The sequence below is a fragment of the Zingiber officinale genome, chromosome 2B (assembly GCF_018446385.1).
Source record: "Zingiber officinale cultivar Zhangliang chromosome 2B, Zo_v1.1, whole genome shotgun sequence".
Taxonomy (NCBI): domain Eukaryota; kingdom Viridiplantae; phylum Streptophyta; class Magnoliopsida; order Zingiberales; family Zingiberaceae; genus Zingiber; species Zingiber officinale.
In genome coordinates, this window is record NC_055989.1 from 51234595 (window position 1) to 51306683 (window position 72089).

At 39.5% G+C, this 72089-nt stretch overlaps 1 protein-coding gene across 1 annotated transcript; it reads left to right on the top strand.

Moving 5' to 3' along the window:
- The first annotated feature begins 27633 nt into the window (after positions 1 to 27633).
- Positions 27634 to 49086, top strand: LOC122048278 (polyamine oxidase 3-like). Its single transcript, XM_042609869.1, has 6 exons — positions 27634 to 27828; positions 28466 to 28581; positions 28715 to 28803; positions 28907 to 29020; positions 29276 to 29289; positions 48938 to 49086. Exons 1-6 carry the CDS (start codon positions 27747 to 27749, stop codon positions 49084 to 49086), a joined length of 564 nt encoding a protein of 187 aa, XP_042465803.1. The 5' UTR covers positions 27634 to 27746.
- Positions 49087 to 72089: the final 23003 nt, after the last annotated feature.

A 72089-nucleotide genomic window follows, 5' to 3' on the forward strand; every position in this document is an offset into this window, starting at 1 on the left:
TGTGTCTACAAGAATGTTGTAGGGGATATAGTTGTCTTCCTCATATTGTATGTGGATGACATACTACTCATTGGGAAGGACATCCCTATGCTTCAGTCTGTCAAAACCTGGCTAGGGAGTTGCTTCTCAATGAAGGACTTAGGTGAGGCATCCCGCATTCTAGGGATATAGATCTATAGAGATAGATCTAAGAGATTGCTTGGCCTAAGTCAGAGTACATATATTGACAAGGTACTCCTTCGGTTTACCTTGCAGAACTCCAAGAAGGGATTTCTGCCGATGTCACATGGCGTGAGTCTTTCAAAGACTCAGGGCCCCTCTTCTAGAGAGGAGAGAGACCACATGGATCAGATCTCTTATGATTCAGCCATAGGATTTATCATGTACGCCATGCTATGTACTCGACCTGATGTCTCGTATGCTTTGAGCATAACGAGCAGATACCAGTCAGATCCAGGTGAAAGTCACTAGATAGCGGTCAAGAATATTCTTAACTACTTAAGAAGGACTAAAGAATATTTCTTGGTATATGGAGATGATGATGAGCTAGCTGTAAAGGGTTACAGTGATGCTAGCTTCCAGACCGACCAGGATGATTATCAATCGCAGTCAGGGTTCGTATTTTGCATAAATGGTGGTGCTGTGAGCTGGAAGAGTTCGAAGCAGGACACAATAGCTGATTCTACGACAGAGGCCGAGTATATTGCTGCATCAGAGGCAGCAAAGGAGGCAGTTTGGATTCGCAAGTTCGTCACTGAAGTTGGGGTGGTTCCTAGTATTGCTGACCCTATTGAGCTCTATTGTGACAACAATCGAGCCATAGCACAGGCGAAGGAACCTCGCTCACACCAGCGGACCAAACACATACTACGTCGCTTCCATCTCATTCGAGAGATTATCGAGAGAAGAGATGTGAAGATTTACAGAGTACCCACAGAGGCTAACATCGCAGATCCCTTGACCAAGGCTTTGGCAAAGAGGAAGCATAATGGTCACACTAGGTCATTGGGGCTTAGAGCCTACACTGATTGGCACTAGTGCTAGTGGGAGATTGTTAGCTAGAGCCCTAGAGCTAATCATTTGATGATTGTATTTTGGACTTGTTGTATCATATTCTATATAAATAAAGGTATTTGGTTTTTGGTTATTATACTTACTTGTATTGGTGCCAAATAAACTAAGTATAATAACGTCCTTGAGTAAAAGGTTCTTACCTATATCAATTGATTGGTTGAATCGATAGTGAGATGATATAGGAAACACTACTCTTAATCATTCCTAGTCGAGTATTAACATTCAGGGACAATGTTAATGCAATAAGACTAGCATGTAGGTCAACTCGATGACTTGATCTCACAAGTCATGGATATAGAGATATCAAGTTGACACATGGGTATGCATTAGAGAATGTATACTGAATAACCCGCCATGAGAAAGTATCTTTGATCGTTATATGAGTGTCATATACTTTCTCATGTGGCTATTAGTATGACTACTAGTCCTTAGACCTGAAGTCACCATGGTTCCCTACATAAGGAGTTATGTACTTTAGTTTCGTCAAACGTCACCCGTAACTGGGTGGACTATAAAGGCGATTTCTGGGTATGTAACAAATTATGCGGAGGGATGTGAGTGATGTAGATGGGATCTATCCCTCCTATATGACGGGAGAGACAACGGTATTCTTGATAGAGTGAGACCACGAAGTGCATGGCCATGCCCAAATGAGTCAATATGAGATATTGAGCTCATTTGATTTATTGAGTCTACTTGGAGTTCAAGATTTAGATTGATCAGAGGATGACACGGTCTATGCCTCACATTGATCAATCTAGATGTCTAGGATAGAAGGACATTTGTCATATTTTGAGAGGAGTCACAATTAGTAGTCACAAGGTGATGTTGGATCTCAACATTCTTGTAACTTGGGTAGTAATGATGTGTTGCTAGATACCGCTCATTACTTATGCTCCTAAATGGGTTTAGGGACATTGCCAACGTTACAAGAACCTATAGGGTCACACACTAAGGACAATTAGATGGAGATTAGGTTCATGTGATGAACCAAGAGGATTAGATTCATTTGATGAATCAAATTGAATTAAGAGTAATCCTAATTGGGCTAATTGAGTTGGACTCAAGTTGATTCATGTGTTCAATGAGTCTAATTTAGATTATGACTCATTGAATCAATTTAATTAAATGAATTAGATTCATTATATTAAATTGGCTTGAATCAAATGGTTGGATTAGATCAACCATGGGAGAGATGTGGTCAAGTTTGACTTGACTTGAGAGGAAGATGGAGAGTTAAGTTTGACTTGACTATTTGCCACATCACAAGTGAGTTGGCAAAATGTGGACCAATGATGATTCTCCACATCATCATGGTTGCCACCTCATGGAAGTTACTAGTGAGTGCCACCTCATAGAGGTTACATTCCTCTCTTTAATGTGGCCGGCCACATTAAATGTGAGGAGTTACACAAAGTGGTCGGCCACACTAATGTGATGTAGGTTTTCATTTTGTGTTTTGACTCTCATTCACTTCATCTCCTTCCTCTAGCCATTGTTGCTCTCCCTCTCCTTTCCTTGGCCGAATCCCATAAGGTGCTAGCACACCTTGTTTTGGTCATCTCCACCTAGTGTATTCGTGTGGATACGTATAGAGAAGTATCTATTTTGATACTTTCGAGATCCGACGAATCTTGGACGAGCGGGATACGAAAAAGGGCACGCATCGAAGGTATAGATCTCTTCCATGTAGATCTAGGAGTAGATCTAAGTTTTAGTAAACTCGTACTCGTATTTAAATTTTTCTTCGCACGGATCCGTTGGCTAGGGAGTTTCGGGGTTTTCACGACGCGAAAAGTGGTTTTCGCGGCCCGAAAAATCCAACAAATGTATCAAGACACTACGGTCTAATCATGGTGGCGAGTACCTCTTAGGAGAGTTTAGGAGTTACTTATCAGAGGTCGGGATTCAATCTCAACTGTCTGCACCTGGTACACCCCAATATAATGGTGTGGCGGAATGAAGGAATAGGACTCTTATGCAAATGGTTAGATCAATGATGAGCTATTAAGAATTACCAAATTCGTTTTGGGGATATGCTTTGGAAACGGTAGCGTACATTCTGAACTTGGTACCTTCTAAGTTAGTACCCTCTACACCCACAGAATTATGGAATGGACATAAGCCTAGTTTGAAACACATTCGGATTTGGGGTAGTCCAGCATATGTGCTAAAGGGAGATGTTGATAAGTTGGAATCACGTAAAAAAGTTCGTTTGTTTGTGGGTTATCCTAAAGGAACGAAAAGTGATTTATTTTATAGTCCTAAAGATCATAAGGTCATTGTTAGCACCAATGCTCGATTTTTATAAGAGGACTATGTGATGAACCACAAGCCCATGAGTAAAATTATTCTTGAGAAAATAAGAGAAGACACATCTACTTTAGTACCAACGGTACAAGATGAGATACCACAAGAAACTGCAACGCATGTCACAAATGATGCACAATTACAGGTAGTGTCTCGTCATAGTGGAAGGGTTGTTCGGCAACCAGATATATTCATGTTTTTGGGAGAGTCTTCGGACTTGATCCATGGTGAACATGAACTTGATCCCTGGACATATGATGAAGCACTACAAGATAAAGATGCAGCATCTTGGCAAAATGCAATGAACTCCGAAATAGAATCTATGTATTCCAATCAGGTCTGAGAGCTTGTAGAACCACCAAATGGTGTAAAAGCCATTGGATATAAATGAGTCTACAAAAGAAAAAGAGGGATAAACGGGAAGGTGAAAACCTTCAAAGCAAGGCTTGTTGCAAAAGGGTATACTCAAAAAGAGGGAATCGATTATGAGGAAACCTTTTCATCGGTGGTCATGCTCAAGTCTATCCGGATTCTTTTATCTATTGCTGCTCATATTGATTATGAGGTTTGGCAAATAGATGTCAAGACAACTTTCCTTAATGGAAGTCTTGAAGAAAACATCTATATGAAGCAACCAGAGGCATTCATTGTGAAAGGCAAAGAGCATCTTGTATGTAAGCTCAATCGGTCCATTTATGGACTGAAGCAAGCTTCGAGATAGAGAGATTCATTGCGAAAGGCAAAGAGCATCTTGTATGCAAGATCAATTGGTCCATTTATAAACTGAAGCAAGCTTCAAGATCTTAGAACATCTGATTTGATGAAGTGATCCAGTCTTATGGATTCATTCAGTGTCCGGATGAGTCTTGTGTATACAAAGAAACGTGATGGAAATGTGGTGGTATTTCTTGTACTATACATAGATGACATTTTGCTCATTGGCAATAATGTCAAAGTGTTATAAGATGTAAGGGTATGGTTATCCAAGTAATTCGATAAGAAACTTAGGAGAATGTGGACATATTCTTGGGATCAAAGTAATAAGGGATCGCAGGAAAAGAATGTTGTGTTTATCCCAAGCTTCATACATCGATACTATCCTAGCTCGTTTTAGTATGCAAAACTCCAAGAAAGGTTTTCTACCTTTTCAGCATGGAGTAATTTTATCTAAAGAGATGTGTCCTAAAACTTCAAAGGAGATAGAGGAGATGAAGGCGGTTCCTTATGCTTCGGCTGTAGGAAGCCTAATGTATACAATGCTATGTACGAGACTAGATATCTATTTTATCATGGGCATGGTTAGCAGATATCAAAATAATCAAGGACAGGGGCATTGGACTATTGTAAAACATATATTAAAGTACCTGAGAAGGACTAGAGATTATATGCTGGTTTACCAGGCAGATGATTTGCTCCCTATAGGTTACACGGATTCGGATTTCCAATCAGATAAGGACAGTAGTAAGTCAACCTCAGGGTATGTGTTTACTTTGAGAGGTGGAGCCATAACATGGAGGAGTGTTAAGCATAAATGTGTTTGCCTCTCAGGCAGCAAAAGAAGCAGTATAGCTCAGAAACTTCTTGATGGACTTGGATGTAATTCCTGGTTTTCCCAAAATTATCACAATTTATTGTGATAATAGTGGTGCAGTAGCAAACTCGAAGGAACCACGAGCCCATAACGCAAGTAAACACATTGAGCGTAAGTACCACATAATATGAGACATCGTATAACGAGGAGAAGTTATTGTTGCTAAGATTGCATCAGGAGATAACCAGGATCCTTTCACTAAGGCTCTTCTGGCGAGAGCTTTTGATAGACATGTTGAGGGGATGAGAATAAGATGTATGGCAGCATATATGGCAGCATAGTCTTTTAGTATAAGTCGGAGATTATTAGGGATGTATACTAAAAGCCTAGCTTTTTGTATGAACATTTATTTAGAAATGAGAATCACATTGGTCAAATATCTGTATTTAGTTAAATGTAGTTGTCCATTTAATTTATATTGTAGATAACATGGTGTGTGGTGTCACACAAAAGACAATGTTATCAGTTCCTTATAAATTATAAATAGTAGCTCACAACTAAGATGGATTGGGACAAACCATTGGAACGATTGTTGTGTAATTTGGTATTAGTTTTTCTTGACTATAAAATTACACTAGTACACTATGTGTGTATTGAGTAGGACCATTTGAGGTTATTTTTTTTATACTGACTGCATAAAAGAACAAAACCTCTGTTATTATGGATGTGCGTACTCTTAATCTCGATATAATAACAAACACATATACTTAGTATTTATTTCTTTAATTTATCAAAGGGTGAGATTTATTCAGTTAAATCAATAGGCCCGATAAGTTGGGAAATAATATTATTTATATGGTGTGTTGTTGATTATAAAAGGAAACCGTGTCCTAGTAATCTAGGTTGATGATGCCTGATGTCTCCTTGCGGAGCTCATAAGGATTATCATGTAAACCCTACAGATGGACTTAGTCCAACATGATAATAAGGTTGAGTGGTACTACTCTTGGAGCTAGATGTTAATTAAGTGAGTTGTCAGTAACTCATTTAATTAACGGGCATACGATATCTTAAACACAGGGAGACTAACGTACTGATGATAAAAAGGAACCCATATTGTAATATGAGATTGGTGCGGTAGTTCAATAATAACTCTTTAGTGGTATGAGTTATTATTGATGAACTTGAGATGGGTGTTTAGGTCGAACACAGGAAGCTCAAGTCCATCAGAAGGTCAAAATCAATTCCTCCTTTCAGTCCCTATTGTAGCCTCTATAAAACCTCGCATTCACCCGTTTTGGTTTTGCTTCCTACCCAAGAAAGGGGCCGGCCACATCCTTGCTTGGTGCCCAAGCAAGGGGTCGGCCAAGCCTTACTTCCTACCCAAGAAAGGGGTCAGCCAAGCCTTGCTTGGTGCCCAAGCAAGAGGCCAGCCAAACCAAAAGGAAAAGAAAAAGAAAAAAAAGGATATTTTTTCTCAACAAAATTAGAAATTTTTCTAAAAAGAATTACGTTGATTATTTCTTAGAAATTTTCTAAACATAATTATATTATTTCTTTATTAAGAAATTTTTCTAAAAAGAATTATATTAATTCTTTCCTAGAGATTTTTTCTAAAAAGAATTATGTTGATTCTTTCTTAGAAATTTTCTAAACAAATTATACAAATTCTTTCTTAAGAAATTTTTCTAAAAAGAATTATGTCCTAGAGATTTTTTCTAAACAAAAATTGATTACTTTTTCTCCAATTTTATCTGGGGTAAAGGGTTATAAAAGAAGAGGAGGTTGTGCCACAAAAAATAACAGTTCAATTAAGAATTGATAAGTTGTTCTCCACAACTAAAAATCCTCTCCTTTCCCTTAAGGCCGGCGCCCCATCCTTTTCTTCTTCCTTTTCTTTCCTCTAGGGTCGGCGCCCCACTTCTTTTTTTCTTCCCTTTTCTTCCGTCAAGGGCTGGCACCCCATCTTCTCTTGGTGGCCGGAGTTTGGATGAAAAGAAAACGAAGAGACGAAGCACCTTGGTGGCCGGCGGTTTGGAGGAGAAGAAGAAGGAGGAGGCGTTCTTTTCTTTGCGTCTTTTGGTGGTAGGCGGCTTAGAAACAAAAAGGGTTCGGGTGTTTTTTTTGTCTTGGTAGATTGTCGCCCACACAACGTCCAAGAAGAGGAGAGGAATACAGCAGAAGATGAAGAGGTCTTTGTGTACAAAGAAAGGTACAACTAGTTATTTATTCTGTAGCACAACTTGTTTTGTTTTCCTTGTATAGATCCTGAAATACCAATACAAGAGGCTAGCAATTTCGTGTTTTCATTTTTGTGCTTCGATTTGTGTTTCGATCTTGTGCTTTGATTGAGGTCTCTATAGTTAGACCTAAGGTTACTATGAGAAGTTTAAATATTCAATTTCTTTGAAAGGCTTTGTCTAGGAAGTGGTGGATGATCTCATAACCAAAAAGGCCTAGTGCCTCGCCTAGGACCTGTAAGTCGATCCTTGAAATAAATATTTAATCAACTTATGTAATATGGTTTAACTTCAGAAGAACACAAGGGTTGAACTTGGAGTAAAAATGTTAAGTTTCGTTTCCAATCCAGGTTTAACTTTGAAGAACGAACTTAGAGTAAAAATGTTAAGTTTTATTTCCAATCCAAGTTTAACTTCTGAAGAGCACATGGGTTGCTAGGAAAAATTCTGTGCTTGTACAAATTTTTTTTGTACTGGGGAAACAGAACGGTATTCCAAGTAGCACCCAACATGATCAAGAGGCGTACATGGTAAGAAAAATGAGAAAAGTATTTAAGAATTTTTCAACTAACAAATCTCATGCTAGGAAGAGTTCAAGAGGAAAGAGTAGGACAAGAAGAGTCATTTGCTATAATTGCCAAGGAGAAGGACGCATGAGGGATGAATGTCCTCTTTTGAAGAAAAAGGAAGAAAAGAATAAGGAAGAGAAGAAGAAGTCAAAAGAAAAAGGGAAGAATGTCAAAAACCTAAAAGCAACATGGGATGATCCATCGTCATCAGAGGAAGAAGAATACCATGTGTCTCATTTTGCTATAATGAGAATTGATGATGTAGCCTCCACCTCATCCGATAATGAAGAGGGAAAGAGCTCAAGTGAAGATGAAGAAGGGAACTCAATTGAAGGGGGAGGTCAAACATCAGATTCGGACATCTCAGTGAGGTATACAATCTTCCTCCTCATGTTTCAATTAAAATTATTAAAAGTACAAATAATGATTTATTCAAGGAAAAAAGGAAAATTAAGTCCTTGAAGAATGATATTATTTTCCTTAAAGAAAAATTATAATCCATGTGTTCTAAGGATAATGATATGCATGCTTCTTCTACTAATTCAAATGATTCATGTCTAGAAGTGGAAAATAGGAAATTAAGGGAAAAAGTAGAATACCTTAACAAAGTCCTTAGAAAATTTGAAATTAGCTCAAATACCCTAAGCATGATTATTGGGAGCCAAAGGGCAAGATTTAACAAAAAGGAGCTAAAATATAATGAACCCAAAAATGAGAAAGCCTACCATTGTTTACTTGCTAGGGGGCAATCCAAGACAAAGACCATAGATAGGAAATGGATCCCTAAGGAGTACTTGGTCAACCCAATTAGAAAGAACTTCTATTGGTTGCCAAACTCAATCCTCAAGGGTTAGAGGATTTGGGGTCAAGTCAGCCATGATAGCCATAATTCATTTTTTTTTTAAAAAATAGTTGACCTAAGACATAAAGGGGGAACACTTAGCCTTGATAGAAATTCATGATAAAGTGGGCTAAGTAGAGGTTACCTTCATTACATCTCACAATGAATTGCATTCTATTTCTAAACATAAATATGAGATAATAGGATGATACTAATAATTCGCTTATGATTATGACATTTTGATGAGTTATGAAATGTATCAATGTTTAGTGATCATAGGCCAACTATGGGGAAAGCAAATGTTTAATAATGGACATCTTGCCCATACATCATAGTTGGACATTTCAAGTCCCCTCGGGATGATCTAGTGACTAGCGCATGAGGTGTTGCCACCATGAGGTCTGAGATTCGAATCTCGACAAAGTCGAGGTAAATACCTCTCTTATGTGCTAGTCATTATTCCAAAAGTAGTTGCCCATGATTTACCTCCTTTGTGTTGGCCCTGGGATGGGTTGGCGGGGGCGTTGGGGATGAGCGTATTCACCTTTTGCCACCATAGTTGGGCATTTCAAATGTTTTGAAAATATTTCTATGTCTTATTTATTGTGGTATAACTATTTTGAAACATAAGAATTCAAAACAAGGTTTCAAAGTGATACAAATTTGAGTTATTTTTTAAGTTTTTGAGTTCTTATCAAAATGTTAAAAAATATAATGAATTTTCATGAATACATATTTTTTCTAGTTAAATGACATTATAAGTAATAAGTGTTCAAAATTTCATGATTTTTCAAATTTTCTGGGATTTTTTTATGTATTTCTGAAGTTGGCTTCAGAAGGCTAAAATTCGGATTGGCTTTGTGTCAGTCAACTGCAATAGTTATCAGTTGACTGGTAGCTATTTTCTAGCACTTTCAGAAGTTGGTTTTGAGTATTTTTAAGTCAACATTGATACCATAGTGTACTTGGAAGATAAGTACAATCTTTTTGATGGTGTTAAAGGGGGAGAAATGGGAAGGTTTAAGTTAGAAACTTTTATTTCTATATCTTGTGCAAAACTTGAAAATTGAGTGATAGAGCATATATTAAGGAGAAGCTTGGGTTTTATACTTCATGTTTATACTATGCTTGTAATTTTCAAGTTATTATTATTTGTGCCTAACTTAAACATATTATCACATATTAAAAAGGGGGAGATTGTTGGTGCAATCAACCTAAGTTTGATCGGTATGATCATGGTTTTGATGTGTGTGTCAAAGAGTTTAAGTTATGCTTTCATATTGGTTTGATATGTGTGTTTGAATCATATAGGACTTGGTGAAACACACATGGGGAGCTTGGTGTGGCCAAGTTTGGGAAGCTCATCCAAAGGCTCAGATCCTTGAGTCGGTGAAGGATGGTGTGGAAGACATCCGAGGGACCACCGGACGAGGAGCAATGGAGTGAAGTCGAAGGAAGCGGACTTCAAGGCAATGTGAAGGATGGCACAGAGAGGAGTCGCGGGCTCAGGTGCATCTGAGGGATGAAGGCCGAGGAAGAGGGCTTTAAGGGTGACTCTGGAAAGGATGATATGTGTGTGTGTAACCGGGACCAGTCGACTAATGGAAGTTGCAGTTGACTGGGAGCGAACAGAAGCATTCTATTCTCTCAGCTAGCAGTAACTAGTCGATTGGTACTTTCACCAGTCGATTGGTAAGTGATTGTTGGCGACCATTGGCAGAAACCCTGATTCTGCCAAGTAGCCATTAGTTGTGTCCAATAGTTGCACTAGTCGACTGATGGAAGTGTCAGTCGATTGGTGTATAGGAAATGAGTTGTCTTGTGATCAACTCTCTCCTCTCTATATATATTGGAAGCTTAGGGCATTGAAGGAGTTTACTGATCTTGTTGATATACTCCTAATCTTAGCCTTCAAGCTTCCAAAGCCGAACACTCTTCTTCCAATTCCTATTCTCAATCTTATAAAGAAGAAGAGTGCCTTGTGAGAGGTTGTGCTCCACCAAGAAGGAGTAAGCTTTAGTCAAAGATTATTGGGGACTAACCTACCAAAGGATTAAGGGTTCGCCCATCTCAATGTAGAAGAAGCCCAAGTGGCTCGGCGAAAAGCAGACAAGGCACTTGCTCCTGCCAACAAATTAGAGAAAAGGCTGCCTCAACTTCCAGCTCGACCCTTTTCTCGTTCCAAGGATGCCCGACCAGGATTTTCGCCCGGTCCAAATTCCAGGATGGCACAACGGGTAGAAGCTATCCAAGCTCCTAGACCCGGTCAGTGGGGGCCCCGTTATTGCACCTACCATAGGTCTCACACCCATTCCACTGAAGATTGCATCTAGTTCGCCCTAGATTCTCGCAGGGCAGCTGAACTAGGATTTCCTCCGCCTAAGATCGTGCTCACACTTCAGAAGTTGTTAGCCAACTCGCCTGCTACCGCAGGGCAATCAGGTAAACCCCTGCCTGAAAATGCAGGTCAGGAAACCCAGCAGTCAGGTCGAGGGAAGGAGCCAATGGAATCCCTTGAGGAGGAGAACAGGGGAAATGTTGTCATCCAGGATATCAGTGTTAGTTAGAGCCCTAGAGTCAATTATTTGATGATTGTATTATGGACTTGTTGTATCATATTCTTATATAAATAAAGGCATTAGTTTTTGGTTATTATACTTACTTGTATTTGTGCCAAATAAACTAAGTATAATAGTGTCCTTGAGTAGAAGGTTCTCACCTATATCAATCGGTTAGTTGAACCGATAGTGAGATGATATAGGGAACACTACTCTTAATCATTCCTAGTCGAGCATTGACATTCAGGGACAATGTTAATGCAATAAGACTAGCATGTAGGTCAACTTGATGACTTGATCTCACAAGTTATGGATATAGAGATATCAAGTTGACACATGGGTATGCATTGGAGAATGTATACTGAATGACTCGCCATGAGAAAGTATCATGGATCATTATATGAGTGTCATATACTTTCTCATGTGACTATTAGTATGACTACTAGTCCATAGACATGAAGTGTAACGACCCGACCCTCTTGGCCCATTTGGCGGCTCATTTGGCGACCTCTCATGTCGTCGACCGTCGGCCCTAATGTCGTCGGCCCATTTGGCGACCTCTAATGTCATCGACCGACGACCCTTGGCCGTGCCGTTACTCACTAGGACTTTCCACCCTTGGTCAGTGGATTTTTGCCTCCCCTAGGATTCGAACTCTAAACCTCCAGGCTTAAGTATAAGAGTTTATGAATCCTGATAACCAAGTTAGATCACTGTAACACCCACGAAATGCTAAGCTATGTCTAGGAGTATTTTCTTTAAATTAAAAATAATAAAAGAGAAGGAAAATAGAAACCAAAATAGAATAAGAAGAGGTGAGGTCAAGGATTGAACCTTGAACCTCCCACAAGTAATAGAGTTAAATTAGTGGATGGAACCACTAGAGTAATGAATGATAAGTGAATAAAAGAGAATGGAAATGGTAGTTAAAGGAGAGAAGATGGTTAAGTAAAAGAGCAAGAGAAAACCAAGTTGCTTACCTTCTCTTCCTCTTGGTTAAGAGAAGAAGCAAGCAAAAGATAAATTGCCTACTTCCCTCCCTCTCTCTCTATTTTCGTGGGATTAAAGGAATGAGGGAAAAGAGAAGTAGAGGGAATGAATGAAGACATGCTTCATTTACATAGGAATAAATAAGATTGGGAGAAGAAAAGCAAGGGATTAAATTCTTCTTCTTCTTCCTCCTTCCTTCTCCTTCTTCATTCTCCACCGAAACCAAGAGCTCTCCCTCTCCTCATTCCGAAAGCTAAGCTAAGGTTCCTCTCCAATAAAACTAATTTACACGAAGAAGCCTTCAAGATCAACCCCTTCCAAGCAAGAGAAACAAAAAGGAAGTGCAAGAAGAAGAAGCTCTCTCTCCTTCCTTTGCACCTAGGGTACTTTTTTCCTTAAGAAAAACCACAAGCGAAAGGAGGTAAGTTTCCCCTCACCTGTGGTACAATAGCTTGTGTAATTTCTATGAGATTTGGTTGCCTAAAAACCTAGGATACCTTCATGGAATTTTCGGCCAAGACAAGAAGGACCTAGGAAATGTAAAGACCCAAATTTGACATGCTCAATATGTTTCTTGTAACATGTATCTTATGGTAGAGGATTTATCTAATGTTTGTATGCTAGAATGTTTGGTTAGAACTTAGAGTCATGTCCCTAGACTCTCGGCGAAGCATGAATAAAGGAAATAGGTAAGTTAAGACTCAAACCAAGCATGCCATGATCTTTCTTAAGATAAGATATGAAGTTGATATGATATGCTCATGTTTATATGTTGGGTTGAACTTCATTCCATGCTCATAAGCATTCGGCCATGATGGGATTAGGGGCCTAGGAAATTGTTAAACCAAATCCAAGCATGCCATGATTTTTACCTAAGATAAGATAAGGAGTTAACATGATATGCTCATGCTTGTATGTTGATTTGAACTTTATTTCATGCTCATGAACATTCGGCCATGGTAGGTTTTAGGACCTAGAAGAACTTTAAACCTAAACTAAGCATGCCATGATGTTCCTTAAGACAAGATATGTAGTTAACATGATATGCTCATGCTTGTATGTTGATTAGAATTTTATTCCATGCTCATGAACATTCGGCCATGGTAGGTTTTAGGGCCTAGGAGAACTTTAAACCTAAACTAAGCATGCCATGATGTTCCTTCAGACAAAATATGAAGTTAGCATGACATGCTCATGCTTGTAGGGTTGATTGGAACTTTTCATGCTTTATGAACAATCGGCCACAACTAGTTTAAAGGCCTAGGAAACTAAAAACCCAACCTAACTATGCTTATGATGTTCCTTGTAATAAATGCTATGAAATTGGTTTAGGGTTTTTCATGCTTTTATGCCACATGAAACCTAGTTCCATGATTAATAAGCTTCGGCCATGGTAGGTTTATAAGCTTAGGAAACCTAGAACCTAAACTAAACATGCTTATGATGTTCCTTGTAATAAATGCTATGAAATTAGTTTAGGGTTTTTCATGCTTTTATGCCACATGAAACCTAGTTCCATGATTAACAAGCTTCGGCCATGGTAGGTTTATAAGCTTAGGAAACCTAGAACCTAAACTAAACATGCTTATGTTGTTTATTATGATATATGATATGATATTGGGTTAGGATTCATATGCTTGTATGTTGATTTTTAACCAAATGTGATGCTTGATGGTATTCGGCCATGACAAGTTTACAAGCTTAGGAAACCTAGAACCTAAACTAAACATGTTTATGATGTTCCTCATGATATATAATATGATATTGGTTTAGGGTTCACATGCTTGTATGTTGCTTTTAACCCAATGTAATGCTTGATAAGATTCGGCCATGACAAGATTTCTAAGCTTAGGAAACCTAGAACCTAAACTAAACATGCCCATGATGTCCCTTGTGATACATGATATGATATTGGTTTAGGGTTCACATTCTTGTATGTTGGTTTTTAATCTAAGTCGCAACCATATGTTTCGGCCACTTTATGATATTAGGGTTAGAGACCTAAATATGATTCCCATGTGTCTCACATGCAATGTTTCATGATATGATAAGAATTTGCTATGCTTCTATGATTAATTATGTATGCTTATGATCTATGCATGTTGATAACCCTTATGATGTGCTGTGTGCCCAAATTATGCATACTATTTATGATGAGCTATGTGCCCAAACTATGCATGTATTATTGATGTGTTGTGTGCCCAAATTATGCATGCTATTTATGATGAGCTGTGTGCCCAAACTATACATGTATTTATGATGTGCTTTGTGCCCAAATTATGCATGCTATTATGATGAGTTGTGTGCCCAAATTTTGTATGATATGATACGTTAAGAAATATGATATGCATGAAATAATAAGAACCATGATATGTATGACATGCTACTTCACTTTTTATGGCTTGTACCAAGGGTGGGCTCCATAAGCGCCCCGGGGTCGATGGACTAATAAACGGGTCTCGTTAGGGATGGGCTCCTAAGTGCCCCTTGGTCGATGGACTAAGAAACGGGCTTAGTATGTATGCCTTGTAGGGTTCAAGACTTGCTACCTTGGACCTACATAGGACGCGCGCATTTATGTATGTGGTACAAGCCGGGGCCCTAATTATGTTGAGATTATGTTTAAGTATATATGTAATAAGCTTTCAAAAGACATGTTGCATATAATTTTCATGATACATGTTTTTGAAAGTCATCTCGCATGATACTTATGACTATGTTATGAAATGCCAGGATGCACCTTATGAATATGCCATGATATGCCATGATATTTATGATATGTTATGTTATGCTAGGATGCATTTTATGATTATGCCATGATATGCCATGATATTTATGATATGTTATGTTATGCTAGGATGCACTTTATGATTATGCCATGATATTCCATGATATTTATGATTATGTTATGTTATGCTAGGATGCACTTTATGATTTTATCATGATATGCCATGATACCTTACGATTATGTTATGATATGATGTTTCTATACATGATATGATGAGTTGTCTTTATGCTTTATGCCTTATGAATATGCTATGCTTTACGGTTTTAGTGAGTAGGAAGGATCTTACTGAGCCTTGTGTGCTCATAGCTTACTTTCCTTGTACCACAGATAAAGGCAAGGAATGGATGTACTAAGGGAGCAGCAGGAGGGGCAAGAAGGATGTGTGTAGTAGTGGCTCGGCTAAAAGAGAAAGACCTGCTTTTATTTAATACAAATTATGCTTATGTCGTTATTTCATGACTCCATGACATTTCATCATGCTTATTAGTATTATGGCTTAAATTCATGTTAAGCATGCTATGTGACTTGATATGATAGGTAGTTAGTGATGATGATTTGAAATGTAAAAGAAAAGTTTTAAAATGAAAGAAATTATACTATAAACAAGACTTCCACTGTTTTAAGTAGAAAAGATTATTAACAAGCAAGTAAGTAAGATAAGATAAGAAGAAAATGATAAGTAACCCCCGTCAGCTTGAGCAGGAAGGGGTGGGGCGTTACAGTTTGGTATCAGAGCCAAGTTTAGCCTTTTCACTACACACATGTCAAGCCTCCATCCTGCTGCTCCAAGTAAGAATCTATATGCTTAATTTAATTCTTTTATGTTGCTTTAATATTATGCATGTTTACTTATTCTTTTGATGATGATAAGTCACAGTTCTAGTTTAGGTATGCATGATGGTAGGACAAGAATGATAATGACCTTATGTTAGCCTGCATAGAAATAACGATAATTTATTGTCATTTAATGAAGATAAGCATGACTAGGAGACGTACTACCCGAGCAGACGAGACAACGACTCCACCAGATCTGACCCAGGTAGTTACCGACCTCCAGCGTTAGATCACGGAGCAACAACAGCTGATCATGACTTTGATGGGTCAGCAAGAAAATCCTGCCACCCCGCCAGTGAATCAGAATGCAGTGCCCGTCATCCCAGTAGTTGCACCAGTACCACCGATAGCCCCTGTTCCAGTGGTCCGACAGGAGACCTACTTGATACAGTGGCTAAGGTTGAAGCCGGAGAACTTCTCAGGTACTTGCGAGCCATGGGACGCCCAGGCCTGGTTCAAGATAGTGGAAAGCATAGTGGAATTACTGGACTGGCCCGTATCGGAAAAGATCAAATGCGTATCATTCTGCTTTTCCGGAGACGTAAGAATGTGGTGGGAAAGAGTGAAGGCAAAGAGACAGATTAATCTGATGAACTGGACGGACTTCGAGACAGAGTTCTTCCATATGCAAGTGACGAACCGGTATTACGACGAGTTTATCGAGTTTCAGCAAGGTGACCTATCAGTGAACGAAGCGAAAGCGCTCAACCGTTCGACACGCCTATGTCCGAGTTGGTTCGCACGGAAAGAGAAAGGGTCGACCGATGTCAAGATGCTTCGACCGAGATAGCACCGAACGTGGCCAGCGGAATTAATAGACCGCATACTACAGAGGAATTGGTCAGCAGTGCCCTAATTACGGAACATTATCAGAATGTAATGAACGGAAATAAGAATCAGGTACCAAAACAAGCTGGAAAGGGACCCCTACAGGAAAAAGGAAACAATGGGACAATGCAAAAGGTGGCCCAGTGAATAAGCAACCGAAATACCCTCAGTGCACTATTTGTGGGAAACTGCATTCCGGAGTATGCCACAAGGGTACAAGGAAGTGCTATAATTGCGGAGGGGAAGGACATCTGGCCAGAGACTGCACTAACCGGTTTCAGGCACCACCCCAGCAGAATAACCAGAACAAGAGTGCCCCCTCACAACTACATCAGATGCAAGCTGCTATTGAAGGAACACCGATTAGCCAAGGGAGATTGGAAATCCCCGCCAACTACAACGAACGCCAGGGTTTTCTCGCTATTTTCAGTCAGTATGCTATAGTATTATTTGATACTGGGGCGACACACTCGTTCATCTCAGCACCATTTATGAAGAAATTAGACATGCCACCCCAAACACTAAATGACACGTTCTTAACAACCCTACCATCCGGGGAAGTTATGCCATCAGATCATATGCTGCGAGCCGTACCTATCCGAATCACAGACAGGGAACTCTACTGCAATCTGATAGTACTCGACATGCGGGATTATGACATTATACTGGGCATGGATTTCCTGAGCAAGTACGGTGCTTCAATCGAGTGCCGTAAGAGAAAAGTAGTCTTCCGACCTGAAGCTGAACCGATGTTTGAATTCATTGGGGAATCTGGGAAAGAAACTGAAAGATTCTTATTAGCTATAAAGGTACAGAGGATGTTAGACAAGGGATGTACTGGATTTCTAGCGCACGTGGTTGATACAAGTCAAACCGGGGGCCTGAAGCTAGAAGAGGTCAGGGTGGTATACAACTATCCAGAAGTATTTCCCGATGAACTACCGGGATTAGCCCCTGATAGGGAAATAGAATTTACAATCGAATTAGTTCCTGGTACTAAACCGATCTCTAAAGTACCTTATCGGATGGCGCCGACTGAGTTGAATGAACTTCAAGAATAGCTACAGGAGTTACTCGACAAGGGACTTATTCGCCCTAGTCACTCTCCATGGGGAGCTCCAGTACTGTTTGTGAAAAAGAAGGATGGGTCTATGCGAATGTGTATAGACTATCGAGCGTTGAACAACGCGACAATCAAGAACAGATACCCCCTTCCACGGATCGACGACCTGTTCGACCAATTAAATGGAGCAACCGTCTTCTCTAAGATTGACCTAAGGTCCGACTATCATCAAGTGAAAGTGAAACAAGATGATATACCCAAGACAGCCTTTCGAACAAGATACGGACACTATGAGTTCGTAGTTATGCCCTTCAGAGTGACAAATGCCCCTATTGTGTTCATGGATTTGATGAATCGGGTATTTGCGGCATATCTCGATAAATTTGTGATCGTCTTCATTGACGATATTCTCATCTATTCAAGAACCCAGGAATAACATGTCGAACATTTGAATATTGTACTGCAGATCCTCCGAGAAAAATAACTATATGCAAAGTTCTCCAAATGCGAGTTCTGGCTAGACCGAGTAACATTCTTGGGTCATGTTATCTCCAAGGATAGAGTCATGGTAGATCCAAGCAAGATTGAAGCTGTAAGTAACTGGAACAGGCCAAAGAGTGCTAGTGAAATCAGAAGTTTTCTCGGACTAGCGGTCTACTACAGGAAGTTCATAGAGGATTTCTCCAAAATTGTAGCCCCTATGACGGTTCTCACCAAGAAAAATAAAAAGTATGAATGGACGGACGACTGTGAGAAGAGTTTTACGGAACTGAAATGGAGACTGACCAGTGCTCCAATCCTTACTCTTCCGGAAAGTAACAAAGGCTTTGATATGTATAGCGATGCTTCCTTACTAGGACTTGGAGCTGTACTCATGCAAGACGGCAAAGTCATCGCCTATGCCTCTAGACAACTCAAAAAGCATGAAAGGAATTACCCCATTCATGATTTAGAACTAGCAGCTGTGGTCTTCGCACTAAAAACATGGAGGCATTACTTATATGGAGCCCAGTGCAGGATTTATACAGACCACCAGAGTCTGAAATATTTCTTCACGCAAAAAGACCTAAATATGAGACAATGCAGATGGCTCAAGCTAGTCAAGGATTACGATTGCGAAATCTTTTATCATCCAGGAAAGGCGAACAAAGTGGCCGATGCACTCAGCAGAAAGTCCAGTGCGACCTGATGTATGGGGTATTGTAACACCCACGAAATGCTAAGCTATGTCTAGGAGTATTTTCTTTAAAATAAAAAGAATAAAAGAGAAGGAAAATAGAAACCAAAATAGAATAAGAAGAGGTGAGGTCAAGGATTGAACCTTGAACCTCCCACAAGTAATAGAGTTAAATTAGTGGATGGAACCACTAGAGTAATGAATGATAAGTGAATAAAAGAGAATGGAAATTGTAGTTAAAGGAGAGAAGATGGTTAAGTAAAAGAGCAAGAGAAAACCAAGTTGCTTACCTTCTCTTCCTCTTGGTTAAGAGAAGAAGCAAGCAAAAGATAAATTGCCTACTTCCCTCCCTCTCTCTCTATTTTCGTGGGATTAAAGGAATGAGGGAAAAGAGGAGTAGAGGGAATGAATGAAGACATGCTTCATTTACATAGGAATAAATAGGATTGGGAGAAGAAAAGCAAGGGATTAAATTCTTCTTCTTCTTCCTCCTTCCTTCTCCTTCTTCATTCTCCACTGAAACCAAGAGCTCTCCCTCTCCTCATTTCAAAAGCTATGCTAAGGTTCCTCTCCAATAAAACTAATTTACAAGAAGAAGCCTTCAAGATCTACCACTTCCAAGCAAGAGAAACAAAAAGGAAGTGCAAGAAGAAGAAGCTCTCTCTCCTTCCTTTGCACCTAGGGTACCTTTTTCCTTAATAAAAACCACAAGCAAAAGGAGGTAAGTTTCCCCTCACCTGTGGTACAATAGCTTGTGTAATTTCTATGAGATTTGGTTGCCTAAAAACCTAGGATACCTTCATGGAATTTTCGGCCAAGACAAGAAGGACCTAGGAAATGTAAAGACCCAAATTTGACATGCTCAATATGTTTCTTGTAACATGTATCTTATGGTAGATGATTTATCTAATGTTTGTATGCTAGAATGTTTGGTTAGAACTTAGAGTCATGTCCCAAGACTCTCGGCCAAGCATGAATAAAGGAAATAGGTAAGTTAAGACTCAAACCAATCATGCCATGATCTTTCTTAAGATAAGATATGAAGTTGATATGATATGCTCATGTTTATATGTTGGGTTGAACTTCATTCCATGCTCATAAGCATTCGGCCATGATGGGATTAGGGGCCTAGGAAATTGTTAAACCTAATCCAAGCATGCCATGATTTTTTACCTAAGATAAGATAAGGAGTTAACATGATATGCTCATGCTTGTATGTTGATTTGAACTTTATTTCATGCTCATGAACATTCGGCCATGGTAGGTTTTAGGGCCTAGAAGAACTTTAAACCTAAACTAAGCATGCCATGATGTTCCTTAAGACAAGATATGTAGTTAACATGATATGCTCATGCTTGTATGTTGATTAGAATTTTATTCCATGCTCATGAACATTTGGCCATGGTAGGTTTTAGGGCCTAGGAGAACTTTAAACCTAAACTAAGCATGCCATGATGTTCCTTAAGACAAAATATGAAGTTAACATGACATGCTCATGCTTGTAGGGTTGATTGGAACTTTTCATGCTTTATGAACTTTCGGCCACAACTAGTTTAAAGGCCTAGAAAACTAAAAACCCAACCTAACTATGCTTATGATGTTCCTTGTAATAAATGCTATGAAATTGGTTTAGGGTTTTTCATGCTTTTATGCCACATGAAACCTAGTTCCATGATTAATAAGCTTCGGCCATGGTAGGTTTATAAGCTTAGGAAACCTAGAACCTAAACTAAATATGTTTATGATGTTCCTTGTAATAAATGTTATGAAATTAGTTTAGGATTTTTCATGCTTTTATGCCACATGAAACCTAGTTCCATGATTAACAAGCTTCGGCCATGGTAGGTTTATAAGCTTAGGAAACCTAGAACCTAAACTAAACATGCTTATGTTGTTTCTTATGATATATGATATGATATTGGGTTAGGATTCATATGCTTGTATGTTGATTTTTAACCAAATGTGATGTTTGATGGTATTCGGCCATGACAAGTTTACAAGCTTAGGAAACCTAGAACCTAAACTAAACATGTTTATGATGCTCCTCATGATATATAATATGATATTGGTTTAGGGTTCACATGCTTGTATGTTGCTTTTAACCCAATGTAATGCTTGATAAGATTCGGCCATGACAAGATTTCTAAGCTTCGGAAACCTAGAACCTAAACTAAACATGCCCATGATGTTCCTTGTGATACATGATATGATATTGGTTTAGGGTTCACATGCTTGTATGTTGGTTTTTAACCTAAGTCACAACCATATGTTTCGGCCACTTTATGATATTAGGGTTAGAGACCTAAATATGATTCCCATGTGTCTCACCTGCAATGTTTCATGATATGATAAGAACTTGCTATGCTTCTATGATTATTTATGTATGCTTATGATCTATGCATATTGATAACCCTTGTGATGTGCTGTGTGCCTAAATTATGCATGCTATTTATGATGAGCTGTGTGCCCAAACTATGCATGTATTTATGATTTGCTGTGTGCCCAAATTATGCATGCTATTTATGATGAATTGTGTGCCCAAACTATGCATATATTTATGATGTGCTGTGTGCCCAAATTATGCATGCTATTATGATGAGCTGTGTGCCCAAATTTGGTATGATATGTTACGTTAAGAAGTATGATATGCATGAAATAATAAGAACCATGATATGTATGACATGCTACTTTACTTTTTATGGCTTGTACCAAGGGTGGGCTCCATAAGCGCCCCGGGGTCGATGGACTAAGAAACGGGCCTCATTAGGGATGGGCTCCTAAGTGCCCCTAGGTCGATGGACTAAGAAACGGGTTTAGTATGTATGCCTTGTAAGGTTGAAGACTTGCTACCTTGGACCTACATAGGACGCGCACATTTATGTATGTGGTACAAGCCGGGGCCCTAATTATGTTGAGATTATGTTTAAGTATGTATGTAATAAGCTTTCAAAAGACATGTTGCATATAATTTTCATGATACATGTTTTTGAAAGTCATCTAGCATGATACTTATGACTATGTTATGATATGCCAGGATGCACCTTATGAATATGCCATGATATGCCATGATATTTATGATATGTTATGTTATGCTAGGATGCATTTTATGATTATGCCATGATATGCCATGATATTTATGATATGTTATGTTATGCTAGGATGCACTTTATGATTATGCCATGATATGCCATGATATTTATGATTATGTTATGTTATGCTAGGATGCACTTTATGATTTTGTCATGATATGCCATGATACCTTACGATTATGTTATGATATGATGTTTCTATACATGATATGATGAGTTGTCTTTATGCTTTATGCCTTATGAATATGCTATGCTTTACGGTTTTAGTGAGTAGGAAGGATCTTACTGAGCCTTGTGTGCTCATAGCTTACTTTCCTTGTACCACAAATAAAGGCAAGGAATGGATGTACTAAGGGAGCAGCAGGAGGGGCAAGAAGGATGTGTGTAGTAGTGGCTCGGCTAAAAGAGAAAGACCTGCTTTTATTTAATACGAATTATGCTTATGTCGTTGTTTCATGACTCCATGACATTTCATCATGCTTATTAGTATTATGGCTTAAATTCATGTTAAGCATGCTATGTGACTTTATATGATAGGTGGTTAGTGATGATGATTTGAAATGTAAAAGAAAAGTTTTAAAACGAAAGAAATTATACTATAAACAAGACTTCCGCTGTTTTAAGTAGAAAAGATTATTAACAAGCAAGTAAGTAAGATAAGATAAGAAGAAAATGATAAGTAATCCCCGTCAGCTTGAGCAGGAAGGGGCGGGGCGTTACATGAAGTCACCATAGATCCCTACATAAGGAGTTATGTACTTTGGTTTCGTCAAACGTCACCCGTAACTAGGTGGACTATAAAGGCGATTACTGGGTATGTAACGAATTATGCAGAGGGATGTGAGTGATGTAGATGGGATCTATCCCTCCTATATGACGGGAGTGACATCGATATTCTTGATAGAGTGAGACCACAAAGTGCATGGTCATGCCCAAATGAGTTAATATGAGATATTGAGCTCATTTGATTTAGTGAGTCTACTTGGAGTTCAAGATTTAGATTGGTAAGAGAATGACACGGTCTATGCCTCACATTGATCAATCTAGATGTTTAGGATAGGACACTTGACATATTTTGTGAGGAGTCACAATTAGTAGTCATAAGATGATGTTGGATCTCAACATTCTTGTAAATTGGGTAGTAATGATGTGTTGATAGATACCGCTCATTACTTATGATCCTAAATGGGTTTAGGGGCATTGCCAACGTTACAAGAACCTATAGGGTCACACACTAAGGACAATTAGATGGAGATTAGGTTCATATGATGAACCAAGAGGATTAAATTCATTTGATGAATCAAATTGGATTAAAAGTAATCCTAATAGGGCTAATTGAGTTGGACTCAAGTTGATTCATGTGTTTAATGAGTCTAATTTAGATTATGACTCATTGAACCAATTTAATTAAATGAATTAGATTCATTATATTAAATTAGCTTGAATTAAATGGTTGGATTAGATCAACCATGAGAGAGATTAAGTCAAGTTGACTTGACTTGAGAGGAAGAGGAAGAGTCAAGTTTGACTTGACTTTATGCCACATCATTTGTGACTTGGCATTAAGTGGCCAATGATGAGGTGCCACATCATCATGTTTAGCACATGTGTGTGCCACCTCATGGAGGTTACAAATCTCTTTAATGGCCACACTTAATGCAAAATGGGGGTTACAACTCCATGAATGTGGCCGACCACTTTTGATGGGAAAGAATGAATTTTTCATTAAATTGTATTCATTCTCATCTTCTTCCTTGCTCCATTTTCTTCTCTCCCTCTCCTCATCTTGTCGAACCCTACTAAGATGCTAGCACACTTTAGTTTGGTGATCTCCTTCTTGTGTTTGTGTGGATACATCTAGAGGGTTGTCTACTTTGACAATCTTGAGATCCGACACCATTGGACGAGCGGGATTCACGAAAGGCACGCATCAAGGGTAAAAACTCATACTCTAATGTAGATCTAGAGTTTGTAAACTCGTACTCGTAATGTTTTCGAAGTTTTATTCTTCGCACGGATCCGGTGGCGGGGCTTTCGGGGTTTCCGCGACGCGAAAAAGCGGTTTACGGCTCGAAAAACCCAACAGTGGTATCAGAGCCACGTGCGAAGACTTGTACGAGTTTAGTTTGTCTTTTTATGAAAAATATAGATTCTATAATATTCTGTAATTTTAAGTATTTTATGGTTTTTATGGCTATTTTTCTCGTAGAAACGAAGCACAAGTGTTTAGACACTTGTAGGCTTCGACTACCGAGAAGATTTTTCCGAAACGACAAGGTTTCGCCCCAAATCCTTTTGGGACAGTGGACTAAGGCGCTGTAGGATCGCTTAGGAACACTCGCAATGGTTAGATCACGGGTAGGGGCGCTGCCCCTGGCCCCGCAAGGGGATTTGTTCCGCGATTGCGCCCGAAAACCGCTAAACGGAACTGCCGGGAATTTTTACTCGTAAAAATTGTAAAAATTGGTATTAAAATTACAGAAAATTATGGAAATTACATAATTTAGAATTATGTATAATTTGTGATAGTCATGGCCCAAAAAGACCCAATTGGATTGGTATATTTGTGTTGTAATTCATATTACGGCCTGCGCCGTCTTTTGTATTGTGTGTACTGTATATTTGATACGCAACCTGCGCGTCGTGCCTTTCTCCATTTATTCTTGTTGTAAATTAGTTTATACTAGAATGTAACTCGAGTTTCAAAATTGTAATGTACAAAATTGGAGCGGTGGAAGGTCCACTCGAGACGGAGTTACGAGGAGGGCGCGAGCAACACAAGGTGGTCAAAGGGAGGAGCTTGAGAAGTTGTTGACCTTAGGTTGACCATCCGATCTTCTCATTGGCTTGAGAAGATCGTAGTAGGGCCATGACTAATCACAAATAAATTTAATTAATTGCTTGTGTGTATGTAATGCATGATTAGTAATTAATTAGTGCCTAACGATTAGATTAGATCTAAATCGTGTACAAGATGCACCCTTTCGATTAGATTAGATCTATCGCGTATTTGATACACATCGATGATTAGATTAGATCTAAATCGTGTCAACTCTAATGTCTACCGCGCCGTGATATCTATCACTACCTCGATCACATGTGTTGTTGAATCTGCCAAAGCAGAGCAACACATATTATCTTGGTAGGGTACGGAGGGACAATCTTGGTCCCGCTTATCAACGCATGGGCGAGTACAAACTCAATTAGATTGAGTATTCCTAGTTTGTTCGGTTGGATCGAGTACAACTATAGGCATTCTTCCAACGGTTGGAAAGATAGGTCAAAATCACATTTATATTAATTCTTGGGCGTATTAGCCAAAGCTAACTCAAGTTTTAATATAACTGCGGATAATGATCCTATAAACAAGAGTTGCATAGAGATGTAATTGGTAAATTGTTACCTACCGATCATCCTAAATTCAAGGGTTAGTATGATGTGGATCTTGTCCCACATGAATTATAGAATTTAGTGGGAGCATCATTTAGTTAAAGGCCTAATTAAATGATTTAAAAGAATATGATATTTATTTTCTGCATTTTTCTGTTGTAGATAACCATGACGTCGAATACGAACACTTTCTCCCTACGTTCTGTTCTTGAGAAGGACAAGCTCAACGGAGCAAATTTCCTGGACTGGTACAGGAACTTGAGAATAGTTCTCACCCAGGAACGTAAACTGTACGTTCTGGAGCAGCCCATTCCGAAGGCTCCTCCTGCCAATGCCCCGCGAGCTGACAAAGATGCTTATAAGAAGCATCAAGATGACGCATTAGATGTGTCCTGTCTAATGCTTGCGACCATGAACTCTGAGCTTCAGAAGCAACATGAGTTAATAGGCGCTTACGATATGGTTAAACATCTTCGTCAACTGTATCAAGGACAAGCGCGGCATGAGAGATTTGATATCTCAAGGGCACTATTTCAGTGCAAGATGTCAGATAGGGCTCCCGTAGGCCCATATGTACTCAAAATGATTGGGTACATAGAAAACCTTCCAGGTTGGCCAAGAGCTCGCCACTGACTTGATCTTGCAATCCTTGCCGGATAGCTATAGTCAATTCGTTCTAAACTACAATATGAACGAAATTGACAAGCCACTACCCGAGATGCTGAGCTGAACCTTAAGAAGGCTAAGCCCCACTCTGTTCTGATGGTTCAGAAACACAAGGGCAAGGGCAAGCCCAAAGGCAAAGGAAAGTCCCAAGCCAAGGGCAAAGGCAAGGCACTAAAGCCTAAAGGTGGGGTCGCTAAGGATGCAACCTGCTTCCACTGTGGTCAGACCGGGCACTAGAAGAGGAACTACAAGGTGTACCTGGAAGATCTTAAGAAGAAGCGAAGTGAGACTTCCACTTCAGGTATATATGTTATAGAAGTCAATCTATCTATTTCTTCATCATGGGTATTAGATACCGGATGTGCATCTCACATTTGTACTAATGTGCAGGCGCTGAGAAATAGCAGGGCATTGGCGAAGGGCGAGGTGGACCTACGCGTAGGCAATGGAGCACCGATTGCTGCTGTTACTGTAGGGACTTATTTTCTATCTCTGCCCTCTGGGCTTGTATTAGAGTTGGATGATTGTTGTTATGTGCCTGCATTAACTAAGAACATAATTTCAGTTTCTTGTTTGGATAAGAAGGGTTTCTCTTTTATAATTAAGGACAAATGTTGTTCAGTTTATTTAAAAGATATGTTCTATTGTAGTGCACCTCTGATGAACAGACTCTACATTCTAGATCTTGAAAGCCCTATCTATAACATAAATACCAAGAGGTTCAAGTCAAATGACATGAACCAAACCTATCTCTGGCACTGTCGATTAGGTCATATAAATGACAAGCGCTTATCCGAGCTCCATAAGGATGCACTACAAGAAAAAAGCCTTACAACAACACTCAAACGACAACGGTTTTATACCAAACCGTTGTCTTTTTGCCTTTTAACAACGGTTTTAACAAAAACCGTTGTCCTTTAGCAATTTTTTTGGCCTACGACAATGGTTTTTAAAAATCGTTGTCTATTTATGTTTTTTTAAGACTACGACAATGATTTTTAAATGCTACAACAACAGTTTTTGAAAACTGTTGTCTATGTGCGCTTTTTTTTGGGATTACGACAACAGGTTTTAAAAGCCGTTGTCGATTAAGTGATGTTGAATACTGGTGTTTTTTTTCCTTCGCCGTTTTTTCCCTTCGCCAATTTTTGCCCCGCTTTTTTTCTTTCCCTCTCCCCGAAAGTTTTTTGCCGCCGCATTCCACCCATTTATCTTCTCAATCCGTCCCTCTTTTCTCTTTTCTCACAATCTCTCGCTCACCGGAGCCGCGCAGGAGCAGCAGCAGTCCACGAGTCCATTAAGGACGCCCTCACCGGCAAGACCTCCGACATGAAATCCACTAACAGTAAGTGTCCTCTACTTCTTCCTCCTGCATCTTCTCGTCGAAAACCCTAGATGCTCCACTGCCTTCCATCCTAGATGGGCCTCAGGTTCGCTTCTGCCATATGCGTCGCTGCCGCCTCAACTAAAAGGCCTCTCTATCATGCACTCTTCAACATGCGACTCAGTGATCAAACACAAACCCTAATGAAAACGAACCTGCGATGGAGGAAGAGATCTCTGCTGCTCTTGGACAAACTTCTTCTCCGCGTACTCGCCACTGTCACTGACACCCTTCGCCTCCCCGCCTCCCTCATTTTCAAATCATTTGAGGGGTTTTGTTCCTTACATATTTTTTATGCTTGTTTCTGCCCAAATAGAGTCCTTTTTGTGACCTATTTCTGCGTAAATTTTTAGTCACAAAATCTTCAATTTTTTGACTGATTTCAGGTCGATTCTTAGGGCTTCCAGTCGTGAGATGTTGGTGTTCAAGCTTAGTAGAGTTTTGAATCTACTCATCCCTTTTTCAATGATTTCCAGCATCAATTTGGATTTTTCTGGTGAGTATAGCCTCCTGCTCTATTCCAGCTTTCGGTATATCAAGTTTAAAGATTTTTAAGAGCTCGATTTCAACCTCTAGTGTGAAATTGCAGATGGGTTTCGTGAGGTATACAGGCTGCCAAAATGGGAATTTTACCTACTTCGATTTAAATCTATTCACTGCAATGATTTAGCTCATGATCAAAGTAAACTTAAAGGATTAATCCAGAGCCTATGGGAACTTTCTGAATTCATTTTATTTAAGGTATTCTTTCCTTTAATGGTCATCCCTTTAGTTTTCTTTGTATCAATATATTGTTATGTTACATATCTTTTTTTTGTGGGAATACTGAAGCTAGTTACATGATTATCTGTCATAATTGCAAATAAAACTAAATTTTTATGTTTGGGGTGTTTTCTGTTGTCAGTCTTATTATTGGGGTACTTTCTGAATTATTTTTAGAGTTCAACCATGTGGAAGGAAAATGCATTTGGTAAATATATATACAACACGACAGAATATGTTGCTTGTTCTTGTGTTGGATTTATTATTAATTATGTTTTTTTTCATGGTGTTAAAATATATTCTAGTTTGCATTTTACTGCTTCACATCAACATATATATCTATATATATATTGACTTAAATTTTCTTGCAGCATCATTCTATCAGAAGACTGAAGCAAGGCAATCTCACTCTCCTTCTGCCATTGTCATTGGTGGTGGATTTGCAGGGATTGCAGCTGCTCATGCACTGAAAAATGCGGCTTTTCAGGTGTTATGTCGATATAAATTAACAGTTTTTTCAGTTGCCTTTACATATTAGATTCTAAGTTCTGATATGAATGTAGTGTGTGAAGTGGCTGGGTAAATTTGTATCACATGGAAGTTTATTTTTTATTCCTTAGGTTGTGCTTTTAGAATCTCGGGATAGAATTGGTGGTCGAGTTCACACTAACTACTCATTTGGTTTTCCTGTTGACATGGGAGCAGCCTGGTATGCTTCTTTTTTTTGTGTTTTTGTTTTCATTCCTTCTGAAGAGGATTGTGGCCAGCCTTCAAAATTTTAGTGACTAGAAGTTTTAATTTGGACACTTCAGGTTGCATGGTGTCTACAACGAGAATCCATTGGCATCTTGGATTGGAAGACTTGGTCTACCAATTTATCGAACTTCTGGTGACAATTCTGTCTTGTATGATCATGACTTGGAGAGGTAATGGTTAACTGAATAACTAACAGATATCACTGATCATGGTGACTATAATCTTATGGAGACAAATTTACTTCTATTTTTCAGCTACACACTCTTTGATGGTGATGGACATTAAGTGCCTCAAGATCTAGTGGAAAAAGTTGGTAAGGTGTTTGAAACCATTCTGGAAGAGGCAAGTTCTTTATTAACCTTATATCTGCAGTGCTGATAACTTGGAAATATTTCTCTTGTGAAATGACTGTTCAACGTTTACAGGCTAACAAACTCAGGTATGAAATAAATGAAGACATGTCAATAGCACAGGCTATTAAGCTAGTCATGGAGAGGCATTCAATATGATGCATTATTAATGAATTAAGTCTACTTTATGAGATTTCAGATTTTTTTTATTATTCATAGGCATTTAGTTTAGATCAAGTGACATTTCTTTATCTTCTTCTTACAGGTGGAGTTTGAAGGATTAGGAGAATTAAGAAGCAAGGATGAAGAAGATGAAGGATTAGGATAATTAAGAAGCAAGGATGAAGAAGATGAAGGCATTTAGTTTATCTTCTTTCTTTATCTACTTGGTCCACTTCGATCCAAGTACGATGCAAACATGACAAGGATGAAGAAGATGAAGGATTAGGAGAATTAAGAAGCAGTGTTTTGTTACTCTTCTAGTGTTGTACATGGTAAAAGTAGTTCAAATGATCCAACTCTTCAAAACTGGATATCAATATTAGGATGTTGTGTTACTCTTCTAGGATCAGGATGTTGTGTTGTTCTACCTTTGTTTTAATATTGTCGTTGTCATTTTGTTGGCTGCTTTTGAAATTTCTTCGGAATGTTGTAAATATTATTTTTGAATGTTAGAAAATTAAATGTTAAATTTTATTTACAAATTTAGTATTTTGAATGATTTATAATACTAGAAAATTGTATAATAAATTTTAATATTTTTTTTATTTTTTATCAAAAAAAGACAACAGTTTTTCACTATTATCGTAAATAGTTTAAAACTGTTGTTGAAAACCCTGTTATTAAAGGTAGACGCTCAAAGACAACGGTGAAAAACTGTTGTCTTTGAAGGAAAAGACAACAGTTTTTCACCGTTGTAAAAACTGATGTCTTTGTCTCAAAGACAATAGTTAAAAACTGTTGTCTTTGAGTACCCCCTTTAACAACACAGCCTTTAACAACAGTCCGAAAGGGGCTACGACAATGGTGAAAACCCGTTGTTGTAAGGCTTTTTTCTTGTAGTGATGGTTTGCTGGACTCATTTGATTTTGAATCTTATGAGACATGCGAGTCATGTCTACTAGGCAAGATGACCAAGACTCCTTTTAGTCGGCACACAGTGAGAGAGCGACTGACTTGTTAGGTCTTATACATAGTGATGTATGTGGCCCTTTCAATGTCGCTGCTAGAGGCGGTTATAGGTACTTCATCACATTTACTGATAACTTCAGTAGATATGGTTATGTGTACTTGATGACACATAAGTCTGAATCCTTTGAAAAGTTCAAAGAATTCAAGAATGAAGTACAAAACTAGCTTGGCAAGAGTATTAAGATACTTCGATCAGATCGAGGTGGAGAATACCTTAGCCATGAGTTTTGTGACTACCTAGCTGAGTGTGGGATTCTATCCCAACTCACTCCTCCTGGAACACCACAGTGGAATGGTGTATCCGAAAGGAGGAATCGTACCCTATTAGATATGGTATGATCTATGATGAGTCACACAGATCTTCCGACATTCCTTTGGGGCTATGCTGTAACGCCCCGCCCCTCCTGCTAAGGCCACGGGGGTTACTTTACCCTACTTAACAACTTATTAACTTATTACAGCGGAAGTCTTACTTGTAAATTTTTGAAACATAAAATCCATATGTCATACCTTACATTATTTCAAAACATATAGGAACTAACTTGATAAATGTCATGGAGTTACAATCATAAAAATATCAAACAAGCATAACTCATATATAATGAAAGCAGGTCTTTTCTTCTTTAGCCAGTCACTACCACACACATCCTGCTAGCCCCTCCTGCTGCTCCCCTAGTCCATCCAACCTTTGCCCTTATCTGTGGTATAAGAAAGTAAGCTGTGAGCACTCATGGCTCAGTAAGTTCCTTTCCTACTCACAAAATCCGTATATCATGTCAACAATCACAAAGCATATATCAAAGCATAAAGTATCATAGCATATCATACATGATCATCATATATATCATGAGCACAATCATAGATATCATGGCATAATCATGGTATAAACACAAGGTAGCATGGCATATCATAACATGATCATCATATATATCATGAGCACAATCATAGATATCATGGCATAATCATGGCATAAACACAAGGTAGCATGGCATATCATAACATGATCATCATATAAATCATGACATATTCATAAAGCATATGCAAGGTGAACTTTTAAAACATGCATCATGACTTTTTAAAACGTATAGCATAGATACTTAAACATAATCTCAACATAAGGGGATCCCGGCTTGTACCACGTACATACATGCGCGCATCCTAGTAGGTCCAAGGTAGCAAGTCTTGAACCCTACAAGGCATATACTAGGCCCGTTTCTTAGTCCATCTACCTAGGGGCACTTAGGAGCCCATCCCTAACGAGGCCCGTTTCTTAGTCCATCGACCCCGGGGCGCTTATGGAGCCCACCCTTGGTACAAGCCTTAAAAGTAAAATAACATGTCATATTTACATAATCCATATCACTCATGTCATATTCATGTCATGAAGAGTGCTCTTGATCCCACTTATAGGGAAGCAACTCTTTTAGGCATAGCTTAAAGCATGTATAATTGAGCACACAGCATATCATGATTTTGAGCACACAGCATATCATGAACACATGCATAATTAAGCATACAACCTTTCATGATCTTAAGCACACAACATATCATGAACTTGAGCACATAGCATATCATGAGTTTAGGCACATATCATATCATGAGTTTGAGTACTTAGCATATCATGAGTTTAAGCACACAACATATCATGAACTTGAGCACATAGCATATCATGAAATTTAGCACACAACATATCATAGACTCGAGCACATAGCATTTCATGAAATTTAGCACACAGCATATCATAAAAATAAGCACATAGCATATCATGAAACATAGCACACAGCATATCATGAATAGGACCTAACATATATAAATGAACCTCACAGCATGTCATACTCTCCACATATCATAAAGCATTGCATGTGAAGTTCATGGAAGAACACAAAATTAGGTCTCTATCCCTAGTGACAAGTGGTGGCCGAAACATATAGAGGTGGTTTTAGGTTATCAAGCAACAAAAGAACATGTGAACCTTAAACATCTATCATTTCTTATGACATAAGAAGCATCTTAAGCATGTTAGGTATAGGTTCCAAGCTTTCTAGGTCTCTTTTCATAACCTGGCCGAAACTTATTAAGCCTCCTTTTGGGTTATCAACAACATATAAGCATGAACAACCTTAACAATTTTCATATCATATTCCATAAGAAACCACTTGAACATATTTGATTTAGGTTCCAAGTTCTCTAAGCCTTCAACCCTAACATGGCCGAAACCCTAGCAACATGTTTCTAGGTTACAAGCAACATGAAAAGGTTAAACTTTATACTAACATATCAATACATATCATGACAATCACCATAAGTACATTTAGTCTAAGTTCCAAGCTTCTCAAGCCTTTTAATCTAATGAGGCCGAATCTTGTAAGCATGGGTATTAAGTTCCTAGTGGCATATTAGCATGAAGACCATAAGAACTTTCCTAGCATTCATTTCAAAGATTAACATGGACCACTTAGTTTAGAAATTTAAGTATCCTAGGTTTTAAAAACAATTGTGGCCGAATACTAAAGAACAAGGATTCAAGTTTCAAGCAACATGTGAACATTAATTTATTTCATATCTCTTCATCAAGTAGAGCATAAGTATCTTAGACTTGATTTAAACCTTCCTAGGGTTCAAGTCGTGAAGTGGCCGAACCATCATACATAAGAAATATTGTTCAACTTAACCTAAGATCATGGCATGTCACATTAGCTTCATATCTTGTCTTATAAGAATCATAGCATGCTTAAATTTTTAGGTTTAAAGCCCTTCTATGCTCTACACCCTATCTTGGCCGAATATACATAAATATGGAATCAAGTTTAAATTGACTTACAAGTGGGGAAAAACATCAACAACACCACTTATCATTAGGTACATATCATAAAAACAAGGTAGCATGCTTGGTTTAGGTTTAGAGCTCTTCTAACTCTTTTGTTCCTTCTATGACGAAAATCCAAGTTCATAAATTTATGTTCTAGCCAAACATTCTAGCATGAAAATATTAGTTTATCTCTCCTACCATAAGGTACATAACATAAGCAAAAATCATGAACATATCTTAGTTGGTTTTCAAGGTTCTTTAAACTCTCTCTTTTTTTTTTCTTTGTTTGGCCGAAACCCTTATGAAATAACCATAGGTTTTTAAGCAATACTTTTCATAACAAACATATAGCTATTGTACCACAGGTGAGGGGAACTTACATCCTTTCGCTTGTGGTTTTTCTTAAGGAGGAAAGTGTTCTAGTTGTTAAGGAAGGGAGAAGTTTCTTCCTCTTGTGCCTCCTTTGATTTCCTTTTCTTGGGGAGGCTAGAACTTGAAGGTTTCTTCTTGAAAATTGGCTTCCTTGGAGAAGAACTTGACTTAGTGATCGGATCAAGGAGTGGGTGGATCTCCTAGTCTCGGTGAAGAAAGAAAAGAAGGAAGGAGGAGGAAGAATGAGGAAAATGAGAGGTTTACTTCTCATTTTTTTCTATTTATTCATCATGAGAGAAATTTATGCCCTCATTAATTTTCCCTTTAATTCATCCATTATTCTTCTCTTGATTCCCACGAAAAGAATGAGGAGAGGGAAGGGTGAGGAAAACAACTTGCTTCTTCTTATTCCTTCTCTTAATCAAGAGGGAGAAGAGGTGAGCAATTTGGTTTTCTCTTGCTCCTTGTTTTATTTTTTTATTCTCTCCTTTAACTAATATTTTTATTCCTTCCTATGCATATGTTACTTTCTATCCTAGTGGTGACCATGCCATTAATCTTTCTCCATTATTGGTGGGAGGTTCAAGGTTCAATCCTTGGCCTCCACCTCTTACCTCTTATTTTTTATTTTGTTTCTCACTCTTCTTTTTCTCTTATCCTTTTTATTTATTTCATGCCCTTAATGAGAATAATACCTATGTATTTATATAACAAAAATTCATGGGTGTTACATATGCTCTAGACACGGCAGCTTTTATACTCAACCAAGTTCCATCCAAGGCCGTGATAAAGACACCATATAGGATATGGACTGGGAGAGATGTCCAGGTGTCTTTCATGAGGATTTGGGGTTGTGAGGCTTACGTTCGACGTCAAGTCTCAGACAAGTTAGGACCCAAATCTGACAAGTGCTAGTTTATTGGATATCCCAAGGAAACTAAGGGATATTACTTCTACATTTCTAGTCAGCACAAGGTAGTTGTGGCAAAGACTGGGGTCTTTCTAGAAAGGGACTTTGTTTCTAGAAAGACTAGTGGGAGTACGTTTGATCTTGAAGAAGTTCAAGATGCGGACCATAGCACTGAAGCCTCGATGGAAGTTGAACTGGAACCACAAAGTGTTGTGGATAATGTTGTTCCACAAAGAGATGAGGAACAACAACCAGTTCAAGTAGACATACCTCTTCGCAGGTCTGATAGGGTACGTCGTCAGCCTAAGAGATACTCATTTCTCTTGTTTGACCATGATGACGTTGTGCTCATAGAGGATGAGCCTACCACCTATCAGGAAACTGTGATGAGACCAGATTCTGAGAAATGGCTAGAGGCTATGAGATCCGAGATGGAATCCATGTACACCAACCAAGTATGGACTTTGGTTGATCCACTTGAAGGGGTAAAACCCAAAGGGTGCAAGTGGGTCTTTAAGAGAAAGACTGACATGGATGGACTTTTCTATAAGGGTCGCTTGGTAGCTAAAGGTTTCAAGCAGATTCATGGTATTGACTATGATGAAACCTTTTCTCCAGTAGTGATGTTTAAGTCCATTCGGATCATGCTTGCTATTGCAGCTTACCATGACTATGAGATATGGCAGATGGATGTCAAAACCGCGTTTCTGAATGGAAACCTACTCGAGGATGTGTACATGACACAACCTGAGGGTTTTGTAGATCCACAGCATACTAGCAGAGTATGCAAGCTGCATAGGTCCATTTATGGACTAAAGCAAGCTTCTCGGAGCTGGAATCTTCGATTCAATGATGCAATAAAATAGTTTGGTTTCATCAAGAACGAAGATGAGCCTTGTGTCTACAAGAAGGTTGTAGGGGATATAGTTGTCTTCCTCATATTATATGTGGATGACATACTACTCTTTGGGAAGGACATCCCTTTGCTTCAGTCTGTCAAGACCAGGCTAGGGAGTTGCTTCTCAATGAAGGACTTAGGTGAGACATCCCGCATTCTGGGGATACAGATCTATAGAGATAGATCTAAGAGTTTGCTTGGCCTAAGTCAGAGTACATACATTGACAAGGTACTCCTTCGGTTTACCATGCAGAACTCCAAGAAGGGATTTCTGCCGATGTCACATGGCGTGAGTCTTTCGAAGACTCAAGGTCCCTCTTCTAGAGAGGAGAGAGACTGCATGGATCAGATCCCTTATGCCTCAGCCATAGGATCTATCATGTACACCATGCTATGTACTCGACCTGATGTCTCGTATGCTTTGAGCATGACGAGCAGATACCAGTCAGATCCTGGTGAAAGTCACTAGATAGCGGTCAAGAATATTCTTAAGTACTTAAGAAGGACTAATGAATATTTCTTGATATATGGAGGCAATGATGAGCTAGCTGTAAAGGGTTACAGTGATGCCAGCTTCCAGACTGATCAGGATGATTATCGATAGCAGTCAGGGTTCGTATTTTGCATAAATGGTGGTGTTGTGAGCTGGAAGAGTTCGAAGCATGACACAGTAGCTGATTCTACGATAGAGGCCGAGTACATTGCTGCATCAAAGACAACAAAGGAGGTAATTTGGATCCGCAAGTTCATCACTGAACTTGGGGCGGTTCCTAGTATCGCTGACCCTATTGAGCTCTATTGTGACAACAATGGAGCTATAGCATAGGCTAAGGAACCTCGCTCACACCAGCGGACCAAACACATACTACGGCGCTTCCATCTCATTCGAGAGATTATCGAGAGAGGAGATGTGAAGATATGCTGAGTACCTACAAAAGCTAACATCGCAGATCCCTTGACCAAGGCTTTGGCACAGAGGAAGCATGAAGGTCACACTAGGTCATTGGGGCTTAGAGCCTACACTGATTGACACTAGTGCTAGTGGGAGATTGTTAGTTAGAGCCCTAGAGTCAATCATTTGATGATTGTATTATGGACTTGTTGTATCATATTCTTATATAAATAAAGGCATTAGTTTTTGGTTATTATACTTACTTGTATTGGTGCCAAATAAACTAAGGATAATAGCGTCCTTGAGTAGAAGGTTCTCTCCTATATCAATCGGTTAGTTGAACCGATAGTGAGATGATATAGGGAACACTACTCTTAATCATTCCTAGTCGAGCATTAACATTCAGGGACAATGTTAATGCAATAAGACTAGCATGTAGGTCAACTCGATGACTTGATCTCACAAGTTATGGATATAGAGATATCAAGTTGACACATGGGTATACATTAGAGAATGTATACTGAATGACCCGCCATGAGAAAGTATCATGGATCGTTATATGAGTGTCATATACTTTCTCATGTGGCTATTAGTATGACTACTTGTCCTTAGACCTCAAGTCACCATAGATCCCTACATAAGGAGTTATGTACTTTGGTTTCATCAAACGTCACTCGTAACTGGGTGGACTATAAAGGTGATTACTGGGTATGTAACGAATTATGCAGAGGGATGTGAGTGATGTAGATGGGATCTATCCCTCCTATATGACGGAAGTGACATCGATATTCTTGATAGAGTGAGACCACGAAGTGCATGGCCATGCCCAAATGAGTCAATATGAGATATTTAGCTCATTTGATTTAGTGAGTCTACTTGGAGTTCAAGATTTAGATTGGTCAGAGAATGACACGGTCTATGTCTCACATTTATCAATCTAGATGTCTAGGATAGAAGGACACTTGTCATATTTTGTGAGGAGTCACAATTAGTAGTCATAACGTGATGTTGGATCTCAACATTCTTGTAACTTGGGTAGTAATGATGTGTTGCTAGATACCGCTCGTTACTTATGCTCCTAAATGGGTTTAGGGGCATTGCCAACGTTACAAGAACCTATAGGGTCACATACTAAGGACAATTAGATGGAGATTAGGTTCATATGATGAACCAAGAGGATTAGATTCATTTGATGAATCAAATTGGATTAAAAGTAATCCTAATTGGGCTAATTGAGTTGGACTCAAGTTGATTCATGTGTTCAATGAGTCTAATTTAGATTATGACTCATTGAATCAATTTAATTAAATGAATTAGATTCATTATATTAAATTGGCTTAAATTAAATGGTTGGATTAGATCAACCATGAGAGAGATTAAGTCAAGTTTGACTTGACTTGAGAGGAAGAGGAAGAGTCAAGTTTGACTTGACTTTATGTCACATCATTTGTGACTTGGCATTAAGTGGCCAATGATGAGGTGCCACATCATCATGTTTAGCACATGTGTGTGCCACCTCATGGAGGTTACAAATCTCTTTAATGGCCACACTTAATGCAAAATGTGGGTTACAACTCCATGAATGTGGCCGGCCACTTTTGATGGGAAAGAATGAATTTTTCATTAAATTATATTCATTCTCATCTTCTTCCTTGCTCCATTTTCTTCTCTCCCTCTCCTCATCTTGCCAAACCCTACTAAGGTGCTAGCACACTTTAGTTTGGTGATCTCCTTCTTGTGTTCGTGTGGATACTTCTAGAGGGTTGTCTACGTTGACAACATTGAGATCCAGCACCATTGGACGAGCGGGATTCGCGAAAGGCACGCATCAAGGGTAAAAACTCATACTCTAATATAGATCTTGAGTTTGTAAACTCGTACTCGTAATGTTTTCGAAGTTTTATTCTTCGCACGGATCTAGTGGCGGGGATTTCGGGGTTTCCGCGATGCCAAAAAGCGATTTTCGCGGCCCGAAAAACCCAACAATCGGCATGATCTCCGAGGGGCCCACTGATGGAGACTCCACCCGAGCTCAAAAGTCCCATGAGCGTCGCTTGGAGATACATACAGTGGGATGCAGCCGAGAATAAGCTGCAGGGCTTGTAATCAGCTTCAGGTCGTAGGACCTAGAGGGAGTGGAGCTCCCCCATTATGATGCCCTCATAATCAAAGCTGTCATCGCCAACAATCACATTGCCAGGATTTTCGTTGACACCAGAAGCTCTGTCAACGTGCTATTTAAGAATGCATTCAAGGGCATGCAAATCGATGCTAGTGAGCTTCAACCTGTAGCTACTTCCTTGTATGGGTTCACTTGCAATGAGGTATAACCAATGGGTTAAATTAAGCTAGCCATATTTTTGGGTAGAAGACATTGGTGAGGATACAGAGGAGAACCTTCATCGTAGTGGATTCTCCATCCTCTTACAATGTCATCCTAGGAAGACTCGCACTGCACGAGTTCCGAGCGGCAGTCTCTACCTTCCACAAGAAGATGAAATTTCCTATGGGCAACCAAGTCGGGGAAGTCAAGGACGAGCAACTGGTCTCCCGCAGGTGTTACGTCGACATGGTGAAGGTCGAGGCTCACAAAGCTCAAAGAACCTAGGATGAAAGAATCCATGTCATCCAAGAGGAGCGTCTGCCTATAGCCGAGGAACTCATCCCTTGGGAGGAGGTCCAACTCTATCCTAAGCATCCAAAGTATTGGTGCGGGAAGCATCTGATTATCAAACTTAAGTTTTGATAATAACAAAGGGTTCAAAGTTAAGGCTATTTGATATCTAATGTGTGTGAATGAGTTTCTAGGAAAGTCCTAAGTGTACTTAGGCAAAAGTCCTAACTGCGGTTAGGTAGGTGGAAAACCCTAGGGGGTGGTAACCCTAGGCAGAAAGTCTTGGCGGATCGAGAGCTTCAGGCAAAAGTCCTAGAGTCGAGGACTCTAGGTGGAAAGTCCTGGTGTCACGAACCAGGTGAAAGACTAGGTGGGTCATGGAGCGGACGTCAAGCAGAAAGTCCTGGAACCTCGGGCGCTGAGCAAAAGTCCAGTTGGTCTGGAGGATCAACTGGCAACAGGTATATTCTCCTGAGTGGAGTAGGTGAGGATGCGTTCCCCGGTGAGGGAACAGTAGACATCGGTTCGACCTAGGGTTTTCAGTCAGAAATTCGAAGTTAGAACCGGATAGTCCGAAGACTGTCAAATATGTTATTTAGCATGTCTAACTTTGTTTTGCAGGGTATGATTAGTTTCTTGGACTAATGTATTTTGCAAGAAGTGAATTGGATGTATTTGCCTCGAGTAACCTAGAGAAGTAACCTCGCAGCAAGGTACGAGGGCGCCCTGGACACTCGCGCAAGGGCGCCCTAGACACTGGCGCGAGGGTGCCCTCCAAGCGGTTGGAGGCGCCCTTGAGTGGATAAGCAGCGGAGGTCAGAGCTTATCTGCGCGCGGTTGACTCGACAGGTTGGAGGCACCCTCATGGGGCTTGAGGGCGCCCTCCACAGGCTATAAAAGGCAGTCTCGAGCAACAGCTTAAAGAACAATAAAAATTGCAATCTGTCTTCTCCGTGCTGCTCAAAAGAGGATCCAGAAAGGTTATAGCAAGACCCCGATGACCAGGAGCTTCAAAACTTATTACTTTTGTTGTCGGTATAAATTTTACTACTGCTCTATTATTGTACTTAAATTGTAAAGAATTTCTGTGCTTATAGTGATTGTCCAAAGTAAATGCTCAACGAGCGTAGGCCTTGGAGTAGGAGTCGCCCTAGGCTCTAAACTAATTAAAAGACTTGGTGTTTGCATGTTTGCAACTATCTTTTATATTTCCTCCGCATTTTATTCTTAAGTCTTCCGAAACGAAAGTGAAAGCCATGAACGCTATTCACCCCCCCTAGCGCTTTCAATCCAACAATTGGTATCAGAGCGGGGTCGCTTCGATATGGTGCAACCACCAATCAAGCATTTTTTGTGGTAACTTTCAGTTTTTCGGAGTCGGTTGGAATCGATAAAATTGCCGCCTTCCGATCTAGTTTTTTCGTAATTGATTTTTTCCTCGAAGTTGGTGCAACACCACTCGAGTTCATATTTTAATTTCTTAATCTCGCACTACTAATCCAAGACTAAGTCTTGGAACAAGTTTTTTTATTTTTGTGTGTGTGCGAGATATTTTGATCAATAGCCCATCAAGAAGGCTACAACATAGCTCACCCTCCGCTCTTCACCGGTGAGGACTTCGGCTACTGGAAGGGTCAAATGGAGTCATACCTCCAAACCCAGTTCAATATGTGGATGATCATCAAGACTGGGATCTCACTTCCACTCGATGACTTGGGAAACCAGTACCATACGAGAATTGGGATGCTAGCATAATTAAGAAGTTCGAGGCCAACGCTAAAGCAACCTGCACCCTCCAATGTGGACTAACAAAGGAGGAGCTGAACCGAGTCTACCCATTCTCAAGCGCGAAAGAGCTGTGGGAAAAACTGATTGAGCTGCACGAGGGCACGTCTGACACAAAGGTAAGTAAGCGTGATCTACTCTTTAATAAATTATATAATATCAAAATGCAGGAAGGAGAGACAGCAAGCCAGCTTCACACGTGAATTCAAGACCTGCTGAACGGACTCCACACGATTGGACAGAAAGTGGAGAAACGCGACGTCATAAGGTACACACTTAATGCCTTTCCAAGGAACACTTTGTGGGCATCCATGGTTGATGCTTACAAAGTGTCCAAGGATCTGTCTCAAATTAAGTTAGACAAACTTTTCTCTGAATTTGAATTACACGAACAGACTAATGCACATCCGGCCGAGAAAGGTGTTGCATTGTTTGTAGGTACAAACAAGACAAAGGAGGCAAGAAAGAAGCTTCAGATCGAACCCGAGTCCGAAGAAGAACCAGACTCAGATGACAACGACGACGAGGAGATAGCAATCTAACTAGTCAACCTAGTACACAAGCTCTATAAAAAGAAGAAGGGGTTCACAAAGAAGGATATCAAGAAGGTGATTCAGTCCAAAAAGGCTCAACCGAGTCCAAAGGTGAAATTTGAAGTAACCTGCTACGACTGTAATCAAAAGGGACACATCAAGGTTAATTGTCCGAACATAAAAAAGGCAAAGAAGCAAAGGAAGAAGAAAGCACTACAAGCCACATGGGATGAGTCCTCGTCAGAAGATTCTGATGAAGAACTCGAATAGACGAGCTTTCTTGCATTGATAGCCCAGGAACAAGTCGATGAATCGGAGACCGAGAGCGAATCGGAAGCTGAGTCCGAGTGAAGCCACGGATCCGTATCCATTTCCAAAGGGCCTAAACCCGCTATAAGTACTTGTCAAATAGATAAACTTTACAATTTAGTTAATTATTTATTGCGTAAGTTAGCTAAATCTAATGTTCGGGTCAAGTCACTTCAAAAGGAGGTAACAATCCTTAAAAAAGTGACTAACCCTAGCTCCTTGACTTATCCCATTCAGACTAGAACCTCAAATCAAGTCCAAAAGCTTGAGAAAGAGAATTCTATCATGAAAAATCAAGTTAAGGAACTAAAGGACACGTTGGAATGGTTTACTGATTCTTGGAAAATAATGAGCCGTTTATAACCGATCCGGATTTGGATTTAAGGCTAATAGAAAATTCAAATTTTATTTATCCCTTGTTAATCAAAATAATAGAAAATTAGTCCAAGCATGGGCCCACAAGTCAAACTTGGTTAATCAAACTTGGTTACCTTGATAGACCCTATCGAGGCTATGATCCAGGGGGAGCTAATAGAAAGACCATTTTTATCAACAGATATAATTATTTGATGATTTCTTTTACTACCTTTATTATACATATGTTTAGATTAGGCTTGATAAGGATCTAGGCGTAATTTACACTTGACTAGTTAGACCTAGGGGTTTCAATAAGAAAATTAAATATCTAATTTTCTTTGAAAGGCTTTGTCTAAAAGTAGTGGATGATCTGATACCTAAGAAGGCCTAGTGCCTCGCCACAGTCTGGAAGCCAATCTTCAAAATATGTATTTAATTGACTAATTAAAAAACCTAAGTCTAATCCAAATGTAAATTAATCCTTAGATATAATCTAAATCAAAGATAAAATGAACCATCTCACAAAAACTTATAAGGTTCCCTGATTGACAATTTAGAAAAGGGTGAGATGGACATAGGTAGAAAATAAAATAAATCAATTAACCTAATCAATTAGTTAAATCAATTAACCTAATCAATTAATTAATTCAATTAACCTAATCAATTAATTAATTCAATAATTAAATCAATTAACATAATCAATTAACTTAAATCCTTAAATCTTAATTAATTTAATACTACTTAATCTAACCAATTCATAAATTAAACCTAAACATGATTAACCGATAAACCATCTCACAATCACCCATAAGGATATCATGTTTGATAATCTAGACCAGATGAGATGGAATATTAAGGAGTTAATTTAAATCAAACTATCTTTCGATTCATCAAATTGAACCAAATCAAATACTTTATGTAGAAACATAAAGATTTGGATCAATGTATGCTGGATAGTGGATGCTCCAGGCACATGACTAGAGACAGATTGAAATTCACTAAGCTCAAACTCAAGAATCTAGGGTCAGTTGTATTCGACAATAACGGAACACTTAAGGTAATCGGAGTAGGTAATATCCAACTAGTTTCGATTTCTATATTCGAAAAGTATTATTAGTTGAACAATTCAATTTTAACTTAGTATTAGTCAGTTATGTGACTCTGGATACTTAGTCACATTTTCAAAATATGATTACCTAATTAAAATATTGAAAATCCTGAAATAATACTTAAGGGAATCAGGAAAAAGAATATATATACAATTGACCTACCATCCTCTTCACTAAACTGTCTATTGACACAACAAGATGAAACTAAGTTGTGGCACAGAAGACTGGGTCACACTCATACCAGACTCATTTCAAAAATGAGTCAAAATGACTTAGTTAGAGGTCTACCCAAACTAAAATTCATAGAAAGCTTAATTTGTAATGCTTGTCAACAGGTAAACAAACCAAGTCAACCCACAAGTTAACCAACTTAAATAGAACTAAATCAATACTTGAGCTCCTACACTTAGACCTGTTTGGTTCACATGGAGCCAAGTCACTAAGCAAAAACCAATATTGTTTAGTCATAATTAATGATTACTCAAGATTTATTTGGATAAAATTTCTAAACTAAAGATAAAACCTATGAAATCTTTAAAACATTTTGTAAATTAGTAGAAAATGGAAAAGATACTAAAATTAAAAGAATAAGAAGTCATCATGGAGGAGAATTTGAAAACCATAAATTTATTGAATTTTGTGAAATTAATGGATATAAACATGTATACTCATGTCTTAGGACCCCCCAACAAAATGGTCTAGTTGAACGTAAAAATAGAACTCTTCAAGAAGCTGCTAGAACCATGTTAAATGAATTTAACTTAAATAATCAATTCTGGGCTGAGGCAATTAATACAACCTGTTATATTCAAAATAGAATTTTAATTAATAAAATTCAAAATAAAACTCCATATGAAATATATTACAATAGAATTCTAAACTTAAATTATTTAAAAATATTTGGGTGTAAAGTTCATATACTAAACACTAAGGATTACTTAAGAAAATTCACATCAAAATCAACCCTAGGAATCTTTTTAGGGTATTCCACAACCAGTAGGGCTTACCGAGTCTTTAACAAAGAAACTCTAAAAGTTGAAGAAACAACCAATATGATCTTTAATGAAGAAGATAAATTGTCTAACATAATAAATGAAAATCAAAATCAAAATATTAATTCAAAAACTATAGAAGATGATGAAGATATCCAATTTAAACCTAGAGAAACAAAAGAACCAATTATTGACCTTAATTTAAGACCATCAAAAATAAATACAAATCACTCATCTGACCAAATTTTGGGTGATCCATCCCTAGGAGTTTGAACTAGATCATCCTATAGGAATCTAAGCCAGATAGCTCTCATTTCTAAAATTGAACCCAAAACTAAAGAAAAAGCCCTACCTAACCCAGATTGGATATTAGCAATGGAAGAGAAGTTAGCACAATTTGAAAGAAACCAAGTCTAAGAACTAGTGCCTAAACCCAATAATAAAACTATAGTTGACACCAAATGGGTATTTAGAAATAAATTGGACGATAAGGGTGAAATAGTAAGAAATAAAGCTAGATTAGTAGTGAAACGGTTCAGCAAAGTAGAAGGGTTAGACTATGATGAGACCTATGCTCTTGTAGCCATACTTGAATCTATTAGGATGTTGCTAGCCTACGCAGCACATAAAGGATTCAAGCTATACCAAATGGATGTAAAATTCGTATTTTTAAATAGGTTTATCAAGGAAAAGGTATATGTAAGTAAACCCCCAGGATTTGAGGACTTAGACCACCCAAACCATGTTTTTAAGTTAAAAAAGGTTCTATATAGACTAAAACAATTACCTAGGGTCTGGTATGAACGACTATCAAATTATCTAATATCTAAAGGATTTAAACAAGGACAAATAGATCAAACCTTATTTGTTAAAACTTTTGAAAAAGATATTTTTATAATCCAAATTTACGTAGACGATATAATCTTTGGTTCAACCAGTACTAAATTTTTAAAAGAATTTACCAAGTTAATGGAAAGTGAATTTAAAATGAGTCTAGTAGGAGAACTCAACTTTTTCTTAGGCTTACAAATTAAACAAACCAAAGATGGTATTTATATATTTCAAACAAAATATGCTAAGGATTTAATTAGAAAATTTGGAATGAAAGATTTTAAAAATATAGATACTCCAATGGCTACTAACATTAAAATAGACTCTAGCTTAGAAGGAAAATCAGTAGACTTGAAATACTATTGAAGTGCGATAGGAAGTCTACTGTACCTAACTGCAAGTCGTCCAGACATCCTATTTGCAATAAGTATGTGTGTAAGATACCAATCTTGTGCAAAAGAGTCATATTTAACAAACGTTGTAGGACTCTAGTACCCTAGGACTTGCACCTTTGACTTAATTGGCTATTCTGACTCAGACTATGCCTGGTGCAAACTAGATAGAAAAAGCACAAGTGATAGCTGTCAATTGCTAGGTCAGTACCTAGTAAGTTGGTCAAGCAGAAAGCAACACTATGTTGCTTTATCTATCACTGAAGCTGAATACATAGCCTTAGGAGAATGTGCATCTCAACTATTATGGATGATGCATACCTTAAAAGACTATCAACTAGAATTTAATAATATAAAAATTTTAAATGATAATATAAGTTCAATTAACTTAACTAAGAATCCAATTCACCACTCAAGAACTAAACATATAGAGGTAAAACACCACTTTGTAAGAGATCATGTAGCTAAAGGTGATATTGTACTTGACTATGTTGAGTCCAAATCAAACCTGGCTGACATATTCACAAAGCCCTTACCTGAACTTGAGTTCAGTGCACTTGAAGACAAATAGGGATGTGCTTAGTAGAATAGAGTCAAATTTAATATTTAAAAATAATAATAAAAAAAATAATTTACAAAATTTTCTTTTCAAATTGCTTTTAAAATTCTAGGAAAAATACTTTCAAAATTCCAATTAGTTTTTCAAAATATGGATTTAGCCTAGAAATTTACCCCCTAGAAAGCATGCACCCCCTAGTTCTTAGCCAGAGCATCTCATAAGTACACTAGGTTTATCTTGCTTGTGTATGAAAAATACTTAGAATGGTGTGAGATGCATAAGGTACTGCCTGGACTTCAGAATGTTTATGTCTGTGTATCGACATAAGTCTGGACAATAAATACCAATCTTATATCGATCAAATTAAGTGATCCATGTTTAGTCAAAACTAACTGGAACATTTACTTAATTTGACTAACCAAGTAAAAGCAATTACCTTTTGGTAAATAGCTAGTAACTAAAGGTAAGACAGTTGTGTATAATTAAATAGTTTGTCTACTCATGCTTGGACTCTAGGACTTTTTCATAATAACATTGTCTGGCATTAATCAAGGGGGAGTGACCAAGGGATAAACCAAGTTGATATTTTTATAACTTAGTTTTAAAATAAACATATATAGTTTAATATTTGAAATAAAAAAAAAATTTGGTGTTGAAAATTTCATTTCTACTAAGTGTTGAAATTTATTACTTAGTGTTAAAATAAATTTTTTGTTTTTGAAATAAATAATTTTGACTCAGCTTAAAAATATCTTTTGGAAAAATTATTTTAACTTATTTTACATAGTTTTGAAAATTTTACTACATTTTACTAAGTAAAATGAATATTTTTTGGCTACATAGCTTAAAAATGTTTTTTAAAAAAATTATGATTTTTGCTTCTCTTTCACATCTTTTAAAGCTCATTTTTTTGCTAAAGTCGTAATTATAATCAAATTTTTTTTACCAAAACATAATTGTCAAAGATCTTAATATGTAACTAAACTTTGAGTAAAGTACTTATTTGAACTTCTCTTTCACATATTTTAAAGCTTAAGTACTTCACTATAGTTTAAATGTATATCTACGTCATTTTCAAAAACAATTCAAAAATGTGCTAATGTTTTTTTATCAAAGCTAATATTTCAAATATGGGTTGCCTTTCAGGGGGAGCTAATTGTTCCTTTCTATGACAAGTATTTTTTATATATGTCAAAGAGGGAGAGGAAAATGAAAGTTAAGTGAAAGATAAATAAAAAGTTAAGTAATTAGTTACTACTATGTTGTATTTATCTTACTATGTTTCATGCTAATCTTGTTATATTTTTACTTAACTTTGAATTTTGTTGCCATAATAAAAAAAAGGGGAAGATTGTTGGTGCGGAAAACATCCGACGATCGAACCTAAGTTTTGATAATGGCAAAGGGTTCAAAGTTAAGGTTATTTAAGATCTAATATGTGTGAATGAGTTTGCAGGAAAGTTCTAAGTGTACTTAGAAAAAATTCCTAGCTGCGGTTAGGTAGGTGGAAAATCCTAGGGGGTGGTAACCCTAGGTCCTAGGGGGTGGTAACCCTAGGTCCTAGGGGGTGGAACCCTAGGTCCTAAGGGGTGGTAACCCTAGGCGAAAAGTCTTGGCGGGTCGAGAGCTTCGGGTAAAAGTCCTAGAGTCAAGGACTCTAGGTGTAAAGTCCTGATGTCGTGAACCAGGTGGAAGACTAGGCGGGTCATGGAGCGGACATCCAATGGAAAGTCTTGGAACCTCGGGAACTGAGCAAAAGTCCAGTTGGTCTGGAGGATCAACTGGCAACAAGTATATTCTCTTGTGTGGAGTAGGTGAGGCCGCGTTCCCCGATGAGGGAACAGTAGGCGTCGATTCGAGCTAGGATTTTCGGTCAGAAATTCGAAGTCAGAACCGGACAGTTCGAAGACTGTCAAATATGTTATTTAGCATGTCTAACTTTGTTTTGCAGGGTATAGTTAGTTTCTTGGACTAACGTATTTTCCAGGAAGTGAATTGGACGTATTTGCCTCGAGTAACCTGGAGAAGCAATCTCGCAGAAAGGCGTGAGGGCGCCCTTATGGAGCTTGAGGGCACCCTAGACACTGGCGCGAGGGCGCCCTCCATGCAGTTAGAGGTGCCCTCGAGCGGATAAGCAGCGGAGGTCAGAGCTTATCTTCGTGCGGTTGACTCGGTGGGTTGGAGGCGCCCTCATGGAGCTTGAGGGCGCCCTCTATAGGCTATAAAAGGCAGTCTCGAGCAGCAGCTTAAAGAACAACAAAAATTGCAATCTGTCTTCTCCGTGCTGCTCAAAAGATGATCTAGAAAGGCTATAGTAAGACCCTGATGACCAGGAGCTTCAAAACTTATTACTTTTGTTGTTGGTATAAATTTTACTACTGCTCTATTATTGTACTTAAATTGTAAAGAATTTCCGTGCTTATAGTGATTGCCCAAAGTAAACGCTCAACGAGCATAGGCCTTGAAGTAGGAGTCGCCCTAGGCTCCAAACCAAGTAAAAGACTTAGTGTTTGCGTGTCTACAGCTATCTTTTATATTTCCACTACGTTTTATTCTTAAGTCTTCCGAAATGAAAGTGAAAGTCACGAGCGCTATTCACCCCCCCCCCCCCCCCCCCCCCCCCCCCCCCCCCCCAACATACAATTAGGCTACCTACCGATCGAAATCAAGATAGATTTGATCAAATGTCTAACATGCAATAGGGACGTCTTCGCCTGGTCCCCCAAGGAGCTACCGGGAGTCAAGCCCTATGTAGCTGAGCATAAACTACACCTCCTGCCTGACTCCCGACCGGTTAAGCAGAAGAAGCAAAACTTCTCGGTCGAACAAAATAAAATCATCTGAGCTAAAGCAGATCATCTCTTGAAAGCAGGACACGTTAGAGAAGTACAATTTCCACCCTGGCTCTCTAACGTGTTCCTAGTGTCTAAACCTAACAATAAGTGGAGGGTCTGCATCGAATTCTGAGATCTCATCTGAGCTAGCCCTAAGGATTGCTACCTGCTACTAAGGATCAACCAGATGGTATATTCAACCTTGGGCTATAAGAGGATCTACATGCTTGATACTTATCAAGGATACCACCAGATCCCTCTCACCTAGGAAGATCAGGAGAAAGTTAGCTTTATCACAGCCGATGGTACTTTCTGTTATATAGTTATGTCATTCGATCTATGAAATGCAGGAGCTACTTATCAACAGATCATGGACAAGATCTTCCAGAAGCAAATCGGGCGGAACATGGAAGTTTATGTAGACAACATCCTCATCAAGTCTACTGTAGCAACAAACCTTATCACTGATGTGGAGGAAACCTGTGGCACGCTGCGGTAATATGGCTTAAAGTTAAATCCATTGAAGTGCCTGTTTGGAGTCTGAGGGGGAAAATTCCTGGGGTACCTCATTACTGAGTGAGGTATTGAAGCCAACCTAAAGAAGGTTCAGGCCCTCCGAGACATCCAAGCGCTTAGGAATCTAAAAGAAGTACAGAAGCTGGTGGGCAGGATTACAGCCCTCTCCAAGTTCATATCCCGGTCTACAGATCGGGCCCTCCCTTTCTTCAAGGTACTCAGAAGGACTACTAAGTTTCAGTGGGATGATGATTGCAGTAGAGCCTTTGAGGAACTGAAGCAACACCTAGAGACCTTGCCTTCATTGTTTAAGCCTATCGCCAGAGAGCCGCTCTGGGTATATATGTCAACTACCCCTTAGGTTGTGAGGCAGTGTTGGTAAAAGAACAGGATGATGTATAGCGGCCAATGTACTTCTTCAGTCACCTATTAAAAGGGGTCGAGTCTCGATACACGGCCCTGGAAAAGTTGGTTTACAGATTGGTTCTCATGGGTCACCACTTAAGACCTTACTTCCTAACACACCCCATTACTGTCTTGACCAATAGTACCATGGGGAAGGCCCTTACCAATATGGAGATAGTCGGCCACCTCATCAAATGGGCAACCGAGTTGGGATAATATGATATACAGTATCAGCCCCGAACAACGATCAAAGCACAAGCCCTGGCTGACTTCCTAACAGAGATTCATCAATGTGATGCTGAGAAAACATGAAAAATATATGTGGATGGATCGTTCACTTAGCAAGGAAGCGGGGTAGGGATACTCCTAATATCCCCTCAAGAAGACATCATGCAACTAGCCGTTAGGCTAAACTTCAAAGCTACCAACAATGAGGCAGAGTATGAGACACTACTGGCTGGATTGCAGGTAGCTCGGCATGTAGGGGCAACCCGAGTAATCATTTATTTAGATACTCAGCTGGTGGCTCAACAAGTGGCTGGTAACTTTGAAGTCAACAATGAGAAGCTGCAGTTATATAGAGAAGCATATGAGAAAATGAAGGAGGGCTTCAAGGAAGTTACAATGACCAAGATTCCCTGAGAAGACAACCAGAGAGCAGATGAACTAGCCAAAATGGCAAATTCTTTGATTAGTTGGGTATTGGCTAAGTCGATAGCCCAAAGCTTCTTGATAACTCAGATTGAAAAGTATGATCCTTGTGTTGATTATCCGAGGGATCTTCGTGATAGGAACATGCCCGTGTAAGGACAACACAAGTTCATATCTAATTAATCACATTTAGGTATAAATTTTAGTCCTAAGCCGGTTGTCTATTGCAAGAGAGAACCGACAACCTTCTATAAATGTTGGGCAATTGAGAAATAAGGTTTGGTAGATCATTTACATTGAGGAATCTTACAAAGAAACCAAAACTCCTAGAACATTCCTTTATCATAGCCCATAATATTGTTTGTTGATCTTTCATTTATATGTCTACTTCTCATTAGTTACATTTAGCTTTTGGAAACCAATTGATTAGTTGTTTAGCTAACTCATGTTGAAACATTTCTAGTACTTATTTCAATCCCTATGGATACGATAATCTTTTATATTACTTGCGACATTTCCGTACACTTGCGGAGAGTGAACAAATATCATCAGATTAGGATGAAGGAAGGTGATGAATGGAAAACTAGTTTTAAAACCAAACATGGCTTATATGAATGGTTAGTAATGCCTTTTGGCTTAACTAATGCTCCTAGCACTTTTATGCATTGGATGAACCATGTTTTACGTGCTTTCTTAGGAAAATTTGTAGTTGTGTATTTTGATGATATTTTGATTTATACCAGAAGTTTAGAAGAGCATGTTACACATTTAAGGTTAGTTTTGAGTGTGCTAAAATAAGAAAAGCTTTTTGCTAACCTCGTTAAATGCTCCTTTTGTACGGAGAAAGTCGTGTTTCTTGGTTTTGTTGTTAGTACTAAAGGCGTTGAGATGGATGAGGAAAAGGTGAAAGCAATCCAAGAGTGGCCAACACCGACAACAATTAGCCAAGTGAGGAGTTTCCATGATTTGGTCAGCTTCTATCGATGGTTTGTTCGTAATTTTAGCAATATTGAAGCTCCTCTTACTAAAGTCATCAAGAAAAATGAGTCATTCAAGTGGGGAGAGGAGCAAGAGAGGGCCTTCAACATTTTGAAAGAAAAGCTAAGTTCTGCTCCTTTACTAATCCTACCAGATTTTTCTAAAACATTTGAAATCGAATGTGAGGCTTCTGGTGTTGGTATAGGTGTTATGCTTATGCAGGAGATGAAACCCATTACTTACTTCAGTGAGAAGTTGAGTGGAGCCACTCTCAACTATCCCACATATGAAAAGGAGATGTATGCATTGGTGAGAGCATTGGAGACATGGCAACATTACCTATGGCCAAAAGAATTCATGATTCACATAGATCATCAATCTCTAAAGCATTTGAAGAGCCAACATAAGTTGAACCGACGCCATGCCAAATGGATAGAATTCATTGAGACATTTCCTTATGTGATTAAATACAAGCAAGGAAAGGAGAACGTAGTTGTTGATGCACTATCTCGAAGGTATGCTTTACTGTCCACTTTAGATACGAAGTTACTTGGATTTGAATATATCAAAAATTTATATATTAACGATACTGATTTTTCTGATGTGTTCAAAGCATGTGATAAGGTTGCATTTGGTAAGTTCTATAGGCATGATGGGTTTTTATTTTGTGAAAATAGATTATGTGTACCTATGTGTTCGTTACGTGAATTATTCACTAGGGAAGCCCATAGTGGTGGTTTGATGGGTCATTTTGGCGTTACTAAGACTTTAGGGGTTTTACAGGATCATTTCTTTTGGCCTCATATGAAATGTGACGTGAAAAGAATCTGTGAGAAGTGCATCACTTGCAAACAAGCTAAATCTAAATTGAAACCCCATTGCTTGTATACCCCTTTGCCTATACCTAGTGAACCTTGGACTGATATTTCAATGGACTTTGTTTTGGGATTACCCCGGACCAAGAGGGGGAGAGATTCAATTTTTGTTATGGTAGATAGATTCTCCAAAATGGCGCATTTCATTCCATGTCATAAAACCGATGATGCATCGCATATAGCTGAATTGTTCTTTAAAGAAGTTATTAGGTTGCATGGCATGCCTAGGACCATTGTCTCTGATAGGAATGCAAAGTTTTTGAGTTATTTTTGGAAGACTTTGTGGGAGAAATTAGGAACTAAATTTTTGTTCTCTACTACTTGTCACCCCCAAACTGATGGGCAAACTGAAGTGGTCAATCAAACCTTGTCCTTTTTACTTCGTGCGGTCATTAACAAGAATTTGAGAATATGGGAAGATTGTCTACCTCATGTTGAATTTGCTTACAATAGGAGTATACATTCTGCGACTAAATTTTCTCCATTTGAAATTGTTTACGGTTTCAATCCCTTGTCACCATTAGATTTGATTCCTTTAGCTGTAAGTGAGCATATAAACTTAGATGGTAAGCAGAAGGCTGAATTCGTAAAGAAGATTCATGTAACGACCCAACTCCTGGGTACTAGGCTGTGAGCCAGATCGCTACATTAACTACTGAAACTACTGTGCGGAAAACTGAGCAAATTTGAAATTTGCTAAACTAATTACTGTAAAGTCTTAACCTGACATTCTAAGAGTACCTGAGTGTTGTACACATGCTAGGAGAGACAATCTATGCCTCTTGGATGTCCTGCTAGCTGTAATCAGACATTTCAACCGATCCGTGAGTCGATTGAGGCGTCGGAACGATTCACAGATCGTTCCAGCTGATACTGGCACGGTGGCATCCTCTGGATCGGTCGGCTGACCGATCCACAAGCTTACCTCGCTTCTGGACGATCTACCGACCGATCCAGAACACCCTGATCGATCGGGAGACCGATCGGTGAGCCTCCGTGCTTCTGCGCGTTCTGTACGCAGTTGGATCGGTCTACGACCGATCCAGAGACCCTGATCGGTCGGTAGACCGATCAGTACACTTTCTATGCTTCTGTTCGCCTCGGATCGGTCGGCTGACCGATCCATAACCCTTGCCAACTCTCTGTTCGTGCCTGGGTCGGTCGGCTGACCGATCTCGTGACACCAACTCATTCCAGATCGGTCGGCTGACCGATCAGGGTTTCTGATTTCGAATCAGAAACTCGACCCTGATCGGTCTGGAGACCGATCAGTGTCTGATTTCACTCGAGAGTTCTGATGTCAGCACTTTGGCGTGCCAAAACATTACACAACAGTTCTAAAACAATGGAAATACATTCCAGCATGTGAGTACTAATATTCTAAACATGATGACTAAACAAGATATAGTTTACTAAGTTGTAACAAGACTAATTCATAAAACTAGACATGTTAAGTACTAAAACTGAAATAAAAGCGTGTAGATCCCAAGGATCTTTATTCCAGACCCCTTGCACACACACATCATCGTAGCATCGCCCTCCAGCCTCCGCTAGTCCACTTTTCTTTTACCGGTATCTGCAGTATAAGAAAAGTAGTATCTGTAAGCTTAAAGCTTAGTAAGAAACCATCTACCTCACTAAATCATGCATACAATGCAAATATGATTTTAAATCATGTTGTTTGAAACATACTGAACATGCAAGCATGGCATGGCATATCAAACAAAGCATAAACTGGAACTGAAACATGGCATAGCATATACACTGAACATGAAACTGAACTAGTCATGCATATATCTAAATCTGTACATGAACTCAAATCGTGTAAACTGAACCTGAACTGAACTGAAAGCTAGATTAGTGTTCTCATCACTAGTTTCAAATTTGAAAACTATACATATAATAGATGAAAATACTAAACATGTTGTTGGGGCCCTGACAACTGTACTTACTGTGCGCGCATCCCTACGAGACCCGGGATTGCAAGTTCTGAATCCAGTAGGGTTACTAGGTTATCTGAACCTAGGGACGACTGTGGGAGTCCAGCCCATGGATATCTGATCCAAGTACAGTGCCAACTGAATAAAAGTAAAATACTGAATACTGTTTTATTTTACTTTGCTGTTCTAGGTTATCTGAACCTAGAGCTAGGTTATATGAACCTAGAGGCTACTGTGGGAGCCCACCCAATGGATATCTGATCCATATAGCTGTAATAACTAATAATAAACTGAATAAAATGTTTCTATTACATTTTATATGCTGTTAGGACGCCTATTGGTACATCCTTCTGAACTGGGCATTCTACCGAATGCTTGGTGTGCACTAAAAGCATGCCCTAAAACTGAAAACTATAAAATTACTGAACTAACGCCAAAACTAACAAGCGAGAGCAATTATACTGCAGGTGAGGGGTTTCTTACCTCAATCGTAAGGTTTTCTTACGATTCTATTCGCTAGGTGTTTCCGGAAAACTGTCCGCTCGACGAACCGCTTACGTCTTCGCGTTCCTCTCGCGGAGAAGAACCCCTTTCGTGTTGGAGTCGTCGCCGGAAGATGATCCTATGGACCCTTGCCTTGGTGTGCCGTGCGTGAGGAAGAGGAGAAGAAGGGAGAGGCGGCGGTGAGGTTTTGGAAGAGAAAGTGGCGTGAGGTGAAGAGGTGCCGAACCAAAATAAACCAAACCCCACTTAAGTTTATTATTTATATTAAGTGGTTTAATGAACCCAACTCTAATATAAATATATTTGGTTCTCCTTCCTTTCAGCACGGCCCTGCTGGGTTCAACTGGTTACTAACATTATCCCTTACACCATAGGTCTCGGGTTCGATTCCCGCCTAAGCTATTTTGCGACCTATTTGTTTTTGCTACTCCCGCTACTCGGAAAATTCCGGAAAAATATCTAATAATTCCAGAAAAATCATAGAATAATTCTAAAATAAATTTGGAAATTTTTCGGGCTTTACAATCCCCCATACCTTATAAAAAGTTCGTCCCCGAACTTAAAACAATTCTGGGTACTTCTGTCTCATGCTGGCCTCTGTCTCCCAAGTCGCCTCTGCTGCTGTGTGATTTTGCCAACTGACTTTAACTAATGGTACTTCCTTGTTCCGTAATTTCTTTATTGCTCGGTCTATTATCTGAATAGGCCGACTGTCATAGCTGAGATCATCACGGACCTGTACCAACTGGGGCTCAATCACCTGGGTGGCGTCTGGAATATGCTTCTTCAGCATGGAAACATGAAATACGTTGTGGACTGCTGACATCTCCTGAGGTAGCTCTAGCTCATATGCTACCTTGCCCACTCTCTTCGTGATAAGGTATGGTCCCACATATCTGGGAGCTAGCTTGCCCTTCTTCCCGAAACGCATGACTCCCTTCATGGGAGCTACTCTGAGGAAAACTGTATCCCCAACTGAAAACTCTAGGGGTCTGCGTCGTGTATCAGCATAGCTCTTCTGACGGCTCTGTGCTGTCTCTATCCTCTGGCGAATCTGCTGTATGTGGTATCTGCCACTAGATCTGTCTGAAGCTCTAGTTCCTTCTGTTCACCACTCTCATACCAGCAGATTGGTGATCTGCACCTCCACCCATAGAGTGCCTCATAAGGTGCCATGCCGATAGTGGCCTGATAACTGTTGTTGTATGCAAATTCTGCTAGACTCAGATATTTGCACCAACTTCCCTTGAAATCTAGGGCACAAGCTCGGAGCATATCTTCGAGTACCTGATTTACTCGCTCCGTCTGACCATCTGTCTGAGGATGGAAAGCTGTGCTGAATTTTAACTGGGTGCCCATAGCTGACTGCACACACTTCCAGAAGTGTGATGTAAATCTGCTGTCTCTGTCTGATATAATGGTTCGTGGGACTCCATGCAGCCTGACTATCTCCTTGAGATACAACTGAGCTAGCTGCTCCATGGAATAGGATATTCTGATAGCTAAGAAGTGGGCTGATTTAGTCAACCTGTCGACTATTACCCAGATGGCATCAAAACCATTCGTGGTTCTGGGTAATCCCACTATGAAGTCCATAGAGATATCCTCCCACTTCCATTCTGGAATCTGGATCGGCTGCAGAACTCCTCTCGCCGATGTTCGCCTTAACCCTTTGACAAAGTTAGAGATCTTGGACGATCTGGCGATATCTCGCTTCATCCTGTGCCACCAAAATCGTTTCTTTAGATCCCGATACATTTGGTGGAACCGGATGCATCGCGTAGGGAGTCCTGTGAGCCTCGTCTAGAATCGCTTTCGTAGTTCCTCGATCCGGAACACAAAGTCATCACCACAAGACACTACCCCACCGGACACTCAACTCTCCACTTTCGATTACGCTAACCCTTGCTTGATTTTCTAGATTTCGGGATCTTGAGCTGTCTGGATATCATCAAGCAAGGTAGATGCTAAGGACATTGTGGAAAGCTGCCCGACTATAATTTCGAGACTAAAAGTTGTAATCTCCTTCCTCAGGGGTGGTGACATAGCTGCTAAAGATAATAAGGTAGCACTAGACTTCCTGCTGAGTGCGTCTGCTACCTTATTAGCTTTCCCTGGATGGTAGAGGATATCTATGTCATAATCTTTGACCAGTTCTAACCATCTGCGCTGTCGCATATTCAGATCCTTCTGAGTAAAGAAATACTTCAGACTTTGATGATCTGTATACACTCTGCACTGAGCTCCGTACAGATAATGTCTCCAAATCTTGAGAGCGAACACCACTGCTGCAAGCTCAAGGTCGTGAGTAGGATAGTTCCTCTCATAATCCTTGAGTTGTCTGGAGGCATAGGCGATCACCTTGCCCTGCTGCATCAGTACTGCTCCTAATCCCAATTTAGAGGCGTCGCTGTAGATGTCGAAGTTGTCTGTGTTTTCTGGTATAGCTAAAATAGGAGCACTGGTCAATCTCCGTTTTAGTTCGTTGTCCACTGAAATTTCTTGTTCTTCCTGGTGAGAGCTGTCAGTGGGGAGGCTATCCTGGAGAAGTCCTCTACGAATTTCCTGTAGTAGCCTGCCAATCCCAGAAAGCTTCTGATTTCACTGACGTTCCTGGGTCTCTTCCAGTTACTTACCGCTTCTATCTTGCTGGGATCTACCATAACACCATCCTTGGAGATGATGTGACCTAGAAAGGCTACCTGGTCTAGCCAAAATTCACATTTCGTGAATTTGGCGTACAGCTGGTTTTGCTGAAGGATCTGCAAAACTGTCTTCAGATGCTCTGCATGGTCCTCCTGAGTGCCTGAATAGATAAGAATGTCATCGATGAACACGATGACAAACTTGTCTAAGTATTCTCTGAATACTCTATTCATGAGGTCCATGAATGTAGCTGGGGCATTTGTCACGCCGAAAGGCATGACTACGAACTCATAATGTCCGTATCTAGTCCTGAAGGCTGTTTTAGGTATATCACCTTCCTTGACTTTAACCTGGTGATATCCTGATCTGAGGTCGATTTTAGAGAACACTGTGGCTCCCTTTAGCTGGTCAAACAGGTCATCTATCCTGGGAAGAGGGTACCTGTTTTTAATTGTGACCTGGTTCAAAGCACGGTAGTCTATGCATAAGCGCATGCTTCCATCCTTCTTCTTCACGAACAACACAGGTGCTCCCCATGGTGAGTGACTAGGGCGTATGAAACCCTTGTCAAGAAGCTCCTGTAATTGCTCCTGAAGTTCCTTCAGTTCTGCTGGAGCCATGCGGTACGGTGCCTTGGAAATTGGATTTGTGCCGGGAATGAGCTCTATCTCAAATTCAATCTCCCTGTCTGGTGCTAAGCCTGGTAGCTCTTCAGGGAAGACTGCTGGGTAGTCGCAAACGACTCGAACCTCAGATAGCTGTTGGTTCTTGTCCTGGCTGGTGTTGACTACATTTGCTAAAAATCCCATGCATCCTGAATCCAATAGCTGTTGTGCTTTCAATGCTGAGAGAAACTTCCTGGCTTTCCTCTTTGGCTTCCCCGTGTACTCAAACTGTACTCCTGCTTCAGGTTGGAATATGACTTTCTGTTTACGGCACTCTATAGAAGCGCCGTATCTGATCAGAAAATCCATTCCAAAGATGACATCGTAGTCAGTCATTTCTAGCACTATCAGATCACCAAAAAGCTCCCTGCCTGCTATAATGACTGGTACTGCCCTGAGCCAGTGCGTAGACGCCATAATGTCTCCTGAGGGTAGCGTTGTCAGGAACTGACTATTAAGTACTTCTGGAGGTGTTGCTAGTTTCTCGGCAAATGCCCTGGATACATAAGAGTGGGTTGCCCCAGTATCGAATAAGACAGTTGCATTATGCTGAAAAATACTGATCTGACCTGTGACAACTGTCGAGGCATTTGCTACGTCCTCTCTGGTCAGTGAGAAAATCCTGGCATTCGTGGTAGCTGTGGGGGCTTCTAATCTGCCCTGACTGATCTGTGGACCATCTAAGACAGCATACATCTGGTGTAGCTGGGCTGGTTGAGCTCCATACTGTATCGGCTGAGGCTGAGGAAGACTGTTCTTGTTCGGGCACTGCTTAGCCATGTGCCCTTCCTGTCCACATTCGAAACAACCTCGCGTACCCTTGCGGCAAACTCCTGGATGATGTTTCCCACAAGTAGCACACTTGGGATGTCTGGAATGTTTTCCAGCTGGTCCTCCTTTTGGGTCACTGCTTGCCTTGCGTTTCCCCTTCCAGTTGGAGCTATGCCCTTGTTGTTTCTGCTGAGTACCTGAGCCAGCTTGTCCCTTGGGTTCTGTGGAAACCTGCTTCTGCTGGGTGATGCTGTGCTGATAGTGCTCGGTGATCAGAGCACTACTCACCAGCTCCTCTGTGGTTTGTGGCCTATGAACACCACCAGCCACATTCATTGCGATCTCTGGTCTGAGCATCTTCAGCATCAAGCGTACTCGTTCCTTCTCTGAGCTGACTAGTTCTGGACACAGACGGGCCAACCTGTTGAATTTCTTCACGGCCTCCTGAACTGATAGGTTGCCCTGACGAAACTCTGTAAACTCGTCATAGTGTTAGTTCGTGACTTGCATGTGAAAGAATTCCTCGAAGAATTCTTTCTCAAAGTTGGCCCATGTCATCTGGTTTACTGGCCACTTCGGTTTAATCCGCTCCCACCACATGCGTGCGTCTCCTGTTAAACAGAAGGAGGCACACTTCACCTTTTCGTGCTCTGGCCAATCTAGAAGCTCCATCGTGCTTTCCAGTGTTTTAAACCATGCCTGAGCATCCCATGGTTCGCTGGTGCCTGAGAAGTTCTCGGGCTTAATTCTCTGCCACTGGATAAGGTAAGCTTCTCTCTTAGCCCCTGCTACTGGGGCTACTGGGACTGGTACTGCAGGCTGAGCTGGTACTACCTCTGTGATTACTGGAGTCGTGAGGTTCGGTACTGGAGTGACTGGGGGAGTAGTCTGCTGGTTAGCCTTTAAGGAGGCTATCTCCTGCTACTGTTCAGCTAACTGCTGCTGTAGCTGAGCCACTAGTGCTGTAAGGTCTGGGGGAGGCACTGAACTGCCTGCCTCATGCTGGGGCTCAGCCGCTGCTGCTTTCTTAGCTGGACGTCCTCGTACCATTTTCTAAATAGCAAAGAACATATATATATAACTAGGCTATCATGTTATAGTTAACTACTGGTAACATGTTAAATACTATCACTGTAAACATGAATTAATTAACTACCAACATGCGAGCAAACATGAAAGCACATATAACTGATATGAAAGCTGAAAACAAAACTGAGTGAGAGATGTTCTTACTTGGAAGCTGCAGGTACAATGCTGATGTGTGTGTAGGAAGTATGGAACACTGCTCTGATACCACTCTGTAACGACCCAACTCCTGGGTACTAGGCTGTGAGCCGGATCGCTACATTAACTACTGAAACTACTGTGCGGAAAACTGAGCAAATTTGAAATTTGCTAAACTAATTACTGTAAAGTCTTAACCTGACATTCTAAGAGTACCTGAGTGTTGTACACATGCTAGGAGAGACAATCTATGCCTCTTGGATGTCCTGCTAGCTGTAATCAGACATTTCAACCGATCCGTGAGTCGATTGAGGCGTCGGAACGATTCACAGATCGTTCCAGCTGATACTGGCACGGTGGCATCCTCTGGACCGATCCAGGTGCGTACAGAAGCGTCAGACAAGGCGAAGCTTTGGATCGGTCTGCCGACCGATCCAGAACACTGATCGATCGGGAGACCGATCGGTGAGCCTCGTGCTTCTGCTGCGTTCTGTACGCAACTGGATCTACGCATCGATCCAGAGTACTCGATCGGTCGATGACCGATCGACACTATGCTTCGTTGCGCTGGATCGGTCGGTGACCGATCCATAACCTGCCAACTCTCGCTCGTGCACGGGTCGATCGGTGACCGATCCAGGAACCCGCAAATCTCCTCCGAGGCTATCAGATCGAACTAGATCGGTCGGTGACCGATCGTGGAGGATACAGAGCATCTATCAGATCATTGGATCGGTCACCGACCGATCCAGGCCAGACTCGATCGGTCCGAGACCGATCGATGTCTCGATTTCACTCGAGTTCGATTTCACACTTTGGCGTGCCAAAACATTACACAACAGTTCTAAAACAATGGAAATACATTCCAGCATGTGAGTACTAATATTCTAAACATGATGACTAAACAAGATATAGTTTACTAAGTTGTAACAAGACTAATTCATAAAACTAGACATGTTAAGTACTAAAACTGAAATAAAAGCGTGTAGATCCCAAGGATCTTTATTCCAGACCCCTTGCACACACACATCATCGTAGCATCGCCCTCCAGCCTCCGCTAGTCCACTTTTCTTTTACCTGTATCTGCAGTATAAGAAAAGTAGTACCTGTAAGCTTAAAGCTTAGTAAGAAACCATCTACCTCACTAAATCATGCATACGATGCGAATATGATTTTAAATCATGTTGTTTGAAAAACATACTGAACATGCAAGCATGGCATGGCATATCAAACAAAGCATAAACTGGAACTGAAACATGGCATAACATATAAACTGAGCATGAAACTGAACTAGTCATGCATATGTCTAAATCTGTACATGAACTCAAATCATGTAAACTGAACCTGAACTGAACTGAAAGCTAAATTAGTGTTCTCATCACTGGTTTCAAATTTGAAAACTATACATATAATAGATGAAAATACTAAACATGCTGCTGGGGCCCTGGCAACTGTACTTACTGTGCGCGCATCCCTACGAGACCCGGGATTGCAAGTTCCGAATCCAGCAGGGTTACTAGGTTATCTGAACCTAGGGACGACTGTGGGAGTCCAGCCCATGGATATCTGATCCAAGTACAGTGCCAACTGAATAAAAGTAAAATACTGAATACTGTTTTATTTTACTTTGCTATTCTAGGTTGTCTGAACCTAGAGCTAGGTTATCTGAACCTAGAGGCTACTGCGGGAGCCCACCCAATGGATATCTGATCCATATAGCTGTAATAACTAATAATAAACTGAATAAAATGTTTCTATTACATTTTATATGCTGTTAGGACGCCTATTGGTACATCCTTCTGAACTGGGCATTCTACCGAATGCTTGGTGTGCACTAAAAACACACCCTAACACTGAGAACTGTAAAATTTCTGAACTAACGCCAAAACTAACAAGCGAGAGCAATTATACTGCAGGTGAGGGGTTTCTTACCTCAATCGTAAGGTTTTCTTACGATTCTATTCGCTAGGTGTTTCCGGAAAAACTGTCCGCTCGACGAACCGCTTACGTCTTCGCGTTCCTCTCGCGGAGAAGAACCCCTTTCGTGTTGGAGTCGTCGCCGGAAGATGATCCTATGGACCCTTGCCTTGGTGTGCCGTGCGTGAGGAAGAGGAGAAGAAGGGAGAGGCGGCGGTGAGGTTTTGGAAGAGAAAGTGGCGTGAGGTGAAGAGGTGCCGAACCAAAATAAACCAAACCCCACTTAAGTTTATTATTTATATTAAGTGGTTTAATGAACCCAACTCTAATATAAATATATTTGGTTCTCCTTCCTTTCAGCACGGCCCTGCTGGGTTCAACTGGTTACTAACATTATCCCTTACACCATAGGTCTCGGGTTCGATTCCCGCCTAAGCTATTTTGCGACCTATTTGTTTTTGCTACTTCCGCTACTCGGAAAATTCCGGAAAAATATCTAATAATTCCAAAAAAATCATAGAATAATTCTAAAATAAATTTGGGAATTTTTCGGGCTTTACAATTCATGAACAAGCATGACTGAATATTGAGAAAAGAACTCAACAATGCATGCAACAAGCTAACAAGGGGCGCAAGAAAATTGTGTTTGAACTAGGAGAATGGGTTTGGTTGCACCTCCGAAAGGAGCGATTTCCGGAGAAACGTCGTTCTAAACTTCTACCTCGAGGGGATGGCCCATTTCAAGTATTAGAGCACATCAATGATAATGCCTACAAACTTGAACTACAAGGTGAGTATGGTGTACATTCTACTTTTAATGTTGCTGACTTATCCCCGTTTGATGCAGGTGATGATTTGAGGACAAATCATTTTCAAGAAGGGGAGAATGATGTATGCCCAAGGGCTGAAGATAGGAGAGATCAGTTATCATTTCTGGAAGGCCCAATTACAAGACCGCGGGCAAAGCGTTTCAAGGAAGCACTAAATGGGCTAATCAAAAAATATTGGGAGGACTGTGAGCAAGGAGAGACCAAGATAATCTCAACTGCTAGTCGTGACCTAATCCACGTAATCGGACATAACCACCCATGACTGGTCGTGCTTAACGGAAGAACGCTAATAAGCATGGGAACTTGTTCATGCATGAAGACTTAAGTATTTTAGATTGTTTAATGAAGCATGCGACTTGGGACTCTAATTGTGCATGCATTTATTTTGTTTGGATTCCTAGATTGCTTGCATGATACATGCAACATTGGGACTCTAATTGTGATTGCACTTATCTTATACTTTTCCTTGTTCACTCCCATTATATAAGGGAGGGACATCTTAGTATGAAGCAACTTAGTTTTTTGGTGAGATTGTGTGCTCTCTTAGTTCTTGAAAGGACTTTTTGAACTTATCGAGTTTACTCTCGTGGCATTCAACTCATCGAAACTTATCACCCCAGGTGTGGCGTTTCTTTCCTTCGCAGGCTTGGTTCGTGCCAGTTCTAAGTTACGGGTAAAGACTCACACTCTTGTCATTTAGTTCTTAGGGTTCTATCCACCTTTGTCTCGGGTTCCATCACATTTGTTAGTGGGGTTCGTATCAGAACCAGAGACTTTAAACTAGCATGAACACAGTTGATCAGAAATCTCTTGAAGTAACCCGGACGTGTCTTCTTGAGAGGAATCGGAGACTTTAAACCAGCATAAACATAGTCGATCGAGAAATCTCTTGAAGTAACCCGGACGGGCCTTCTTGAGAAGAACCGAAGACTTTAAACCAGCATAAACATAGTCGATCGGGAAATCTCTTGAAGTAACTCGGAAGGGCCTTTTTGAGAAAAACCGGAGACTTTAAACTAGCATGAACACAGTCGATCGGGAAATCTCTTGAAGTAACCCGGATGGGTCTTCTTGAGTGGAACCGGAGACTTTAAACCAGCATAAACATAGTCGATCGGGAAATCTCTTGAAGTAACTCGGACGGGCCTTCTTGAGAAGAACCGAAGACTTTAAACTAGTATGAACACAGCCGATCGGGAAATCTCTTGAAGTAACCCGGACGGGCCTTCTTGAGAAGAACCGAAGACTTTAAACTAGCATGAACACAGTCGATCGGGAAATCTCTTGAAGTAACCCGGATGGGCCTTCTTGATAAGAACCAGAGACTTTAATCTAGCATGAACACAGTCGATCGGGATATCTCTTGAAGTGACCCGGACGGGCCTTCCTAGGAGGAACCGAAGACTTTAAACTATCATGAGCAAAGTCATGCAAGATTGAGTACTGATCAAAATATGATAGAGCACAGGACTCTATTGACTCAAATTAATCAAGATAACACGCCCGACCGAAAACTCAAAGGTTGATGAAATTCTTCATATTAAATTGATCGGGATCACATGCCCGACCGAAATTCAAAGGCATCTGGATTTCTTTATCACTCAGAATTACACTCCTGAACGGGATTCAAAATTTAGCGGGAGATCTTTCAAAATTATACTCTCGGTCAGAATTCATAGTCTTATGAGATTCTTATGATTTCCTCATATATTACTGCTCAGGATCAAGCACTTGATCAAAAGTTATAATCATATGGAGTTCTTTATATATAATCATTCAAAATTATACTCCCGGGGCAGAATTCATAGTCTTATAAGATTCTTGTGATTTCCTTATATATTACTGCTCAAGATCACACACCCAATCAGAAGTTACAATCATATGGAGTTCTTTATCTAAAATCGCTCGGGGTTATACTCCCCACCGGAATGCATAAATCCTAGGGAGTTTAGCACATAAAGTTGCTCGGGATTAAACACCCTTCTGGAGTATGAACGGAAGTTCAACGAGTTTATGGAAATCTTATGGTTCAAAATCATATGATCAATTAAAATACCACAAATGGAGGAGTTTATCAAAACAGTGCCTGACTTCGAGAAATAAGGTAGAATTCTGGAACAAAATGGTACTCATTCTCGGAAAGCAGTAGCAAGATGACAAAGGCCGAAAAAGTGGGTAAGTACAAATTTTTACAAAAATACAACTACTTGATTACAAGTCTTTTATGAATACATAATCATGCTTACTCAAAATTGCTTGTCAAGTTTTCGGGCAATCCCTGATTAAGTCTACGACGGTTTATGAATAGAGAGGGGGGTTCTCGAGAGAGATAACCACCTTCCCTCAATTGCTGAATAACTCTTGTCACAGTATGATTCAAAGTCCTTATCATACAACGGACATATTCATCGTTAAACTTCGAAGACCTCAAATAGGCTAAATGCTTGTCCTCCCATCGGTCTTCCTCATGCTCCTTATAACTCTGAAATTCGGTTTGTAGTTTAGTATTTGGATCTTTCAGAGTGTCTCTTTCCAATTTAAGCTATTCTAGTTCCTTTTGGAGTGAGGATATCTCTGCATCCTGAGCCTTTCTTTGTTCTTGCTCTTATAAAAGAGTAAACTCTTTTGATGCTGAATCTTGAGCCTGATCAGAAAGAAAGATATTGTCAAGCCTCTCCACTTTCTCTAAAACAATGTTCTTATGAGAAACATCTGAAATAGATTTGTCTTTCAAAGCAGTTTCCACCTAGAGGCTTGAGTTTAACCGATCTACTTGTAACTCCAAGGTTTTCCTTTCAAACTATTTATTTTCTAATAATTGGTGTTGATGTTGCTGTTCCTTCTTCATAGCCTCTATTTGTTGAGTTTGTAAAGCTATCTTCTCTCGTAATTGAGCGAGATCAGTATGGGAAGGAGGAAGAGTAGCTTTCAGTGCTTCTATTTAGGACCTTAACTTACTATTATCCTTTCTAAAGCAATGAGCAGCTGGTCTAAATGAATACTTGAGGCAAGGAACTAAACAAAATAATAATGCGGTTAGAGGGAGTAATAAGAAGTTAATAACATATAATTAAAAACACTTATAGCAATATCTTGACGACTGTGACTGTTAGCGCGGTTTGAAATACTAACGCCCTTTAATAGTTCTTGGCTATGTAGCCAAGATTCGGCCAATGGGCCTTGTAGTTGTACAGAGCCGTAGGTAGGAGGATCGGAGGCTTTTCCCAGTTGAGAAGGCAAACACACAGCTTTCCTAAAAAGAGATGTGAGGACAGAAGGTGAAGGAGGCCGGGTAGAAGAAGAAGAAGGAAGAGAAAGGAGGGGAGTAGTAGAACCGGGAACAACAGAGGAAGAGCTAGAGGGGATGGAAGATGGTAAAGTAAGGAGAGTTGAGTCAGTTGTGGAGGTACGGATAGTTGATGGTCCTAGATTCGGAGATCTCCTGCAGGGTATTCTTTTAGCTCATGGTCCAGAGGTCAGAGGAGGTAAAACTAGAGAAAGGGGTTTAGAAGATGCAGAAGCAGTAGTAGCCATCTGGGGAGCAGAAGCAGCTGAAACAATAATAGGAGAGGAAGGAATAAGCATACCCGGTCTCATCATATTAAGAGAAAGGTTGAAGACAATATGAGTAGGGGTTGGTGGCGCCTCGTCGCGCGCCTCCAACATTCTCTTACCATTGAAAAACTAATCATAATCAAGGAAATTCTGGAAATGAGTGTAGTCTACTGTGCGCAATAAAGAAGGATGGATTGGGTTTGACAGATCCCGGGTCGAAGATAGAGAATAAAAAATAATAATAGTCAGTTATACGTGAAGCACAGTCTGAATTAATATAACTATAAAGGGTAGACTAACATCGGTCGAGATAACATGTCTATAATAGACAAGCTAATATTGGTCGGGATAACATGTCTACCATAGACAGGTTAGTATCAGTCAGGTCAACACGTTACCAGAGATAAGCCAATGCTAGTGAGTTAGTATGTTTATAACATATTGATTGCATTTGAGGCATTTAGGCTTATATAGCTCGAAGTATATCAGCAGTTAAATAAAAAAACAAATAAGTGTTGCATATACTCAATTGGCAAAGCCTGATCGAACACATAATATTGCCCAAGCTATGTAACTCAACTAAATATAAACTCATGTCTAGTCAGTCGGTTGACACCTCCTTCGACTAGATTGAAGGGAAACCCGCTGAAACATGAGCTCTCAAACTTCTTAGAAAACTTCAACCCAGCTAAAGGTAAACCCGACCAAGTCGGAGAAGTGGGAATATTTTGCCTGGTATGAGGGTAGGATGAAAAATCTGTCATCCAACGGAATTGCCCTCCCCCCTCCCCGTTTAGAAGAGACAGTGCGCTCTTTTATGCTCAGGAGAAAGTAGGAAAAAGAGTGGTCTCATGGACAAAGGAGGTGCAAACTTGTTCAAGTCCCCTCAAACATGTCACGGAACAATCCACTTCCTGCTTGAACATTTTGAGCTCTGCTTCTAGAGCGTCCACCTTAGCCTGCAGATGACCTAGGCCTTTCTGCCATCGTGACGCCAACAGGCTAGTTATGTGAACCTCCCTGGTTAACGTGAACACCTCTGAAGCCTGTTGAGTCTGCAAAGCAGTCATTTCTTTGATTTAAAGTTCTAGATCTCGATGAACTTTGTTCCTCAAGGTCGTTCCCGACCGTACTTGAAACTAGGTGATCGACAGAAATACCGCCAGCTCTCGTTCCAGAAAGTTAACTAGATCCAAAGCTTGGGCAGCTTCATCTATAGATTTCGCCTTGTCCAACAAGAATTGCCCCCAAAAAGGGGGGGGGGGTCTAAAGACATACTCTTGGTAAGGGGAGGCGAACAAGGTGGATAGGAACTGAGGAAAGTGAAGAAGGAAGGGAGGATCACAGCCCTATTTAAAGGGTCAAAAGACTCACGGGATCACTATACTTGGGTTCACGGGATTGCTGAACCAGAAGTCACGAGGACTACTATAGAGAAGGTCAAGAGTCTACTATAGTGGCCATGGCAGAGTCACGATTAAAGATAAGCAAAGAAACAAAAATAAACTTGGGTCTAGTCAATCGGCTACACCTCCTTCGACTAGACTTGGAGGGAAGGCTAGTGATATGGGTTAGGTTTAGTAGGTCCCCGGTGGGAAGGAGAAAGGAAATAGTAGAATTATGCAAGCGCTAATATCGGCCGGGATATACCTTGAGAATGATAGACCAATATCGTCCGGTATATACCTTAAGAAAGTAGGCTAATGTCGGTCGAATAATACCTTGAGAAGGATAGGCCAATATCGGTTGGTATATACCTTAAGAAAGTAGGCTAATATCGTCCGGGATATGCCTTGAGAAGGATAGATCAATATCGGCTAGTATATACCTTAAGAAAGTAGGCTAATGTCGGCCGGATAATACCTTGAGAAGGATAGGCCAATATCGGCCGGTATATACCTTAAGAAAATAGGCTAATATCACCCGGGATATGCCTTGAGAAGGATAGATCAATATCAGTCGGTATATACCTTAAGAAAGTAGGCTAATGTCGACCGAATAATACCTTGAGAAGGATAGGCCAATATCCACCGGTATATACCTTAAGAAAGTAGGCTAATATCGTCCGGGATATACCTTGAGAAGGATAGATCAATATCGACCGGGATAATACCTTAAGAAAAGTAGGCTAATATTAGCAGGGTTTAAGCGTTTAAGATAGATAATTTAAGATTGTCTAAATTAGTACATCTAGATGTGAAAAGATATAAGGTCTTACAAGATCTATAGTATATTATCAGATGATTAGGATGTATGTTGAACAATAGTAGTAACTCACTCGGACATAGTAGAAGATCGAACTATTTGTAACATAATAAATGCAGGGTAAGCAAGTATGGACAATAAATATATCTCCATATAACTTATAAGACAGGGTGAGAACAAATATTTCAAGAATATTCATAAATAGCTTAATGAAGATATCTGTAGTATGTGACTGTATAATAGGTTTACTAATTTGGAGGAAAGAATGTTTCTAGACTCTTCTACAGGCACTAGGTGACAAAGAAGGTACATCTGGGGTACAAAAAAGATTCCTTAAAAGTTATTTTCTGCAAGTACATGGCTTATGTCACCTCTTAACAAACTCTAACAAACCGGGGTCCACTTCATGACTACGAAGGTTATATGAAGTGGTATAAAAAGGGGAATCCTCTCCGTTGGTGTAACGCCCGCCCCTTCCGGGGGCGCTAGGGCTACCCTAAGGGACGGGGTTACTTACACCTACCTAACATACATGTGCATATGATCTCATGGCAGCGGAAGATATTTATTAAAATTTTCTTTCTATTTTATCATATGTATTTTTTTTTAAAACGTGGCATGTGAACCATAAATCATACTAATATGTATGCATAACTTAATCTATATTTGCTACTTGAACATGAGTCATGATCTTATAAATCTACTGACATGAAATAAGACATCATAAATGCATAACATACTAGTTCAAGTTATCATCATAAACATAAGGTCCAAACTTAGCTCACATGCACAATTCAACCAAATAAAGTTTTAAAACTAAATTAGATCTATCCACCATGCCACTTCCACACACACTCCCTGCCTTTCCTGCTGCTCCTCTTAGTTCATCCATTCCTTGCCTTTCTCTATAGTACAAGGAAACATAAAAACTATAAGCCCTAAGGCTTAGTAAGTTCCTTTCCTACTCATAAAACCATAAATCATACGTACACATTAAACATATCATAGCATGTGAAAACATAACATAACCATATCATAGCATGTGAGAAAATAACATAAAACATAACATAGCATGTGAGAACATATCATGAAACATATCATAGCATGTGAGGATATAACATGAAACATATCATAACATGTGAGTACATAACATGAACTAATAACATGATCATCCAAGCATCATAAACATGATTTCAAAAGTATCTTTAATAAGTGTAAAGGGAATCATATAACATGTACATGTAGATGCAAGATGTTCCTTTGAAAACATGCATAATAAAATGAACATATGCAACATGTTTTTTTTTAAACATATCATATACATACTTTAACATAATATCAACATAAGGGTCCGGCTTGTACCATATACATACATAAATGCGCGCAATCCCTAGGACAGGGTAGCTAGCCCCGAACCTACTAGGGATCTTGGTCCGTTCATAGTCCATCGACCTAGGGGCGTACTAAGGAGCCCATCCCTTTTTACGAGGCCCGTTTCATAGACCATTGACCTCGGGGCGCTTATGGAGCCCACCCTTGGTACAAGCCATACAAAAAGTAAAATAGCATGTCATACATATCATGTATCATGGTTCTTATCATGTCATCATACATATCATGTTCTTGTCTTATCATACATGTCATATCATGAAGAGAGCTCTTGATCCCAACTTAAGGGAAGCATCTCTTAGGATTTTCTTCTTACATAAGCCTTTCATAACATATCTCATAAATCATAACATGTTCTTATCATAACATAGAGCATATCATGTTACATGAAACATATCATTTGTCATTTCATGAAGCATAGCATATCATCTCATGAAACTTAGCATATATCATATCATGAAGCATAGCATATATCATATCATGAAGTATAGTCTATATCATTCCATGAAATATAGCATATCATATCATGAAATCATAGCATATAACATATCATGAAGCATAGCATATCGTATCATGAAGCATAGCATATATCATATCATGAAGTATAGCCTATATCATTCCATGAAACATAGCATATCATATCATGAAATCATAGCATATAACATATCATGAAGCATAGCATAGCATATCATGAAGCATGGAAACTTAAACTAACCATATATCAAGAATCATACATTATGAGGAAACATAAGCATGCATAGTTAGATTCAAAAACTTTTCCCTAAACCTATTCTTTCAATCTTGACCGAAACCTTACTAGCATGAATTCTAACCTTTGGCCACCATAAGGAGCATGAAACTTCAACCAACTATAGATAAATAATCATACATCATAAAGAAGCATAAACAAGCATAGTTAAATTTCAAGACCTTGCTCCAACTCATATACTTGCTTGGTCGAACTCTAAGGTGAGGTTCTAAGATTCATTTGTACAACATGTAGCATGGAGACTTATCTAATCTCATACAAAAGATCATACAACATGTAGAAACATAACTAAGCATAATTAGGTTAAAAAAACTTAACTCTAAGCTTACACTCTACCTTGGCCGAAACCTACAAGTAGGGTTTCAAGTCTTCTAGTGCAATATGTAACATAAAGTCTTAACCTAACTTCATACAAGGTATCATACTTCATGAATGAACATAAACAAGCATGTTTAGGTTTTAAATTTTAACCCTAAGCCTCATATCTTATCTTGGCCGAAACTTCACTAGGGTTTTTTTTTTCATACAACATGAAACATAAAAATCTAAGCTATCAATACATAAGAGTTCATTCATCATGAGGGGCATAAACAACATATTATCATTTAAGTTTCAAAAACCTTACTCTAAATTTCATTCCTATTCTTGGCCGAAACTTGAAGATAAACTTATCCTAATTTTATACAATATGGAGCATGAAAAACCTAAGCTATCAACATATAAGAAAGTCTAACAAGTTTTAGGAGCATAAACAATATGTTTCCTTTTTAAAGTTTTTGCCCTAAACCTTATAACTCATCTTGGCCGAAACATTAGGTTAGAGTTCTTAAACTTTTTAATATCATATGAGATATCTAACTTAGCTAACAACATATAAAAGATACTATATCATGAAGGAACATAGACAAGCATGTTACCAAAAGAAACTTTGCTCTAAACCTTCTCCTTTTTGTCTTGGCCGAAACTTCAAGGTGAGGTTCTAAATTTCTTTTTTTTTTTTTTGGTACAACATAGAGCATAACTTGTAAACTTATTTATCCTAAGTGACCACTAACCTATCTTGGCTGAAACTTGCAAGGAGATCTCTAAGGTTTCAATAACATTCACATACAAGGAAAATCGATAGCTACTTGTACTGCAGTGAGGGGACACTCACATCCTTGCTTGATTTACTTAGGGAAGAAACCTTGCTTGTGGAGCCTTCCTAGAGAGGAGCTTCTCTTGATTGGGTTTCGGCAATGGTGTGGAGGAGGAGAGTTCTTGGTCACGGTGGAGAGGAGGAGGGAGGGGAAGAGAAGTGTAACGCCCCGCCCCTTCCTGCTCAAGCTGACGGGGGTTACTTATCTTTTCTTCTTAAAACAGCGGAAGTCTTATCTATAGTATATTTTTTTTCTTTAAAACTTTTCTTTACTTTTCAAATCATCATCACTAACTACCTATCATATGAGTCACATAACATGCTTAACATAAATTTTAAGCCATAATACTAAAGAGCATGATGAAGTGTCATGGAGTCATAAAAGAACGACATAAACATAATTCTTATTAACTAAAAGCAGGTCTTTCTCTTTAACCGAGTCACTACTACACACGTCCTTCTTGCCCCCTCTTGCTGCTCCCTTAGTACATCCATTCTTTGCCTTTATCTGTGGTACAAGGAAA

Excerpts from the sequence above, each read along its gene's own strand:
- LOC122048278 (XM_042609869.1), top strand. The coding sequence starts at position 27,747 with ATGTTGGTGTTCAAGCTTAGTAGAGTTTTGAATCTACTCATCCCTTTT. Across the intron at positions 27,829-28,465 it reads CATCAATTTGGATTTTTCTG|CATCATTCTATCAGAAGACT; the intron begins GTGAGTATAGCC and ends ATTTTCTTGCAG. Across the intron at positions 28,582-28,714 it reads TGAAAAATGCGGCTTTTCAG|GTTGTGCTTTTAGAATCTCG; the intron begins GTGTTATGTCGA and ends TTTATTCCTTAG.